General features: G+C 41.4%; 1 protein-coding gene and 1 pseudogene across 1 annotated transcript; one reads left to right on the top strand and one right to left on the bottom strand.

The window, feature by feature from the left end:
* Window positions 1–35,006: 35,006 nt before the first annotated feature.
* On the bottom strand, window positions 35,007–40,135 carry LOC135521189 (nuclear receptor subfamily 4 group A member 2-like). Its single transcript, XM_064947119.1, has 8 exons — window positions 39,993–40,135; window positions 39,295–39,401; window positions 38,190–39,061; window positions 37,493–37,622; window positions 37,164–37,327; window positions 36,579–36,781; window positions 36,238–36,416; window positions 35,007–36,122 (listed from the first exon to the last, which is right to left on the bottom strand). Exons 3-8 carry the CDS (start codon window positions 39,057–39,059, stop codon window positions 35,866–35,868), a joined length of 1,803 nt encoding a protein of 600 aa, XP_064803191.1. The 5' UTR covers window positions 39,060–39,061; window positions 39,295–39,401; window positions 39,993–40,135; the 3' UTR covers window positions 35,007–35,865.
* A 6,804-nt stretch (window positions 40,136–46,939) lies between these two features.
* Window positions 46,940–63,499, top strand: LOC135519604 (glycerol-3-phosphate dehydrogenase, mitochondrial-like; annotated as a pseudogene).
* Window positions 63,500–72,089: the final 8,590 nt, after the last annotated feature.

Below are 72,089 nucleotides of genomic sequence, written 5' to 3'. Positions count from 1 at the left end.
ATTACAAACACCTTCCGCAGAACAGCCTCAATTCGTCGGGGCATCCCTGAGGAACGAATGCACTCCTCAGGGATGCTGGCCCAAGTTGACTCCAGTGATTCCCACAGTTGTGTCAAGTTGGCTGGATGTCCTTTGGGTGTTGGATCATTCTTGATACATGGGAAACAGTTGAGTGTGAAAAACCCAGCAGCGTTGCAGTTCTTGACACAAACTGGTGCGCCTGGCACCTACTACCGTACCTCGTTCAATGGCACTTAAATATTTTGTCTTGCCCATTCACCCGCTGAATGGCACACATACACAATCCATGTCTCAGTTGTGCCAAAGCTTAAAAATCCTTCTTTAACTGGCCTCTTCCCCTTCATCTACACTGATTGAAGTGGATTTAACAAGTGTAATCAATAAGGGATCATAGCTTTCACCTGGATTGACCTGGTCAATCTATGTCATGGAAAGACCATTTACTGAACATACTGGGCATATACAGAACATTCTGACCATGTACTGAATATACTGATTGTACTGACCAAGTACTAAAGATATACTGAACATATACTGAACATACTGGGCATATACTGAACATTCTGACCATGTACTGAACATGTCTTGAACATACGGTGCATACTGAATATACTGAACAAATTGTTCATGCAACATTTGATCATTGAGGTCATGTGTAATGACATTATACTGTACATGGTCACTGGGAATAGATATTTTGCCAAATAAACTTCAACTTCTGCTATGTCCAGGCACCCGTGGAATAGTATCATTCTCCTTCTGGCACCCTTCAGGCACCCATCACACATTCTCAACTAGTAGACTAGAAATGAATAGTTTGAGAATATACTTCTGTTTCAGGTTTTTATAGTGATAGATCTTTAATGAGACATTTAACTGTCATCTGATGTCCTAAATCTACACCCCTCTGTATTTAGTCCCCCCCACAAAAAAAATACTGCCGGTTTATTGTGCATGGACAGTAGTCAATTCCCTCTGCATAGGAATGGCTCATTAACGGACAGAGGCGAGCTGGGTACGTTTGTATATGGCTGGCAGTGGTCGGCGTGCAGAATGGATTTATGGTGTCACTCAGCCCTGGAGAACGACTAATGAGGGAGCGCAGGCGAACAGCGTCCGAGTGGGGTAATTCCACACTATCCATCCAGGCAGAGAGAGGAAAGAGAGAGGGGTGGAGGGCTGGGGGGTGGGGGCACGGTGGAGGAACTAGGACACATCCCTCATTATGTGACTCTCTGGAGCTTTCTTAAATATTTTAATAAATAACATCAGCCCAACAAGAAATTAATGAATAGTATCATTAATAATGAGCTCAGGCCTTGTACTGATAGGGCAGATATTAAATTGAACCGCTGTGGGGGGATCTCCAGAGACTTGGGATTTTTCCAGGAGCAAACAAGGCCCGTGAATGAGGCAGCCGTCCCTCCGTGCCAACAGCTTTTACAACAGGTTGAAAGTAATAAAGGAGGATTTTCCCAGCGATGGAGTTAAGCCCTAGGAAATCTGCTCATGTAGATCTCTGTGAAAGGCACTGCCAAATGTGATCCTTAATTAAACTTTAATCAAGATAATGCTGTTTGCAGTAGAAGTAGTTTAAAGAAGGTGTCTCCAGCCCCCAACTCGAACCAGTGAATCTCTGGTTCATATTGTAACGGTCTTAACCCCACTCACACTCTTTTTCTCCTTTTTGGATGTTCATTTGTTTACCACTTTTAATTCACCAGACTTGGTTTTCTTTGTATCTTTGTGGTCCCTGGCGTACAGTATGTTTCTCAGTATGTGTCACTGTTTCCACTGTAATGTTGGGAAGTTTGAGAGTGGCCCGCAAATTCTGCAATATAACGTACACATACAGTATATACTGCTGTAAAATACCAAGCCCAGTGATCCTAGCTCTTGCTGTGACCTAATGCTGCATAGTGGCTTTTGGACCCAAACAAACATGATGGCTTCCACCTCATAGAAAACAAACAACTACAATATAGTACATCTCTACCATCTCTAGCTAAACATCATAGTTTCCGTAGAGATGAGAGACAAGGATTCTGTCCAGAAATGAAGTATAATAGCCTAATGATTGTACCCACTTTGCTTAAAATGACTTAAAGTAACAATCCACTCAAACTATGTTCTGGTAACTATTTATTAGTCCACTGTTGATACAATCTCAAAATGTTTTAGCATGTCAGCAATCAAGTTTTCAAGATACAGAACTTTAAAAAAGCTCCTTGTAACTTGACACATCATCAAGTTACAATTTTAATTGAGAAAAGTCCTATATCTTGACAACGTGATTGCTGACATGCAATCCCCCTCAAAAGACAGTTTTTGAGTTGATTATTCATTTAAGCAAATTTAAGATTGATTCATATTTGTTTCTGTTAGATGGTTGTTTTCGCCTCACATGCAGGTGATATATGGTGATAATCACACTGTGATTGTAATGATATAGTACTAATAATAAGTGTCACTATGTAATGCTACTGTAGTAGCACAGATGAAAAATGGTTCAGGAGTTGTAACACATGGAAACCACCACTACAGCAGGATGAACGTTATTAGTGACAATCATTTAGCACCCGAACTGCTCTGCAGCTTCATCTTAATGTAATAGATAAATGCCTCTTTAGGCGCTGAATCTGGACTGCGCCAATTTGTTAGCACATTACACAAGTGTCTCTGAGAAAAACATGGTGTCTTATTTTTAAAGATAAAATACATTCATTTGCATTGAGCTCGTTTGGGTCAAGAACATTTACATAATAGTAGGGGTTATAAGAGCAAGTAAACTAAAAGACAAACACTTCATCATGTGTTTATTACCCTCATTACATTGAATGTGGATTTGTGTATCTTTCTGGGGTTCTGTGTCATTCACCGTACTGTATGGTTGCATGTCTCCATTGCCTGTTTGAAAGGCTTTTTTATAAAATCCTTTTCTACTGCCATAGTTTTATGGGTTAGCCTATATCCTGAGATATAGACCGCTACGCAACCTAGTTAGCCTTTAAATTAGTTGTAAACAATTTTCAGAGGTATAAATCTAAATGTGATCTTAATTTATAAAATAAAAAAAAGTGTGTTTATAAAATGATATCTTGGAATTTTGGGGGGTTTAGGCCACTACAACTGAAACCCAAATGTCCCCTCCCTGTATATTTAAGCAATAAATCCCGACGGGGTGTGGTATATGGCCAATATACCATGAATGAGGGCAGTTCTTAGCATGACACAACATGGAGTGGCTGGATACAGGCCTTAGCCGTGGTATGTTGGCCATATACCACAAAGCCATATTGCTATTATAAACCTCTTACCACCGTAATTAGAGCAGTAAAAATACATGTTTCGTCATACCAGTAGTATACCCATCTGATATACCACGGCTGTCAGCCAATCAGCTTTCAGGGCTCGAACCACCCAGTTTATATTATGTATTCATTCTCGGCTGCGTCGAGAAATACCAGTATTTTCTTCATAATAAAAAGTGGATTATCATGAATCACAAGAAAGCGTCGCCAGCTGTCACAGAAAAATGAGACCATACTGCCCATGATTAAAAACACATTTATAAATTAATGACTAATTACATAAGCACACCACTCTTTTTGTTCTAGTCAGTACTAATATTACCATGAACCAAAATGAGTCCTAGGCAAACTCTGTGTAGACAAAAAGTGCTGAAAATAGAAGTTTAATGAAAAATGAAGATTAATGACTGTTGTGTATTTATTTGATTTCATACAATCACTTCCACCTGTTGATCAATGACCATCACTACTATAAAGTAATATGAACAAACATCTTGTTATTTAGACAACAGTTTAACAATGTCGACTGATATTGTACAGGATTAAATACACATCAAAATACCTTACTTATACTGTAGACCTGCTCTGCTTAATGTCATCAAACAATAGACCGCAGGGAGACAGTCTCTCATCATTGTCAGTGTATGTTCCCAAGTTACAATGTGATCAATATGGGTCAATTATTCAATGAAATCCATGAGCTTTATACCCTTTGGAGTTTAGTTTATCATCCATTAAAGAAATTGATTGCTCATTAGGGATATTCTAAGCAAGGAATATTATTTTGAGTTTACTAAACCTGCGTGACTTTTTCCAATTACTCTAACAAGAAGCATGCCAAAACCTTTCAGAAAATTATCAGTTTTTTTGATCTCCACATAACATGTTTATATTTATTTTTTTGGGTCCAATTACAATGATCACTGTGGTCCCAACAAAGGGTTTGTATTAATAAAAACGGATATGGTTACAGAGCATTATGGGTACTGTAGTACAGGGTTTATGTTAAAACCATGGCAATTATTTCTCCCAATGACATTAGAGAATCATTTCCCCGTTGTTAATATGTCTGTTGCAAAAACTGTCAAGTACAACATTTTAGCAAACTTCCACAGATGACATACGATGCAAGAACCTCAAAGGGTTCAATTGCTATTTTTTTTATTTTTTTAACCTTGCGTGTCTATTTGCATGTATTCCTTTTTGTAGGTTGTGTTGCGGAAAGTTGCTCAAGCTCATTGATACTACTAGTTTTTACTTGTCTGGCGTTATAACTTCAGTGTAACACTGTCTTCTTCAGTTGGTCTCACATAACCTTGTCTGTTATCATCAGAGAGTCATGTGATATGCTACAGTTGTGGCATGACAGAGTACATTTTGAATCAAGTTTCCCGCCATACTGCTAACTTTCATGCTCTTTATACCACGTTGCTTCGTCGGTTTTGCAACTTTAGCACCACCTGAAAGATTAGCGGAATGTGGCTAATTATAGCACCACCGTTGCGCTCTGTTGCTTGTTCTAAAACGGGTAACTCAGTAGAACGTGTGGGGGGGGGGGGGGGGTTCTTTCATTTTGTGCTGTCTGCATGAGTAATTACCTTGCTGATTTCTCAGATGCAATTGCGTAGCTTCCACATTACAACATTCCTAAGATTGATAGAGGCCTCTCTCCTAAAGGCCTCTCTCCTCTCTCCTCTCTCCTGTTGTAATTCCACTGTGCAGGTCATTCAAATAGCAAAATGCTAAAAAAGTTGGATTTGCTTCTCTATTATTGGATGGCCAGCACAGTGGCACCTTATCCGACAAGGGTGACGGGGTGAGAATCTTTATTTCTGTTTTTCCTCTGCTAACCTCCTGACCTGAGCTCCTCTTTGCATGCAAACGTGAAATGACAGATGTGTGTGTGTGTGTGTGTGTGTGTGTGTGTGTGTGTGTGTGTGTGTGTGTGTGTGTGTGTGTGTGTGTGTGTGCGTACGCTCCTGTGTGTATGACCGTGTGTGTGTGTGTGTGTGTGTGTGTGTGTGTGTGTGTGTGTGTGTGTGTGTGTGTGTGTGTGTGCGTACGCTCCTGTGTGTATGCCCGTGTGTGTGTGTGTGTGTGTGTGTGTGTGTGTGTGTGTGTGTGTGTGTGTGTGTGTGTGTGTGTGTGTGTGTGTGTGTGTGTGTGTGTGTGTGTGTGTGTGTGTGTGTGTGTGTGTGTGTGTGTGTGTGTGTCTGCACGCTACGCGATAAAAAAAAAACTAGTGTGAGGTGGAGAATCTGTGACTCGCACTGAATAGTGTTGAAGCCAGGACAGACAAAGACAAATGATGAGTTCTCCTATCTCCATAGTGTTGTACATCTTTTAATCATAATGGCCAAACAATGGACAACACTAGGCCAATGGGGGAAGAACAGGAACAGGCGAACCAAGAGAGGCACGGTGACAAAAAAAAAAGTGGTGTAAAAATGTTGCCCCAAAGTCAGCACAGTGACACTTATTGTTTGTCCTGTCATGTGTCACTTCCCTGAAATGTCATATTTGACCCTTGGTACCCTTGTTTTGTTTTTCCTTTAATCCCTGGTGTGACAGAAGGATCAGGACTGTGCTGTGATCCCGATGTGTCAGATTACTTTGGTTCGGGCTTCAATGCAAAATTACAGAGACAATGTATGTCTATTTTCTCCCACTCATTTCACACTGTCCATTTTGCTTTCTGAATGTATCGGTTCCCTTGATACACTCCTTACTCATATTTCACTGTCATCCATAACATTGACACACTAATTCATATTTTTGTATTACAGTCTATATGCAGCAGTGGGAAGAATATCATTTTCAGAAAATGTGTTCTCTGTACATTGCAACTCTATCTTGATGAATATAACAGTAAATACCTTTTTTGGGGGGGGGGGGTTACCTAAGCCTTTCCTGTTCAGGGATTTACTTGAGGGTATAAATCTAGCATAATGAAATAGAGAGGGAGGAAACTGTTAGATACACACCAGAAGATGGGAAAGCCGTTACAAATTAGATTTAAATGGGAAACTGCATCAATCACAGCTTGTCATATTGTTTTCCCTCTCGACCAACCTCTGCTGTACAGAGGAATACATATCTCTATCTCTATCAATGTTGGTATTTCTATCCATACACAAAAAAAACACATCTTCTCAACATCCAATGATAAATAGCTGTGTGTGGTTGTGTGTGTGTGCGCATGCCTGTGCGCGCGTGCGTGTGTGTATGTGTGCGCGTGCGTGTGCGTGTGTGTGTGTTTGTCCATTTTCAACATGTTTACCTTCCCTTCCCTGTTTGTCCAAATAATCAAACGCCCTTTTCAAACATTGTCCCTCTAAAATTGCTCATGCAAATATTACAGTATCAAACACCTTTGAAACGTCCTCGAAATCCTCGCACGGTTGTTACACAGCAAAACAAGCAGTGATGGAGTAGCCTGAATCAGCATTACACATCCATATTTATAGGCGATGAGCTGTATTCAGGCTCTTTGAAATGAATTCACCATCTGTAAATGACAGCCATTTGCATAGCGGGCTCAGTGTCTCTAAACCAGCTGTATGGATCATTGCAATAACATTAGCCTGTAGCTAAACATCTGGAGCAGAGGAGCTGGGCATTCCCTAAGCAGGAGGAGACAGATGGCATGTACTGTGCCTGGTTTTGTGATGTCTGTGGAAAAGGTATTGCACTAATTGGTTGCTGCAGGAACTTCACTGTACATAAACTACACAGTTGTACACACGGGCCTGTTTTGAAATTTGAAATTTAGATGATGTTTGCATGCTGTCTGAATTGTGATCAAGGTATGGATTTGGTGTTGCTTTGTTACTGTGTTAATTCCACACCTGACTGACAGGGAGGAATATGAAGGAGCTTTATCAGGGTCATCCCTTTGTAGATCTTTCCCTGGTTCTGGAGCTTTTCTGCACAGATAGCAACACGAGCGTTCTTTATAACGAGTGGTGAAGGGGGGGGGGGTGTCTTAGTTTCTTGTATCATGGCTTAGTTGTGAGAATCAGTTCAATATACAAATTAACACTCGGGGACATGTTCCACTGAGGAACTGCAAATTGACATAAATGTCATTAGTCCTCTTCATTGTGTTTTTCACTAGTATCATTTGCCCAAGGCATAACAAATGATGGGCTTGTGTTTGTATGAAGGTATTGATCAGTGCAATATTTGGGCAGAGATCCCTCTCTATTTAGGGTGGCAGGTATGCTAGCAGGCTAGCAGGCACTAAAGCTGTCTCTCACCCTCACGCGGTGCCTTCTCCTTTTTGCCTCACTGGCTTCCCTAACTGCCCTGCTTTATTGAATAAATTCAAGCTGTCACTTCCGAAGCTGGAAGAATAACTCAAACACAACACATAATAATGCAGGAAAAGTGGATACAATAATCTTGTCAAGGCTGTAAAAGTGATTGTTTGAAGCCATAGTGTGCAATCAATACACTAATTCCACAATTTATACTTCCAGCGATTGAAAAGGAAGGAAGCTCTGATATGGTATTTCTTGGCTCACTGACCAACTTTGACCTTCTATATATGTGAGAGTAGGATTAGCGTGTTGTTCTGCTTTAAGAAATCACCTATAAGAATTGGGAGGCAATGTCTGACATTTCCAGTTCAGGTCCGAAACCTAAACTGATTAATTCCAGTGAGCAGCAGCTCTTGAGCTTTCACTATCTTTACGACTGCAAATCCCTGACACTCAGCTGACTGAGTGAAACATAAAAGCTGTGCAGTGATTTCCTCAAACTTCTTTCTTTTATCCTTTCTTTTTTATTGGGGAAATGGTTTTCTTTCTCACCCCAGGGGCAATAGGTATTTTTCATAGAGGCAAGACCTCATCGTGACCTCACACATTCCTGTATGCTTAATTTCTGACAGGTTGCCAATCACAAATGATTATGTTCATCGTATCTCTTGATGGGTCATGTTTGCCAACACTTTATAGGTATGCAAAGGTGACCCGTATGCAAAAGTAAAACCAAATAGCGCCTTCACGGAGCACCTACGCTGATGGTAAGACATCAGAGGTGACATCAGAGGTGACATCTAAACGTCAGAAAGACATTTTGTTTGTTATGTTTGTGTCAGGTTGGCAACGTTGTAGCTGTAGCTAGCTGTGGTTACCGTAAGATGAGAACATAGAGGAAGATCCATGAAATCCTTAGTCAAGACCCATAAGCCTCCAGAAGCCTGATTGCAATTAGCGCGGAAATCTTTTCAAATGTTTTTCTGTCCCCTCTCGTCTTGGTAATAACTTAATGATCACAGAATAATACAAGCAATTTACCTCAATTTAATTCAACCATATGGCATGCACATTAGCTAGTGATTTCCGATCACAGAAAGATACAGGGACAAATGTTGAACTATAGTTGTTTTTTTTTATAAACGCATCACCATTATTCAGCAGCAACAAAAGGGAACCAAACATACTGTTTGTTGGTTCTTTTTTTTCCAGTTCAATATGAGTCATTACAAATATTAGGTGTCACCAAACCAGGCCCACATCACAGTGACTTAAACTTCTTAAATTAAAAAAATGGTCAAGGAATACTTTAATTCATGAAACCAGATTATCATCAGTCTTGGTTAAAACGTCAATTTAAATCCAGCTGTACGCCTAATCTGGGTCACTGGAATGGGTCCAAATGCAACCAATCTGTCTACACAGCAAGTTAAATGATTTTAATTTTACATGTCATGAATCTTGCCTGTTTTGAAGTACTTGGATATAAGCTCATAAATTATCTGCTCTGTCCACAACATGTGAACCCCTGTGTCCTTCATGTTTTTTTTTAGGAAGTGCATGTAATGCCAGTTGTGGATGCCCTTGTCAGCCTCAGATATAATATGTCTACGAAGAAGAAGCAACACAGGAACATGGTCTTAGGTGTGTGTGTGTGGGCAGCTGTGTGTGTGTGTGTGTGTGGGGGGGGGGTAACCGAGAGGTCTCTGGTCCAAATCCCAGAGCCGACTAGATTAGAATTATGTCGATGTGCCCTTGAGCAAGGCACTTGAACCTAGTTGCTCCTGTAAGTCGATCTGGATAAGAGCATCTGCTAAATGACTCAAATGTACAAATGTAACATTTGAGAGACTGTGATTTTCAACTCATCTATACAAACGTCAACTCTTCTAAGAAATCTGGACACATAATTACAACTACCATACTGCGATTACAGCAAATTGCGGATTCTATCCGTTCTAGTCAATTACCAACCAGATGTATGTTATATCATCTCCTGTTTGTACACAAGTAATGGGAACTGTTGGTAATGGGAAAACAGCGATTTGTAGTTCCGAAGGGACCACAGTTCAGATGGGAGGTCAGTGAATGGCAGTTGAGGTGTGGCACCTTCTGGCAGCAGGGTAATCGCCAGTGATCTGAACTCTGAACCACGTCAATGGCCCTCATCCCCTCATCCATCCATCCATCTATTCCTCCATCCTGTCAGCCAGTCCGTGACAAGACAGCCCACAATCCCACCGTCCAATGAATCTAACTGGCATCAATGGAGCTGGCCAATTATGAGCTCCCATAGAAAATGGCAGGGCTCTGTGTGGTCTGTCACTTAGAGGACGGTCTCAGTGAGAGAGGAGGAGAACAGGGGGACGGACCCCTGCCATGTCACGGAGGAGAGGAGGGACAGGGGTGTCATAATGATCACTAAATTTCTGTGGTGGTCATTTACAGCAGGAGATTGGCAAGGAGACTCCTGACTTTTGCTATATTGACTTTCTGGCCCGAACTCCTAGTGGAGTGCAATAACAACAGTGGACATAGTAATCAGGAAGAAGGAAAAAGTAGAATACGGGTGTATTCTTTTCTTTCATTGCAGACAAATTTAGAAATCTTATACTTAAAGGGCAATTCCAACACTTTTCATCCTGATTTTCAATATCTCCAGCACAATACCAGTGTCTACATAAGTAAAGCTGTGCATTTCTATGTTGAAAAATATATAGAATTAAAAAGTTCTACCCAATGAAATCATCAAAAGTTTAAGCATTTTAAAAACAGTGGTATTCAAACACTGTGAGATGACGCTGTAGATAATGAACATGAGGTTTAAAAGTGCCGCAATTGCCCTTTAACCTCTCTAGGGTACGTGGGATGCTACAGTTGTGTTTTTTGTGTCTTGCACTTTCACTGGATGTTGGTCAGGTGGGACATTAGGCGCCAAATTCAAACAACCGAAATCTCATAATTAAAATTCCTCAAACATACATGTATTATATACAATTTTAAAGATATACTTGTTGTGAATCCCACCACAGTGTTCAATTTCAAAAAGGCTTTACGACAAACGCATACCATGCAATTAGGTCTGCACCTAGACACAAAAAAACACAGCCATTTTTCCAGCCAAAGAGAAGAGTCACAGAAAGCAGAAATAGAGATAAAATTAATCACTAACCTTTGATGATCTTCAGCAGATGGCACTCATAGGACTTCATATTACACAATACATGTATGTTTTGTTCGATAAAGTTCATATTTATATCCAAAAATCGCTGTTTACAATTGGCACGTTGTTATGTTTTGCCTCCAAAACATCCGGTGAAATTGCAGAGAGCTACGTCAATTTACAGAAATACTCATCAGAAATGTTGATGAAAATACAACTGTTATGCATGGAATTAAATATATATTTCTCCTTAATGCAACCGCTGTGTCAGATTTCAAAAAAGCTTTACGGAAAAAGCACACCATGGGTATAGTGCTCAGAGACCAAAACAAGCAATACAGATACCCGCCATGTCAACAAAAGTCAAATATAGCATTATAAATATTCACTTACCTTTGATGATCTTCATCAGAATGAACTCCCAGGAATCCCAGTTCCACAATAAATGTTAGTTTAGTTCGATAAAGTCCATAATTTATGTCCAAATATCTCGTTTTTGTTCGCGCATACAGTAATCCAAATGCGCAGGCACTAGGTCCAGACAAAGTAAAAAAAGTTATATTACAGTTCGTAGAAACATGTCAAAATATGTATATAATCAATCTTTAGAATGTTTTTATCATAAATCTTCAATAATGTTTCAACCGGAAAATTCCTTTGTCTTTAGAAATGAAAGGGAACGGAGCTAACTCTCACGGGCGTGCGTCCTGATTGAGCACATGGCCTTCTGGCAGACCCATGACTCAATCAGCTCTCATTCTATCCCACCTCACAGTAGAAGCCTGAAACAAGGTCCTAAAGACTTTTGACATCTAGTGGAAGCCTTAGGAAGTGCAATATGACCCCACAGACACTGTATATTGGATAGGCTAAGACTTGAAAACGTACAAAACTCAGATTTCCCACTTCCTGTTTGGATTTTTTCTCAGGTGGTTTTTGCCTGCCATATGAGTTCTGTTATACTCACAGACATCATTCAAACAGTTTTAGAAACTTCAGAGTGTTTTCTATGCAAATCTACTAATGATATGCATATCCTAGCAATGATATGCATATCCTGGGCCTGAGTAGCAGGCAGTTTACTCTGGGAACGCTTTTCATCCAGACGTGAATATACTGCCCCCTTCCCCAAAGAAGTTGATGTAAATTGTAGGCTAACATATATTTTTTTATCAGAATGATGGTCCTCTGGACAAATACAAGAGAGAATAGCAAATCTGAGACATTTCACTTCTATGGAGCAAGAGAGGATTTTTTTTAAATAAGCAGGCATACATCCAAATGTGCACTCATGCAAAGGGTTGCTGGGTTCACAGTCATGTCAATACCACAGTGGCTTGGGCATCACACATATTATTTGTGTTCGTGAGCACGAAAGACAACTTCTTCAACATTGTACCTGTGAAATGTGTGTGTGTTCATGTGTGTGTGAGTGGGTGTGTAAGTGGGTGTATGTGTTGGTGGGGGGGGGGTGCGTGCATGTGTACATGTGTCTGAGTGTGTAAGTGTTCTTGTATGTGTGCATGCCAGCGTTCTTGTGTGTGTGTGTGTGTGTGTGTGTGTGTGTGTGTGTGTGTGTGTGTGTGTGTGTGTGTGTGTGTGTGTGTGTGTGTGTGTGTGTGTGTGTGTGTGTGCGTGCGTGCGTGCGTGCGTGTGTGAGAGGGGGGGAGGGGCTGTTGTTGTGACAGACAAGGGACAGGGTAGCTCACACTCAAGGTCCCAAATAGATTAGAGGAATTTTTCCCAGATACTGCTGTCCTTTCAGTGCCCCAAGCTTAATGAGCACTTCTGAGGATAATTAAAATTGATGATATAGAATGACACAGACATGATTTCTGCCCGCAGCAATAAGTCTCCAAAGAAAATCTAAGAAAACTGTCATGTCACCACAGTTATGTTTTACATGATCATTTCACCTCAAGGAGAAGATTGCAAGTAAAGACACTACCGTAGATTCAATTAAAACACTATTGCTTCAGACCCAAAGATATTAGTCTGTTATTTGAACTTGTCTTCTTGTAACCCACCATCTTGGTCAGGCTAAACATGTTTGCATTTCATTATTCAGTTTTCATGTTAGCCTAGTGGTAATAAATGTAATCTATTACTTCAGCTCACAAGGGGAAAGTGTTTACTTGGATTCTAGAACCTAAATAACTCTCTTGTTTGAATCATTAGCATCAACATGTACTTACTACCTGAACTCGAAAAATGCTTTGCGAGACACTAATCTATGTAAGACTTATTACATTTACTCTTGCTAAATTACACAATTATAACATTTACTCAGTGACAGACAGACACCCTGTTTTGCAGTGTGGTGAACCTGCCAATTCTACACAGGTGAAACGTCTATAATGTCAAACTAATTACAGCAAAGTACCATGTCAAAGTAGGAACATGTTCAAAAGCTTAAATTTTAATTAAGAAATTACAGCCGTTTTATCTCAACGAACAGATTCAGGTGAAAAGGGATAGATTCGCAAGAACAGATCTGACATTCTTGTGAATTGTAAATTGTATAAAAGGACAAAAATGATCCTTTCTCAAATAGACTCACAAACAGAAGATCAGTGACAGAAGCGCAAATGATCCTCATGTTACACTACAGTTTAGTACGACATCATTTGTTCAAATTAAACTGTTTGATGACTATCAAACAAGCACTGGAATGACTATCTGACATTCCAGTGCTTCAGTGTGCACAGCTTGGCCCAGTGTTTAGCCACAGCAGTAGCAGAGGTTCCAGACCCAGACAGCTGTCTGACAGGATAGTGTATGGACAGAGGGCCAGACAGAGGGCCAGACAGAGGGCCAGACATGGGGATAAGAAGGCCCTATAAACCCCCTCCGGGGCCTTCTGAAAATAAATATTGATTGGAGACGGTTTTAATTACTTCCTTAAATTGAGCAATTTTGGTATTCCCACTCGGCTCCTGGTGGAAAATCTATGAAGGATTCCACCCGGACGAAGAGGAGAAGAGTTGAACATGGACCACCATAAATCAAGAGGGATACATAATTCATTGAAAGCGTGTGAAAAGGACAAGACAAGATGCTTTGGATCATTGCAAATAACATCTCTCAATGAATTGACATCTCCCTCCATGTTAAAACAGGCCTTCTGTTTTAAATCAACCTTAGATGCTCCTGTTTGAAACCAACCACACAGGCTCTGTTTTAAACCGGCCTTACAGTTCACACCGGTAGGATTGTCAAACATGTATTTGCCTGCCAACAATACTTAGCACCTCTGAACAGTTGTCAGCAGTCAATCTCTTTTGTGTTCAAGTAGCAAAGACCTTGAAGTTATTAGCCAGGTTATAATACTCCAAACCAGAAGGTGGCAGTAGTGTTGTTTGGCAATGCATGTCCGTGTGTTGCTTAGTTTATGGTCTATATTGAACTAATGTAGCTATTTTGTAGAAAGCCCTTGTTGATACTATTCAGATGGCCCAGCTCGATAACTACCTAGCAAGATGACGAAAAAAACAATTTATTTCACTCTCCATAATCCCATGAGCCCATAGCCAAATTTTTAGCTAGCTCGCTAATGTTAGCATATTCGCAAGCTAGCACAACATAGCTAGCCATCTAGCTAAATACGCTGCACTAAATCGGTAGGTAACGCAGGCAGCTGTTTCATTTAAACTAATCCATTGTTATTTAATTATACTGTCAATACTAGCTACAGGGGTTAGCTAGCTTGGAAGAAGTATTTATCCCAAAGCCTACATTGCATATGAAGTGTGACTGGCTCATGACATTTAACCGTGGATGTACGGAGAATATGCAACATTTTTCCTTTTTGTTGTTACTCCTGGTGGCTCCCCCATGTGTGGGTTTGTGCTCTCTGACTGGCTCAAAGTCAAGTTGTTGGCCACTGACGAGCACTGCGGTTTTAAAAGCAGAAACGTCAGGTTCGGCGCTACCGGGTCAGCACACAACAGGGAATGCTTTTGTTCTAGCAAGAGAAGGAACTGCCTCCCACTGTGATAAGTACCTATCGGCAGTCTATCGTCAGAGAGATTCTCGGTGTGTTTCACGCTTTATGTGATCTGTTTTAAATCAGCCTTTAAGCGCTCCTGTTCGGCAATTCATCTCATCTGGAAAATGTCTATGTAGCTACCAGAGGCTTTTGCTGCATTTCATCAGGCTTCATATTCTCACCAAAAAAATTAATAGCAAGCTTGAATTTTTCCCCTCTGTGGACTAGTGTGGATGCATTGTGAGATGATCAAGGCATATCAACCACATTGTGTCATTGAATATAATCAGTTTGATGTGGTGTTTTTGGTTATGTCAGTGCCTGACTCAAGCCTGTATAAGCAGTGCCCACTAGTGCTTCCAGGCTGACCCGCAGGCTGACCCGCAAGCTGACCCGCAACCAGGCAGGTCCTGAGAGACAGAGTGAAGCCTCCCTTCACTGATCTGCCCTAAATCCACCCAGAGACGCCCCGGTCTCCTCCCAGGAGACTAAGCTCTCCATATGGCCAAATAGATTGGTCACTGGAATGGCACAATTGAAGTTCTTGAACAAGGAATTATTCTGTTGTATTGTATAGACCTCTGGACTGACCTGTGCATGGAAGCATAGGGAGAGAATTTTTACACTCCATTCATCAGAGATCCAGCCCCAAACAATTGCCTTGCTGTTCCCTATATCCTGTATTAAAGAGAGCAGACTAAGAAGTAGTTGGCCAGAGCGCTGACCTTAATCTTGAGGGTTGTGGTAACATAGGCTAGGGGTGGGTCTGGTCAGCTGCACTACACTGGCCCATGATGAGCTAATAATACCAATGTGTCTTGGGAATGCATACAGAGTGAAACAGTAGGTAGAGATACTTGCAGGGGCACAACTGTGACTGGGGACGAGGGGGGGGGGGGGGGACATGTCACCCACACATTCTGAAATTGCAGTTTTATCATTGGAATGTGATACAAAATGGGGCAACTGTGTGCTTTAGGACCATGCAGACGCCTCAGAGCAGTTGAGTAGGCTGTTTGGAGTGTTTATCCAACTGGATAAAAATATATATATTCATGTATATTATAATATTATGCCCCCCCACTTCTAAAACCAAAGTTGCGCCCCTGGATACTTGGACTGGAGCCACCCACTTGGGAAGGAGGAGAATGGTTATACAGTTTCAGCCTTTTATTTTGACCGTTGATCTTTAATTTTCCTCAAAATGTTTCATTGAGAATGATGCAGACGTAGTGTGAGCATGTACAATACTGTATGCTGTAATGTGGTAGCTGTTAGAACTAGTTGTGTTTTATTAAATTCTGCCAATGTTTTCAATTGGGTCAGATTAATTGACCATTTCATCTCTGTTAAGGAAGTCTAGGAAATACATGATTTTATTAGCAGCAAACACCTTTGTGCTTTTGATGAATCTGTGCTGATTGCTTTTTTGTTGGTGTCTGTCACTGGGCTGTCTGGAGGGCTGCTTCACATTTTTATTCATGCGACTGAAGATTGGCATCCTTACATCAATAGTGTCAACAGACGGAACACTTTGCGTCATCCTGCAGCTAAATGAGGATTGTTCCTAAACAAGCTAAAAAATGAATAAATAACATATCAAGGAGTTTGGAGAATCAGATCCATAAATTACCTGCGGTCAGTCCCTGCCCTGTCCTGGCATCAGTCTGAGAGAGAGTGTTGCCTCTGATTATGGTTCTGCTTTTCATATGTACCAGACTGACATGCCATGTAGAGAGATGGGAGGGGAGGTGGGGGAGTGGGGGGGGGGGGTGCAAGCCCCCTCTGTCTGACTGGTAATGGATGATTGGAGGCAGGATAGGAGGCTTCATCTCTCCCCCTTTCATCCTGGCCTGCTTTTGACCCGACGAGCTGGCAGTAATCGGCCCAGAGGAGGCTAATCATTCCCCGCATGTGGACTCCGATAAGTTGGAGCACCTTCCTCAGTTAGCGGAGAGGGGCTCCCGCAGCCTCCTCGGTTATCACCACCTCGGCCCCCTTCTTCAAGAGGCAGCCTTGCCTCCTCCTCCTCCAGCTCAAAGCCTCCCTCCATTCTCCATCAGCACCACTCTCTCCTCCGCTTTCATCTGACAGAGCACGTAAGCCCGTGAAAGGAAGGCGAAATAAACTGGGTTCTATCTCTCAAGTTGTGATCTTCTGAATTTGATTCAGCCACTTTAAATGTAACCGCACAATTTGCTATTTTCCTCCGTCCCTTTCACTTGTAATATCTGTGGCAGTAGATTGCTTCGATTGACAGGCACATTTCTGTGGCTCTAAATTTGAGACACGCCGGTATACCGTGGTCACCTGAGCAGGCCTGAGAAGTTCTCTGAGGTTTGGGTCCTGTTCCTTTACGACAGCTTTCATGTCGGCGACTCTGAAAATTGTCCGGCTCCTTCTGTTGAGGACGAAAGACATGTTGTCTTTGATGACATTTTGTCATGGTTTCCTCCCGTTTTCAGGAAGCTCCCTAAGCCAACAGAGATGAATGTTTAATAGGGATGATATTGTGGTGGCTTTATTGGATATTAGCAGCTGCACTGTTTCCTCATTTAATAGCCCTGACATTGTAAAAAGGGATTATGCAGCTGCTACACACTTGTGTACAGAGGGCCTTTGCGGCGAAAGAAAATTGGCTAAAATGAGAAGGTAAAAAAATGACATCTGGGTTGGTTTGTCTAAAATCATTGATCTAGCTAACATGCTAAGGTTGTTGTTGCCCAATACTCTCTGTCCACGTCTGTGGTTCCCCTCAGATGATTTTTCTTTCCCATGTCTGTGACCTTTTGGTGGCTGAGAGGCAGTACCCAACATTGATTACATAAATTGATCCAACACATGCAAAGGATATCAATTGGTAATGGGAAACATTTGAATGAACACAAGTACCACTCACTTGGACAGCAGTAGCCAATACAAGACAACAAGCTTTGGAAAGGGAAACATGAGCCACAGAGTTAATTGATGTGATGTTGAGATAGAAATGATAGACCAGAAGTCTCCTGTGAAGGTTGTGGTTCAATATTCATTGTCTCACTCATACAATACTTCAATATTTTGGCCCAATTCAAATTGCGCTAACTTTTTAACTGCATTGCATTGTATTGTATGATTTGTCCACATCCCTGCTAACTGTCACTATTCCACATTTTATATTTGTCAAAATGTTTGTTTCAGAATATTATTCGCATTACATAATCATATTTCCTCTAGTTTAGATTTTTTTTAAAGCAATAAATGCACTGGTACCGCAATAGCATCCAAATCAATACAAGTGCTTTATCTATGTGAACATGCCTTGTCCTTTGATCCAGGATGCATGCTGGGGGATATTATACTTTAGTGGTCTGTGACTTTTCCACTTCTCCTTGTCACTGGCAGCTGCCACATAGACAGGTTTCAATCCAGGGGGCAAGAGGCAGAAGTGCCAAAGCTAACAGCTGTTAACTACACAACCTGCAGGCTACGAACTGCCATGGTCTCTGCAGCCCATTGTCAGTCTCAACAGTTAAATATTCCAGGAGGAATTTGTTACAACATGGCCATACATAACGGGCTGAAAACCCTTTACACCAATATTGCTCTCAAATTGGCAGCGGGAGAACTGGGGACATGAGGGATGCTTGAGTGTGGTAACCTATCCCTCTCAACCTCCTGGGAGCCACTTGGCCAGCTTTCATCCACATAATTATAATAAATTTGACATTTCATAGATAATATTGATTTCTTTATTTTAGCATTTCACCATAGGTGACAGTCTAGCGTCAAGAATGAAATTTATATTGATCTTCCGCGCATTAATCCCTCATGTGTATGTGATCATTTTTATAAGACCTTTTACTGCACATAAATCAATATTTCATATTACCAGCCATGCCAGAGGAGATGTCATATTTGTAAACTGCGTCTTGACACTAGCAATTCCTTTCTTGTTCAGCTGCAACTGTGCAAGACCAGTCAATTTGGGGTGGTGGGAGTGGGGCTTCTGGGTGAGAGAAGGGAGGAGGGGAGTGGTGAGGGGGAGGGGTATCTACAGTATCCTGCCTCATTTTAGTGGGGAGGGAACAGGCCCTTTCCTGGGACAATTATTTCAATATTGATGATGAAATATCATTTTGGGAATTAATTAGCTTCTGCTGTGGTGGTGGCGATTAATGATGAAAATGAATTAGTGAATCATACAAACTGATCAGCTCAGTCCTACAGTCACGACATTGACGACGTCACTAAGTGGCCAGTTCATTTCTCTAATTTGCGGCAGTATTTCTTCTCAGAAGAAGGAGCATATTTAAGTCTCAAAACTCAATTGCGCTGTATTTATGTTTTTTAAGAACAGTCCTTATTTCATGTTTGATATTTTTCCCCATATTGGTCACAAAATATTACTGTGTTGTTGAGATATGATTTTCTCATGGGTTTTACTGTTACAAACGTATTTAATCAATGAACGTTCATCAGATTTTACTTCTACGTTTTGAGCCAAATGACTGGAGCGTATTCAGAATGTTGAATGTTGAACTGTAAATGTCTGTCTCAACTACAATTTCATTTTTTTTTTTGATGTGCTGTCTTGGAAAATGAAATTGTCCGAAAATTTATTGTCAGAGTGCGTTTGTTGTTGTTGTTTTTTTACCAAGAAATGTTCTTATCAGCTTCAATATGACATGACAATAGCCACTGAGAATGCACAACTGTTTTGTGAAAAATATGATCACCTGAATGGTGCAGACACATGACCTTTTCTCAGTCTCCCTTAACATGTCCCTTCCACAATCACTGTGGAGCGAGCGCCAGAAGAAAGGCCAGTCCATTAAGAGAATATGCTAATTTTGCCTTCCACTCCTAATTGATGCCATTTTACCAAGTAAACAAGACTTCTGTCTACAATGGATCTGTTTCTGCCAGTTAAAAGGATACTTCAGATCCACTTTTTTTTTTTGTAATTTCCCTCTATTGGCGTGCCATTATTGCAAATTATAAGTCTCTCCTTATACAGAGAGGTGCTACTCTGGCTGGTTTTCTTAAAGGCCAATCCTCCATTTTTTTCCCCAGTTACTCAAGGATCTTCATTCATGTGAAAAGGTGTCCGTGCCTGATTGTTTGAGCATGATGACAGACACGCCGTGGAAGTGTGAGTGATGGCGTCACGCGGAGGAGGTTTGTCAAGGGTGTCAGCCCAACTTTGGCAGCAAGCATGATCATCTGAGACACTCGAACAGGACTGGACCACAATACGGTGGCCCAGACAGACAGTCTCCGTGTGATGGGTATCTCCTCTCCGCTACTCGCTCATACTTCAGTCTGTTTCACGGGCCACGAGGGGCTATGAGGATTCGTGATGTGCCGCCATGGCGAGATTCATCTTCCCTGTCAGCCATGTAATGCTGTATGAGCTTGTTCCTCCATTCAAGTAATGCTGATGAATTTGCTGTCGCAGATGCTTTTGTTCACGTATTGGCTTTCCTCTTTATCGAAAAGGGGGATAGACCCATCACAATGTACCTTTTGGTCTCTATGTTTCTCAGAATCATTTCTCCTCTGTGCAGACACTTTGAGAGAAGGAGGAGGAGGAGGAGGAGGTGGGGGGGCAACGATAAAGACTTGACTGGCACTAAACACATAGCTGTCTCGCTGAGAAAGGGATGTTTAAAAGGCAGGAGTTGGCAGCAGTGCAGACCTCTCAACTGCCTGTCCAAATACTGCTTCTGTGTGACTGACAGTGTGGCAACAGCAGAATGGCACTATCCTTTGAAACACACAACAGCACCAGACTATCTTGAATCCCACTTTAAAGGGCTGAGCATACATCATTATGTTTATGGAGCAATGATTCACAATATTTCAAACAATATGGCACGCTATGAGTTGATCACCATCATGAACGTTCTTGTTGTGAGGTGCCACAGACGTTGACTTAATAATAGGGATTATAACATAAATTTCTACTTTTATTGCTGCACTGCATAGAAATTAGTTATTGAAAACCTAACGATATGTACTTTGAATTTCTTCTCAAAGCATCGATGCAAGCAAGTTGCAGCTTTGATTTATTGTAATTTGTTAAGAGTTTGACCTTAATTCAATTTCCAGAAGTATAAAATGTTATTTTTCCTTACAAGGGAGACAAACAACAGCAACCAATGGGCAAAAGCGACATCGTAAATGTTGAAATCTTTAGTAGTGCAGAATTAACAACCTATGTGGTTTGGTCAAATGGAATTAGAGGGCTATTTTGCTAGCTCATGATGCATTTAGAAATGACAAGGTACAGATATAAGTATTGATTTTTTCTCTCTCGATAACCGAATAAACAATATGTATATTTATTTTGGGGCAAAATTCAATCAAAATGCACATATTACATTGTGGGCCCTAGAAGACTGACAGCAATTGAATTTGGCAGACAGGAATTCAGTTAAAGAGTTAAAGACCTTTGAGCTACGGTTCAGCTAAATAACAGGACTATCTAGAGTAAAATATATTTGTCTTTTCTCTGTGGTTCTTTGCTTTGTTTTTGGCGGCATCCTCTTTTTCAAGGTACACTTTGATTCCTTTTACTGGTGTGTGTGTGTGTGTGTGTGTGTGTGTGTGTGTGTGTGTGTGTGTGTGTGTGTGTGTGTGTGTGTGTGTGTGTGTGTGTGTGTGTGTGTGTGTGTGTGTGTGTGTGTGTGTGTGTGTGTGTGTGTGTGTGTGTGTGTGTGTGTGTGTGTGTGTGTGTGTGTGCGTGCGTGCGTGCGTGCGTGCGTGCGTGCGTGCGTGCGTGCGTGCGTGCGTGCGTGCGTGCGTGCGTGCGTGCGTGCGTGCGTGTGTGTGTGTGTGTGTGTGTGTGTTCCTCCAAATGGGAAAGCAGTGGTGAAGACAGGCAAGTTTGTGAGGATTAACAACTATTAATTCTCCCTTTGACTGTAATTGATGCTTAAATTCCAGATTTCCTCCTCCCCTCCGTGGACCTCTTGTCCCCCCTTCAATTCTGTCCTTCTAATAAGGGCATTATTCCAAGGGGTTTCATGCATTCTGATAAATCAAATTAGAAGGCCACTGACTTAGATAGATTGCGGCTAGTAATTAGAGAATCTTCAATGCCTTGGTCCCTGCCACTCCTTTACAGTGACTCTTTGTTATCTACCTATCTGGGCCCAGCATGCGGCGGTGTGTGTTTGCCTCACTATCCCCCCTTAAAATTCCTTCGTTATGTCACCGGAGAGACAGATCCCAGACCATTTCTTGTCACCCACCCAAGCACTCTAAGCAATGGACAGCACAGTGGGACGGCCCTTAATTGGAGCAACTTGAGGTGGTAAGTACCCACGTGCATGTCAGCTACATGCAGGAACAGGGAGATGGGCTGACACGAGGTGACAGGGGACACCCTGGTCGCCCCCCTCGCCCTCTCCTCTCGCCCTCCCTCGCCTAACAACACCATGTTCATGGTACACGCTCTGCATGTGTGGTCAGTGGTGGTGTCAGCTCTGGAGTGCTGTTCACATGTTGGAAATGTTGCACTTACTTCATGTGTGTGAATATATGTGTCTGTGGATTGGTTCTTCTACCCTTGTGTCCTAAAATTCCCAAAAGTCCCCACAAGGATAGTAAAACAAGGAAAATTCTCCCTTTTCAGGACATGTGTGTGTGTGTGTGTGTGTGTGTGTGTGTGTGTGTGTGTGTGTGTGTGTGTGTGTGTGTGTGTGTGTGTGTGTGTGTGTGTGTGTGTGTGTGTGTGTGTGTGTGTGTGTGCGTGCGTGCGTGCGTGCGTGCGTGCGTGCGTGCGTGCGTGAGCGAGCGTTGTGCATGCGTTGGAAATTAATACTAAAAAAATACATTGAGGAGAAAACATTTTCTATTTAATTTATTTACAGAACCTCTAGTTCACTGAATTGGGTCTCCTATTCAGATGACCCAATTGGGTTTCCTGAAACTTAAATAAAATGGCCAACTAGCTCTCACAGTCTCACATCAGAATTAGACGTTTATCCATGTTTCTCAAGCATAACATTTTGAAGTGTTTAAGGTTAAGTTTAGGCATTAACTCCAAATTACTAAGGTTTAGGGTTAAGTTTAGGCATAAACTCCGACATTTGAAGGTTAGGCATTACATCCAAATGGTTAGGGTAAGGGTAACGGTTTGGGATAGGCTTAATACAAAATACAAAATGTTGTTATATCACTGGATTCAAAACTTCCAACCTTCGGAATCAGAGGAAGATGCTTACGCCCACACACCATCCCCGTCCCCAACTCCCTAGCAAAACCTAAACCCACTTGAAGGTAACAGCGTTCACTGTTGCCCCTAGTGGACGTTTTCCACATCATCTCCCAACGTCCTCAGGTGACCTAACGTCCTACGGGTGACCTGGCTGAGAAGGGGAAAATAAACAGTTTAAAGGTGGTAAAGCCGTGATGTCGCTGAATATCCTACCGTAGCCCAGGCATTTTGCAATGTGTTATTTGTGTTCTTTGTGCTCCTATGTATCAGCTCTCTTTTTAAAAGATGACTGAAGATTTTTTTTTTAAACAGACAAAATGGAGCATCACTTCCTGTGATTAGACGATGGCTGGGAGAGGAGTTTTGCCGAGGCCTGCCTCCACTCTCCCGGCGAGTAATGGAGAGTTCCAGAGCACCACAGTGACACTGTCAAGCCATCAGGAATTGCTGATTACGACGCTAAATATTGATCTCTGCTTCACATGTGTCAAAATTCCCTCCACCCTTAATTAGAATTTCCCCTCAGCGCCATACAGGAACTAACCGAATATATTACCTCACTTCATGAGACGGAGGGGAAGAGGAGCGGGCGGGATATAATTGTGACCTCTTGTCTTCTGTCTTCCCTCCTGAGTTTTGAGATGACTCCCAACTGTCTGTCTGTTGCTTCCAGCCTTCTGTGATAATCAGACTATTTTTTTACACATCTTATCACACTGGATGATCGGCCTGTCTCTCCTATTCTCCCGATCCCTCTCTCGTTTGGTACCCCCTTTCCTCCCCCCCTGCTCCTACTCTCCCTCTCTTTCCCTCTGCTCCCCCACCTCTGTCTTACCCCTCCTTCTCCCACTCTCTCTCCCCCTCCCTCTCTCCTCGGTTGTGTCTGAGGCACAGGTTTTCGTCACAGGGACCTGGCAGGCTTGCAGTCGCTGGTGAACGTAAAGTGCCACAAGGTGCCTTTTTCTATTTGTTTGTTTCATGGTACACTGCACCAGCCACTGACCTGTGGTAGCCATGCCACGCGAGACGGAGCCAGGTTCACCCAATCAAAGAGGGCCTGGAAATTAACACTGATCTTTTCATTCCTGGAAGGGGACATTGGGAAGGGCAATTTCATGGCTACTATACTGGACGCAGATGTATTATATATATTTGATTGATTCTGTGAATTTTTGTTTTTCACCTTTGTTGGTTTCACAAAAAAAATACAAAATTTAACCATGAGTATTCAAAAGTGATTAATATCAACACATTCACTTTCAAAAATATATGTAATAGCTTAAACTGACAGATTTTTATGGGGATTTTTTTCTTATGCTAATTAGACGTCCGTGGGGTCGCGGACATGGACTCGAGGGGGTTAAGAAGCAAGGTCCTCTTTCAAACAATCCAAAAACAATGAGAAGCGTACAAGTATGTAACTCACACTGCGTATGAAACAGATAATACAAAAATACAACGATAGATAAATATGTATAAATCATTCTCCCAAGGTAACAATATTGAAGACATTTTTTTTAAAGAAGATATTTCTACAGAGCCATAAACCACAGGCCATATTTTTTAAAGATATATATTTTTTTTTAATACATTTGCACATTATTCAGTTGCCATTCAAATTTCTGTGAATACAATATGAGTGCTGGCTGCATAGGTCTATGCAATATTCACAGCTGAGCCACTGACTGTTATTCAAGCAGGAAGTATTTGAAGAGTAAAGTTCATGTGCATTTTTGATGGATTGTGCATGTCTCCTATACTCTATATGGAGGGAGAGCTTGTTTGAAGGTCAGTGATTCTAGTGTTCTCTCTGCACACTTCTTTTGTCTTCTTGTTGGGAAAATATCTCCAGCCTCTCTAGTCCATATTTCTGAAAGACCTTCTAGATTAGCGAGGCTCATTGAGCTTGATCCTGCTCGTAGTTGGTACTCGTTGAGACCTCCTCCTTCTCGTTCACCTTACTTGAATGGAACTCACTCAAGAAGAACAACGCTTGGGGAACTTGTGTTCATAGGCTGACCGTTTTTTTTTTGTGTCAGCCCTCTTCACCGGATTTCATGTAAAATATCCAGTTTTCCATCAAACCTCACTTTCCTTTTGCATATGTTTAATATTTCCTGTGAGGGATTTTTAAGTTAAATGAATATGTAAGCAGAAACGTTCAACCTCACATAGTATTTGAAGTGATCTGATTTTGTCTTTGGACCCTTTTAACCATATTCACAAGATAAATGACACGTTAGCATATTTGTCCCATACTCTTTTCCCCCGAGCGACCTACTTGAAGATGACTCTAGTCTCAGTGGTGTCCTTGTTACCTGATCTATATCAGAACAACCATTGTAAAGCTGTGGTGTTAGGCCTTGTGGTTTAGGGAACAGTGTGTGGTTCTGGGCTGGGGTTGAGCGGATCCAGAAGGTTGGCTGTTGGCAGGTGTTTTATTGCAGCAGGCTCTGCGGGGTTTGACATGTGTCTGTCCTTAATCTCCTAGTGATATGACAAAGCTCTGGTAAAGCCTGCGCTGGATCTCCCCTGTCTGCCGTGACACGCGCTCCCCTGCCCCCCTCGACCCTCAACCCTGAGAGGACTCAATGGGGCCCTCCACAAAGGATCAGGCAGAAGAGCAGCCACAACAGAAGCTGAACTCTCAATAGTATCATCCTTCGCTGAGACATGACCATAGCTATATATACAATGTGGAAGCCTGTGTCCAACCCAGCATGCGTCATATAATGCACTTGTGTTTGCATAACAAACGTTCTCTTCATGCTCACACACTCAAGTGCGCGCACACAGTCAGACGTCGTAATACACATAGGCAAAACAATCCAACGAATGGGAGTGGAGAACCCTCCACTCATGCAAAATCTATGGATGTATTTTATAAATAATTTCAAGCATGTGTGCCTCTGGCCGTGCAGTGGCGAAAAACACTTGGGGGTGTAGTTGTAAGCTTTGTTTGATGAATTGGACCAGGGCTCCTGTGGGATAGATTACTTTAAACCATGCTCTTTTACTTTCTAATCCTGACTTGATTTGATCTGTACTAGAATGCAGCTGCTTGGAAACTCAACAGCAAACAGACACTATTAATATGATATCCAGTGTTGGGTGGATAGCTCCACCAGCTATAAGCACTGGCTTACTGCAAGTCTTATTTTCCCATTTTCTCTTGTTTTATTATCTATGAGTGGCATCGATAGGCTTCGGGCTTTGCGCCGCTCATTATAATTGGTTTTCTGCTTGAACTTTCAAAAACGGTCATGTCAAAACAGGCAAAAATATTTCCTCTGTTTTCTTTTGATTTGGCCGTAGGCCTTGCATTTGAATGTGCCACTTGACAAAGTTGAGGCAATATCTGCGGGGCATTGTTCTGCTTTTGTCCTAAAAAAAATAAAATAAAATAAAAAGCACAGAACTTCAGCTGTATTCTGACAACTGACCGGTGTCATATGCCCTCTGAGCTTAAGCTTGAATACCGAATCTGTAACTGTTTTTCGGGATTTGCTTCACCCTGTATCCACAAGATGACATTGATGATAGCAATATGAGTTAGAACAAGACAAACACTAATAGCTAGGTCAGTCACACTCAAATTGTATTATTGCTAATATTGTCCACGTTTCATAAGTTATCTCAAAGCAGAGATTAGCTGTGCCAGTGGTGTTTGTCCCTCTGCCTTGGACTGAGAAGTCTAAGGAGAAAAAAAAAACATGCACAATTTACATGACAAACATGAGCAGATTACATGTGCATGGATGTGTTGAAGACATTCACTACACATGATGAAGCAGAAGGAGGAAAAATCAGTTCACAGGTTCAGGGTAAATTCTTGTTGGTAGCAAGCCAATGCATCTGAGCACATTGACATTTTGCATGATGACATCAGACAGTGATAGTTTGCAGCCAGGCATTCAATCTAATCATCAAAATGTGCTGGGGTGTGAATGAGTGGTGCCTTCTTTTTTCTCTTTTTACAATAATTTACATCTCACAAACGTGAGTACGTGAACATTCGTTTTACACAGTTGAAGTCGGAGGTTTACGTACACCTTAGCCAAATACATTTCAACTCAGTTCCTGACATTTAATCCTTGTAAAAATTCTCTGTCTTAGGTCAGTTAGGATCACCACTTTATTTTAAGCATGTGAAATGTCAGAATAATAGTAGAGAGAATGATTTATTTCATCTTTTATTTCTTTCATCACATTCCCAGTGGGTCAGAAGTTCACGTACACTCAACTAGTATTTGGTAGCATTGCCTTCAAATTGTTTATCTTGTGTCAAACGTTTCAGGTAGCCTTCCACAAGCTTCCCACAATAAGTTGGGTGAATTTTGGCCCATTCCTCCTGATAGAGCTTGTGTGACTGTATCAGGTTTGTAGGCCTCCTTGCTCGCACACACTTTTTCAGTTCTGCCTACAAATTTTCTATGGGATTGAGGTCAGGGCTTTGTGATGGCCACTCCAATACCTTGACTTTGTTGTACTTAAGCCATTTTTCCACAACTTTGGAAGTATGCTTGGGGTCATTGTCCAATTGGAAGATCAATTTGCGACCTAGCTTTAACTTCCTGACTGATGTCTTGAGATGTTGCTTCAATATATCCACGTTATTTTCCTGCCTAAAGATGCCATCTATTTTGTGAAGTGCACCAGTCCCTCCTGCAGAAAAGCACCCCCACAACAGGATACTGCCAATCCCATGCTTCACGGTTGGGATGGTGTTCTTCGGCTTGCAAGCCTCCCCATTTTTCCTCCAAACATAACGATGGTCATTTTATGGCCAAACAGTTCTACTTTTGTTTCAACAGACCAGAGGACATTTCTCCAAAAAGTATGATCTTTGTCACCATGTGCAGTTGCAAACCGTAGTCTGGCATTTTTATGGCGGTTTTGGAGCAGTGGCTTCTTCCTTGTTGAGCGGACTTTCAGATTATGTCGATATAGTACTCATTGTACAGTGGATATAGATAATTTTGTACCTGTTTCCTCCAGCATCTTCACAAGGTCCTTTGCTGTTGTTCTGGGATTGATTTGCACTTTTTGCACCAAAGTATGTTCATCTCTAGGACACAGAACGCATCTCGTTCCTGAGCGGTATGACGGCTGCGTGGTCCCATGGTGTTTATACTTGTGTATTATTGTTTGTACAGATGAACGTGATACCTTTCAGGCATTTGGAAATTGCTCCCAAGGATGAACCAGACTTGTGGAGGTCTACAATTTTTTTATTGAGGTCTTGGCTGATTTCTTTTGATTTTCCCATGATGTCAAGCAAAGAGGCACTGAGTTTGAAGTTAGGCCTTGAAATACATCAACAGGTACCTCCAATTGACAGGTACCTCCAATTGACTCAAATTATGTCAATTAGCCTATCAGAAGCTTCTAAAGCCATGACATCATTTTCTAGAATTTTCCAAGCTGTTTAAAGGCACGGTCAACTTAGTGTATGTAAACTTCTGACCCACTGGAATTGTGACACAGGGAATTATAAGTGAAATAATCTGTCTGTAAATAATTGTTGGAAAGATTACTTGTGTCATGCACAAAGTAGATGTCCTGCCCGACTTCCCAAAACTATAGTTTGTTAAGAAGAAATTTGTGGAGTGGTTGAAAAACGAGTTTTAATGACTCCAACCTACGTGTATGTAAATCTTCGACTTCAACTGTATATACTATGCCTATTTGTGATGAAAATGTGGATTACACATCTATTTCCTGATTCCAAGCCTAATTTTGCTGTTTTGCTCATTCATTAGAATTGGGCCCTTCACAAATCACCATGTTTGCAGTCTTGTCCTCTATCCTTTTTTCCCCCTCAAGTTTTGCCCTAGAGATCTAATGCATATTTGATGGTTATACAATCCACTGCCTCTTCAGCCACTGACTTCGACCAGCTGGATGGGCGCAGTTTCCCGCCACTTAGAAATACACATTCGGCACCCTTCCCTCCTCAATATCTCCTCTTTTACCATCAAGCATTTATGGCTGTGCTTTCTCCTTCAGTGACCAGTGAGCAGTGGGTTCATTAAAACCAACTGAATCGGAGACATGTCTGCCTTGGGAAACGTTAACTCTTTCCATGAAGGAAGTTTCCTCTTTTATTTAGTCAATAAGGTCAAAGGGCGAGGTTCAAATGTTCAGTGCGGCTGCATGTTGTTTCTCACTAACTTGAAAATGAAGGCCTTTTTTCATGTTTTTTTCTTGGTTATGTTTGTGATAGCTGTTACATGTATATTTAGTAATTATGACATGTTTATCCAAAAGAACTGTGATATATCCATATTATTCATATAAATAGCCGTCTTAAAAACATTTGGGAACCAACTCCAGACAGATAATTCTATCAATCTCATTGCATGAATAACTCCAGTTCAAGTATTTTATTAATGGATTTCTTCTGTGTGCTGACCACACTTGAAATAATAATTTAAAGGGATAAATCGCCCAAATTACAAAATTACACATTGGTTTCCAAACCCTGCAAACAGTCTACGGACAAGGTATGACAGCAATCCATGCTTTGGTTTAGTTCCTCTGGCACTGTTTCCACATGCTAACGTGTTAGCATTTGTGGCACCAATTCTATTCAAGTCATGGGACCGATGTTGGCATTTTTCACGCATCTGGTTAAAATCTGCTATAAGTGACATGGTTGAGATTCACAGTCAATTTGAGATACTTTCGGATGATTTGGACATGCTGCTCGAAAAATGCTAACATCGGTCCCATGACTTAAATGGGATTTGTGCCACAAATGCTAAAATGTTACCATGTGGAAACAGTGCCAGGGAAACTATACCAAAACATGGATTGCTGTCATACCTTGTCCATAGACTGCTTACAGGGTAAGGAAACCAATATCTAATTTTGTAATTTGGGTGAACCATCCCTTTAACAACATCCATCAGAAATCCATCAGAAATCAATGTGCAATAACAGACTACCCACAGCTGTTAATAGGAAGTAAATATTTATGAGTGATCTGACTGGGCATCAAGTCCAGTCAATCTTCTTTAAAAGGATCTTTGCAAATGATTAACCTCATTTTACTGGTCCTGTCTCGCTTGCTGACGGCCATTAGAATTGAGGAGGACAGAGGACTTTGATTTTTGGCTCTTCATCATTCACAGCTTGTCGCTTCCCTTCATTCGCCATACATGGCTGCTGAATTGATTGTCTGTTTAGTCCTATGAATGATAAAGCCGCTGTGTGTCAGGGTGATCCAAGGCCTCCAGAGGCTCCATTCCCTTCTGTGCAAGGTGTATTTTGTCTTCACTCTCTTTCTTGGAATGCAGGGTTGTACCCGTTTTTGTGCCAGATGTTTATCACAGACTTTACTCAATACCATTGAGAAACGTATGAACTCTTCCTCAGTATACGGCAATACATTTTAGCACTAGATGTGCTTATCCACGGTGCCTCAATACTCGTTCAAAAACACACATTACCAAATACTACCAAAATAAATGTTCAATAAGCTCCCAGTATAGGGTGTGCATTGAAGGGATAACTATTGGCAAGGAGTCAGGGCAACCAAACACAGTTTAACAACATGGTGGGCCTGTGGGCTGAAGCAGAAGAGTCTCGTTCAACTCCGATGTTCTTACATTTTTGCATTTAAAAAAAAAACATTTTTGTAATTTAGCAGACACTCTTATCTTGAGTGACTTACAGTAGTGAATACATACTATTTTGTAGTTTTTTTGTTTGTATTGACAGCACTCACAAGTTCATTCCATCAAGCAGCTGTAGCAGACACCGGGCCAAGCATCCATTAGCTAGACCCTTGAAATATGTGACAAATATTTTAGTTATTGTGTTTCAGAGTTTGCTTCAGTATGATTATGTTAGGGGCCTTATGAATCAAGCTTCTCGGAGTAGGAGTGCTGGTCTAGGATCAGCTCCCCTCAACAGTCCATGTAATTGTATTAATATTGATCGAAAAGGCCAAACTGATGCAAAATCTCCTACTCCTGCCCCTACTCTGGGATACATGCGGCCCCTAATCATCACATGCAGGATGTGGGAGAGGGAAGCTTCCCTCACGGCACTGTAAGTAGACTGTAGTCTGTAGGCTAGAGTAGAGAGCTGAAGGGAAGTGTGACATGGGAAAACGTAAGAAGAACATTAAATGCTATGAAGTGCTAGGAAGTGCTAGAAAGTTCTATGGCGTGCTATGAAGTGTTAAAATGTGTTATGACGTGTTGTGAAGTGTTATGAAGTGCAACCGAGTATTATGAAGTGCTATGAAGTGTTAAAACGTGTTATGAAGTGTTGTGAAATGTTATGAAGTGCTACCGAGTATTGTGAAGTGCTATGAAGTGTTAAAACGTGTTATGAAGTGTTGTGAAGTGTTATGAAGTGCTACCGAGTATTATGAAGTGCTATGAAGTGAAGAGACTGCATGGCCTTGTTCTCCTAACTGACGCTCACTCACAGTCAAGAGCAGGGCCTTGACCGACATCTTTTCTCAAAGGCACCAATGGTCAAAGATTGAACATGAGTATTGACAAGAGTTGTTTAGAATACTTATTTGCTCAAGTCTATATAATGGTCTTGTCACATAAATATGAGATCAAAGTACACACATTGTGGTACTCCATAAAACTACCTTATCCAAATCCACATTTATTCCATATTAATATTTTTGCTTTTGCAGGAAGGATTCGTGTGACTAAACCCATCCAAAACACCAGAGGTTCATAAACCAAGCAGAACATCATAACAACAAATGGTATTCTATTGGAATATTTTCCAACATCATCTCATGTTCGTTCTTGGTAGCATAGACCTAATACTTCCAGTGGGAAATAGATTACACTGTATGACGTCATGAAAGTTAAGACAGCATCTGTCCTAGATTTTATAACACAGGTTAGTCTAATTTCTGTAAACTTGTGTCGTTTTTCTAAATCTATAATTCCCGATCAGGTGAGGTTTTTGACTATTGCACGATAGCATTTCACCTGTGTTGCGACTCATTCTGGAGGACACGGAATAAATTGGGGGAGGACGAGGGAATACATGGAAGAAGGACAAAACACAGCATTTAACTGGCACAGGTCTGCAGGAATAATAGATGCCCAGTGAACTAGCAGCACTCTCAGAGGATGAGATGTACCCTTTTCTCAGAACAGGTGCATGCACTTAGCAGAGGACGTTTGGGCACAGTCTCTTATGGAGACCATGCTATTTCTGTCACTCTCTCTGTGCTGCTTTCTCCTTCTTCTTACTACAGACCATGCACTTGCATAACCCTGTAAAGGTGCTATAATGCTATAATCCTATAAGGTTATAGTGCAATAATGAAAAATAATAATATTGAGACCACGTGACGATGCGTCATATTGGATTACAAAATCAATGTATAACGGGTTTTTTTTTTCAGTAAGAATGTCCCGTCAAAAACCTTGTATTGATGTTAAGTATGCTGTTAATTAAGCTAAATGGGACTTACGTATGCAGCCACTGTCAAACGCGTTTTTGCCACATACAAATATCATATTTCATTGTGCAGAGTCATTGGAGTCAACAGAAATGAACTTGAGACATTGCAAGCATCCTTTTCAGCGGATCTGCTAAATGTCACCAAACCGGTTCGGAATGTAATCACAATTAGTCTTGGAATTAGCACTTTGTGGTAAAGATCTAATTATTTAGACAATTTATAGCCTTCTGCTAAGAACTTTAAAGACGAGCTATACTGCTGCCATGTTGATCATGTAATACATCTTGTATCATTTGTGGATAAGATCCAGACATCGCCTTAGAGCCACACATCACTTTCCTTTTAGGGGAGAGTGATGTGACCAGCAATGACAGTATAGTTCAATTGCCTGTTTGGGTTTTTGCCTGTGGTTTCTTAATTGCATCTGTAATGTAGCAGTACAATGGTGAAAAATGTCTCAACTACTTTTATGTGACAATGTATAGGCTATGTGTAGGCCTACATATGAAGCTATATATAATTCAGTGCGTTCATATTCAAACTATAAATCATTGCAAATGTGACAAATGCGGGTTAAGCACAATGTGTGGTCCTGCGGGCAATATTATTACATAAACTAAGACATATTTACTTGATAAGAAAAGCATTTGTCTGATGTCAAATATCCATCTGATATCACAAGACATGGCCAATTGAAACCCCCCTAATTACATAGATTCAAAGTGATATTAAACGATTACAATGGGCTATATGACACCTTTGTGGGTCCTTTCTGAGATTTGGAGATGACGGACTAATACATTGGTTGATCAGGGTACAATATCAATTTACATAGTCAGAACGGCTAGGTCTGTATCAGATCCATATCCCCAATCAGCAGAGGGACACGAGCCTTCCCGCACTCCGTACAGTATGTGGCTACGAGCAAGTGATAGTTGGCGGTAAAGGTGCTTTATAAAATGGTCATGGTACTTGAGCACAAACAGCTTTCATATTGTTCAGAGTAGTGCCCTAATGAATTAACTTGATGCTATCTCTGTTTCAATTGTGGCAGTTTTGTTGTTTGGTATATAGGCTATAGCCTACCGGCATAGGCTACTGCTCTGGAGTGTGTTTGCACACCTCTGGAACTGACAAAACAACTTTTAAAAAAACGTTAACTTCTAAGTTTAAAAAAAAAGGACAGACCCATTTCAATGAGGAAGTAATAACTCATTTACGCGCCTCTGACGTCAAGTAAACAATAGTCTACTATAGTTTAAACTGAAATGTTTCAGTAATTATTATATAGGCCAGTCATAGTTTATCTTCAAATTAATGAGACTGATTAAATTGAAATAAGGGTACTTTATTTAGTTATTTTCCTAAATCATATACGCCATAACTCCAAAGTAGATACCCTAATATACCTTTCATAACTTGAATTACTCCTGTTTGTCTATTAATTTCGTTCCAAAACGCTTTTTAAATTATATTGTCCATTATTTTGTCCAGGATAAATCAGACTTCGGACAACTATGTTTTTTGACAGATATTCTACTGTTGGTTATCAAATATCAAAAGCTGTCAGAAATGATGCAACATGTACCGTGTCAATCCAACTGTTTTGAAACGGTTTTACTTCTTTGGTTTGATAGCAGCCTCGGCCTTCTGGCGTGATTGCATAAATAAAGACAGGGACATTTTATTTTATTATGTTCACGGCTGTCAATTTATCTATCAATTTAAATGTAGGCTATGGGCCTTAAGGATGCAACGTCAGCATGCCACTTCTCTTGAAATGTCAATATTCACAATACTTGTTGAACGTGTCTTTTGGTTATGTAGGCTTATAGGCTACAAAATACGCAGTCCCCATACGTGAAAATAATGAACAATGTAATTATACGTTTTGTCCAATTATTTTGAGTCCAAGACCGATCCGACTTTTTTTGTGATTTTAGCAAACTGCTAATGTTCCCCTCTTTCTTGCAAATAAATATCAAATACATTGAATCATACATATCCTACCTCAATGAAACACTTCCAAAAAACCAAACACCTTTCAAGCATTCATGCCAATTACGGAGGGTTATCTATTTTTGATAAACGATTTTTTTTTTGCGTTAATGTAAATTGTACGTTATTTCACTGTAATCAAAAATCCACTGTAATCACAGCCTAACTAGTAACATCTTATTTCTGCGTAGCCTGAACAAACAAACAAAATATTCCTTAAGACATAACGAGAAAGAATTTCGTCAAAATGTACACTATATTTACAGGAAAGCAATAATTCACTAAATTAATTTGAGATTCAATCATTTCATTTAGATGCACCTGTAGACTAATTGTAAAGGAAAAATCAATTATGAGGAATTGTTTCGCAAGAAAAAATGATTTAAACGTTTTATTTGTAAACATTAAATATCTCTTTCTCTCTAAACGTTTGGAATTCGGCACCGAATGCATTGCAATAGCCTACTCAAATACACCATGAAGGCAAAGGATGTACCGCACCCTTATTTATCTTTTATATAGGACGAATTGTTCATTTTCTAATGTGTGAAATTATAACTATCTAGACGTCTATAAGACATAAAACATAGACAACGTGCTCAGCATGAATTATGATGGTTTGAAATCATTTAAACTGCTCCCATGCTTAATTTAGCTTTTGGCAATAAAATAATAAATATATAAACGTTTATATTCAACAGCAACAATACTTACAACACATACAAACAAGGAATGTCTGACAGTTTTACAAACACCATGGATCCCTCTTTATCTATACAGATGGAGATACTTTTTCACATATGCGTCATACATAAAAGGTGTGCCAGTACTACGAATCTTTATAAAATCTAGCAGACTACATAGTGTCCGGTATATAATATAGACATCTCCTCGACAGCAAGTGCCTATAAAACCTACAACATGCGTCGTCTTTTCGAAATACTTCCATACCTCTGGGATCCTGACAGAAACACATATAGGCACAAGTCATAAAAGAAAAATGGCATTTTGTCATTAACGAACTTTTTACACGTGTTATAAATTGACGCATTGGACGCGTCACATAATCTATCATATATGTGCATATTTATAAATGAAATATATTACATATCAGTATGCGTTATCAATGGAACAGATGTTTGGTCAACAACAAGGAAAATAGGCTAAGAGATGCAAGAAAGTTTTTTAACTTGGTCGAGAATTGGCCTTGGAGACTTTCCCCGAATGGCTATACTGGGGATTAGGCCTATAAAAAAATCGAACATCAGTGGGTTTTCTGAGGCCAATTTTTTCTCACTCTTCTTTGTATCTATTTCATGGATCCTTGATCGGGATGTAGGGGATTGTACTAGGGAGCTTGGAAATATTCAGAGTTAAATTCTAAAAAAATGTGTTAGGCTGACTCAAACAGAGTCTGTGGAAGTTCTTTGAGGTCTCATTAAAAGTCCGTTTTAAAGTCCATTTAAAAAGGTAGAGTGTCGAGGAAAAGTTTGTCAATTATTGCTGGCGGAGGAACCAAGTCTTCGAGTTTTAAGTAGAAGATACGCTGCAGACCTTGTGTACATAGCGTGCGAAGTTCAGGGAGTTTTCCCAAAAGTTTTGACAAGTAGTTCGGACGAGTCAAGCCTCCGCCATTGAATGTCACTTGATCTTTGAGGCAGTTCACTATCTTGTTTTGAAGGTCTTCAACCCTCTTGGGTTCCTTAAGCCCATGCCTCTCTGTAACATGAAAATAATAAAACATAATTACCAAAATGTGAATATAAGAAACACATTTAAACAGTCTAACACTTGGGAGAGGGATTCAATTGAAATATGTCCTATATTTGCTTACCTGTTACCATAGCAAGAGCGGCGATGCAGGAGAATGCTGATATGTCGATGTTCATGCTTTGCAAGTTAGAGGAAAACTCCACAATCGAGTCTATCCATTCCCCAAATCCTCGGACGCACTGCAGCCTGTGCAAGACCACCCCGTTGCAAAAAATGAGTTTGCCTTCCACTGGGTTGGACCTGCAATTAATAACAAAGTGTCATTAATTACTATGAGCAATAAACGGGGATTTAAGAGGCTCCTAATTATTGGGTGGCTAATAAAAGCCAAAGCAACGGAGCTTGAAGGGGGTTGGATCTTTATTATAGTCGAGGTTATTTCATAATTACGAAGAGGCTTACCTGTATGCCAGCCGCAGAACAAAAAGTTCCAGAAAGGCTGATTCGAAGAGGAGATCTTGATCCTGCTTCGGAAGATCAGAAAACCCAGGGATCTTTTCCGCCCAACCTCGGATAATCTCCATGGAACCCGTCAGGAGATCATAGAACTGCTGGATGTGCTGGGTGTCGTCTCCACTCATTTGGTAGTCAGGGTTAGACTGAAACTGGAATTTAATTTCAACAGGGCTTAATGAGGTCCTTTAAAATATATAACCCGTGAAATTGCAAAGCCTATTTCTAGGAGGGGAGTGCTTTCTTACTATTAAATTCATGTCTTCTTTTTATTGAGTTCTCCGTTTCAAAGCGATTTACTTAAGTAAAATATGCCACCTTAAAAGACGGACAAAGTTTTGAATCCAGACCTATCTTACACAAAACTTTTGAAGTCCATAAATTGTGTGACAAATGCACATCGAAACATGATCGAATAAATCCAGACATGGTTTGTTCAAACGTTGTATTTTCACTCGAATTATATTATAAATCAGAAACACAATGTTTATGTTCATACACAATTTATTGAAGGGAATTAAATGGTAAACTCACTCTTGAATAGTCCAAGCCAGACATGGACGGGTTGGAATCGACATGGGACCTAACAAGGGCACTTATGAGACTGACAGGCGGCGAGGGTGGTGAGGAGTCTTGGGGACTTTTAGGTTTGGAGGGGAGACGGCCTCTTCGACCCTTTAGATTAGCAGTCCGGACAACTGTGTTAAAAGGAAGACAAGAGAAAATATAGAATTGTATTTAACTTTGATTGTTGTGCGTAAAGTTTCAACTTGCTTTACGCGCAAACTTTACGCGCAGGACCGCAGGTGCTTTATGACCATGCACGGACACAAACAATCAAAGTGAACACAGTATGTCCTTACCCTCTTTGACCATTCCGACAACCATGCACTTCTGGAAACGGCAGTATTGGCAACGGTTTCTTCGGCGTTTATCGACAGGACAATTTTTGTTCGCTAAACACACGTATTTAGCATTTTTCTGAACAGTGCGCTGCAAAGGTGAAGACAACAGACGTTTAGCATGGACATCAGTGCCTGTACAATGAATACAAAGCTAGCACTCATTGAGCAGCGCTATATAGGATGATTGATATTGTAACAGCACATCCATCCTTCCAGTTTTGGGCTGTTATATATGCGAGGAACCGAAGAGGTAGACATTCAGTAAATACAAATCCGTGGGCATTCATAATTTTACGGCCCTCTGAGACCACCTCTATTTAAAGAGGTAAGATTAGGCCATTGAACAGCGGTTCGAAATAAAGTGACCATTTAATTTGACCATGGGGAATATTGTGACACTTTCTAGTCCAGAGATGACTGTCATATCACAAAAAGAGCTCACAACACTGAGAGTTTTTAATGACTTGATGAAAATAATATCCAAATGTTATTACAATTGTCATAATGGTTTACTGGGCATACTCCCACCACCAATAATAAGAGGAATGTTAAAATAACAATACGACAATTGTCTGACAAAAAAACAACAGGCCTAATAATACCATTAATAATTGTAATAATTGAGTTGCATAATTCACAATCAACAAAAGCTCACCTTAAAAAATCCTTTGCAACCCTCGCAGGTTCTCACTCCATAATGCTGGCAAGCAGCGTTGTCCCCACACACTGCGCACAGACCCTCGTTTGACGGTGAACCGCGGGACGGGGGCGAATGGACTTGGCTGTCCATCAACTGGTGTCCATGGCCGAGCTGAAGGGAGTGGGGGAAGGCTAAGCCGGCCTGTTTTCTTAGAGCACTGGGTACCGCGAAGCTCTGGCTGTCTAAGCCTCGGTGTGCCCCTGGGTTGTCGTGGTTCATGGAGACGTGCAGTGGACCATCGAATCGCATCTGGCAACTCGACACAGGGGTACCAGGAGGGGACTGTTTGAAGGAGAATAGTGACAGCCTTGACACCGGGTTTTTGCGCTGGTCTATCATATGAGAGGTCGCAGCCACATAGTTCTGGTGGAAACTGTGGAGGGACCCAGGGTCCTCCCACATGTGATTGGGCTGAACCTGGAAGTTTGGTGTGGTTGGGGCGTGAGGAGAGGAGGGTTTGAAGTAAATTGACCCGGAGTGGGTCATCATCTCTTCCGACTGAGGTGGCAAATGGCTCTGCTGATGATAGCTGTGCATCTGGACGTCCTCGACTTTGATGGAGGACTGCTCTCCAGAATGCGGCATTTGATATAGACAGGGAGGTTTAACGTCGTAACTGGTGCTATAGTTGTCAATGAATGTGCTGAAACTAGGGAGAGAAGTAGTAGCTGTGATCTCAGTGTTGGTCAGGTCCATACTAAACTTAACAAACTCAGGTGTTAAGAAGTCGCAGTTGTATTCTCCAGCGGTGTGGTAGCTGTAGCTCTGCGAAGCGGGGCTGGCTCCTTGCGGTGATGACCCATACTGAGCCTGGACGCAGGGCATGGCTGAAACCGAAAGTGACAACATGTTGATGTTAAAATCCATTTATAAACTACAAACTATAGACATGCCATATCATCTACAAAATAACAATAATTCTAAATAATTTAGATCCGGATCTGATCTTATGTTCAGATAACTTATTTAAATCGCATTGTTTGAAACGGGACCATTTCGAAATACTTCGGAACTATTCATAATCATTCTTTATAATATAATGTAGAATTTACTCTCCTACCTTTGGTCTTGGGACTGTTTTTTCGGTGACACTTGAAATAGACAATGTTGTCTTGGAGGTGTATGGGGTCAGGATTCAAGAAAGAGTCTCTTTTCTGGACTCGTCCCCTAAAGAAATAATCACTTTTACATACATTCATTTAGAAAACGCATCAGAGACGTCAATGTGTACCCCAAGAATCCGTGAGAAACACGCTAAGCAATTAAGCACAATATCGCGACATGCTCACTATGCTTTTATTTATGCGCGCCTCACAGCCTAAGCTATAGCCTTATAGACAAAGGTTAGATGATGAACCACATGGATGAGCTTTAAAATCACACAGTGCTTCGCAGTTGCCCGTTATATATTATACACACGCATGACATTTTGAATGAATAATTTTGAAGTTCGTCGCTGAACATCCACCCTCTACGGTATTGACATCAATGACTTTCGCAACTTCTCCTTTTCAAAGTAACGTTGAACAATCCATGTCAAATGTAACAATTCTACATCCGTAAATACCATTCCCAATATGTAGAGTAACAATGCTTAATTAACAGGACACAATGCCTGAGAATTAAACGGTTACAGAAAAACTGTTTTTTCGATGCCTCCCAATCATTTTCTACAAAGCAAGATGTCACAACTAAAAATTCAGACACAGCCCGCTTATTAAAAATAAACATAACGCTTATTAAAATAAACCAACCTACCTTCTTTCACACCAGAAACGTGGTTGTCAATCCATGCATAAAGCATGTAGATAGTCTTCTTCAATTCTGTAAAAAGCTCCAATGTGTGAGCGAGAGTATAGCCTACAATACCAAGCAATCTATACGACTTCCTCAGAGCACTGCGCGCAATACAACCATCGACTACCCCGTCTGCCAATGTGCCTTTGTTTATGTGAGCTCTGGGCAGCACAGCCCACGTGTTTCACATCACAACGTCATCTGCGTCGCCAGTGGCCTGCACCAATCTCTTTTGGAACATGGTCCAGTCAACACGCCGAGTCCGTTGCATAGCCTGTGTATATGTACACCTGAGACGGCTCTCCTTACTGATTGTGTACCATAAAAAGTATAGGAAAACATTATTGACATATGGAAAACGGGTTAATGAACAGAAATGTAAATATCTCTATATATTCATGCCCAGCTTCACTGTGCCATTCTGTTTAGACAGAGTTCGTCACCTGTTTGTGCTGCACATCATTCTCATCGTTAGCTTCAACCAGCCAGGTGTCTCATCTTAGGTATTTCGTGGTGCAGCCAGGTATTCAAAAGAGCCTAGGAACGACGCACAACAGGTCACAGAGGTTCACACGAATTGTACAGGTAAAGCTCTTTTGCAATATGTCAGTACGCGTAGAAGCCGTTTTTTGAACACGAATAGCGTATGCCTGCTTTTTTTTGCCAAGTGAAATATTTGCTCAACATTCGATCATGTTTTAGTGGAAGTGATTTATTTATCCATGCATGTCATAATCAACCTAGTGGTGGCCTCCAGAGCGGTTCACCACTTTGTTTGGTTAGATAGGCTAATGGGCGGTGGGTCAATATTATTCCTGGCTATCTTTAAACTCAACTAGTAGATTTCAATTGGACTCCAACAAATCCATAATTGCGTGGGTGTGTGGTCTACCTTTTTCACCACCCGTCAGTCATGTTCTCTGCTGCTCACGAGCAGACTATAGAACCGTGGGCAGGGCTCATTATTACGTGTGTGGAGAGCCAGTTGTCACCGGCGAGCCAATTTCATCGAGAAAGGGAAAAGCGATAGGGAGATCGCACGACGGCTTTGACAAACGACGGCGTTGACACAGTCGACAGACCTCCAGTCATAGTCTTGTCCCTATTGTTATTGTGCTGTAACAGTATTGCTGGTCTTTAGTTTAGACCTACTTGCATGTGTGTCCACTACACAGTATTTGAAAAAAAAAAAGGTTCAGGATATAACCAAGGGTTCTATTTCTTGTTTCATATATGGACACCCCTAAGGGTTCTATATAGAACCCCTTTGTGGGGTTCAGGGGGTCAGTTTTTTTTTTATCAGGGGTTCTTCTTCACTGAACCAACATTGGTTCCAAATAGAACCCCTGGGTTCCATATAGGGTTCTATAGAAGAACCTTAAGGGGTGTCATTTATGAAGCAAACACAGAACCCCTTTTGGTTCTTTTTCTCTACGAGTGTAGGCCTATTCCACAACTGCTTATTGTAGCAGCATGTATCTGCCACTGAGGCTAAGGAGGATAGGGCGTGAATATTCTGCCACAAACTTATGCAGCTTTGAGAGGGAAATTAGTAGGCTTAGGTCAACAATTCAATCGTCTTGTACTCACTAACACATAGCCTGTGTCTTCATCTAAATTCATATTTCCATGGGGGGGGGGGGTGAGAGAACCCAAACAACACTTCATGGTTGCACTCACCTCTAGAGGACACTATTGTTCATCACCCATAGATCATGCAATCCCTATTTACCTCTGACTTGAGTGAACTAAGGCTACGACATTACGCTTTAGGAGCGTATGAAATCACCTATACTGACATGGAAAATCAAAAGTTTTGTAAACGCAGACTTCACCGTATTCCTGCTCAGTGGAATTTCAAAAGTTGTTAGCCAAGACCTAGATCCTGTATGAGTCTAGGTTAGTCAAGTCAATTGTTTTTGAACAGTGTTGTATTTGCAGGGAGTGCTTGGAAAAACTAGATGGTGTCTACATCTCATTCAGTCTACCCTCTGAAAAAGTAGATAGGCCAAATACCTGCTACCTTTGTTGTAGGCCTAAAGTGCATCAGTTACAGTGAATTACAGGTGTTCTTGTATGGTGAGTCAATAGCAACGTTCCTCAAATTATCATAGGCTTGGCATCCTATGACAGTGGGACCCTACAAAATGGGAACATTTCAGGTTTTGCGTATACCTACAGATACTCCCATATCATTAAGCGGCATTGCTTTTGTCAAATCAAGGAAACATTTTCCTCTTTATACCCCCAATGCAACGTAGTTTATTAGCCAAACACCATTATGTCACAACAACAAGCACGTTGCATATTTTTTTTCTAACAAGGATGAGTAATGAAGCCCAACAACTTTATCCTGAAAGTCTCAGTTGTTACGGTGCATTATGAGCCTACTGCTGTTCCTTAATCTACTGTTATCCGTTTACCAATTAAAGTTTCAAATGAAAATACAATTAGCAATTTAATTGCCCATTTTACTGTAGAATAACCAAGTACCTCATTTATATGCACAATTAATTGACAATCATTTGGACGTGGGGCGCTAATCATATATAATCAAATCAGAGCAAAGATATTTTCTAAAAATGATAGCTGTTAAATCTGTGGTGGATGGAGTTTAGACTGGCATTGCTAATCACTGTCAAATGTGTGTGTGCATGCGTGTTGCGCTCTGTCTTTTATTGACCCGGGAGTATATTAGAACTCATTAGATGACAATTGTACAGTGTGTGTGTCTGTGTGTGTGCGGAGCGTACGTGCACGCGTGATTGTGTTCTGCCAGTAGGCAGACTGTAAAAACAAAAAGTTGCTGTCCATGGTGCTGAAAAAAAGTGTGCGTTGTCATACAAAGTTTAAAAAAAGAAAACAAGAAGAGAGATCTGTCCAAGGTGCTGAAAAAAGTGCTGTCCATGAACCATCATCACTGCTTATCTGAACACTAGCCCTGACAAGGTCAGCATCTGTTAAACTGACCTCTGTCACAAATAGACCACCACGCATGGCCATGGTCTTACTGTACAGTAGTCTACTTGCACACATAGAGGGTTGGTCTGAGGCAAGTGGTGTGCAGTTTCTCTCCTTGATAAAATAGGATCAATCATGATTGAACAACACTCTATTATCTCTGTTTTGATTGGTTTACTGGGATGCTCATTATATTAATCTACTTCTTGGTTCGACTGCCAAGAGGTTGTTCCTAGCAACCGGTCGCCTACCGGGCTCTCAAGTCGTTGTTTTCACGCTTTGCAATCATTGATCCTGGTGTCTGTGCAGGTTGATAGCTGCCAGAGACATCAGAAGAACTGTAAGTTCATTCATTTTTAGCACAAGGTCCCCCATGGCATACACATATCAGCATACATAATCATTTGTCAGAATGCACACAGAGATTCTGAAACATTTTCTTTGACATGCATTAGGAACCTGTGGTTTTCTCTCCGAAACTCTAGCTAACCAGCTCAGCTAACTAACATTAGGCTATGAGGTGACAACTTTTGACTAAGTTGCTCAAGATGCCATTGCAATTACTGCTAACTTTAGCTGGGGACACTGTACAGCTAGGGACACTGTACAGCTAGGGACACTGTATTATTCGCTAGAGTAGAAATACTGCAAGCGCCAGAAGCTGCCCTGCCCTGTCATAACAACCATGTCAGTGTCAGTGCTAAATATTAGCTAGATTAACCAGTTGTTTATTGTGGCTAGCTAGCTAGTAGACCACCATAGTAGACCACCAGAGCTAGCTAAATGGATAATGATAATACATAATTGCTTTACCATAGTAAATGTCCTAGCTAGTATGGAAATGCCTGCATTTCCCAGTGTCCACCCAGAATTGTGCACAGGTCAGGGTGAAGGGAAATGTAGGCTAGCCGTAATTATATTGAAATCGTCTTTAGGGTACACAAGCTGCAACTTGCTCATGCAACTCACGAGTAGGTGCGTTCCACCAATTCTGTGGTTTTTGAGAAGTGGTCCAAAAAAACCGTTTGATTTCACCACATTTTATCATTCTGTCGCAAAGAGCTCATATTCAACTTCATAAAACATACTTTTTCCCATCTCAAGAGGTTAAATAAAAAATATGTACTAATCCACTAATCACATGAAATAAATAATTATCTTTAAAAATGACTTTGTAAAAGCAAGAAAATAACGAGGGCTTTATAATGATGGTACGTGCACAGAACTTGGAGACATTTTGGCATTTAGGGGGTTAAAATCTTCCTGAAAGTCACAGAGGGTGCACTGAGGGACATGTCAAAATGCTGAATTCTTACACGTTAGCAAGTCCTTATTCATATTGAAAATCAGATTGATTGCATTCTTCATGTGATATTTATTAAAGGGCACTTCATTGAATATAACAGGCGTTTAGAAAATTCAGAATTGGGGCGCAAATTTCGACTTCAAATATCAAGGGACGCAAAAAAAGGCACTCTTTTCATGGAACGACCCAGGTAACCTATTGATGTCTTATCCGTCACTGGCAGTGGTATCCAGTATCCACCTTTCTTACTACAGTGCAATGTTTCAGGTCACGCAGTTTTTAAATAAGATAAAGGATTTGGTCGCATACTGATACATAGATTTAGGCTAGTTTAGATTTAGGAACCTTAACTTTCCCGAGCAGGCTCACCCTAAAGGCGTTCCATTGCCCTGTCTTTCCCCCCCCCCCCCATTTCAACATTCCCACTTTACAAGCTTTAAATGTCTACTTAATATGCTTTAATGCATGCTCTTTAGAGCCAAAGAGCACTTCATCAATTTAATACACTTTTAAATAACATACTGTTAACTAGCGATGCCTTATGGAACAGCTTGTCTTGCAGCTGGAAGGCGCCGCCATGGTATGATGGAGGTACCCGTTCACCATTCACAATGAGACAGTAAAATGGGGACAGAGGCCTTTGCATAGCACTGCCTCTATATCAGTCACTGATGAATATTCATGAATCACAGTGTCATGACATGCTCTGTAATTGGCAGCAACATTAGTAATGACACTGCTGGTATCGAGGCCCTGCATATTCATGTCGTGCGGCAATATTTCCAAGTTGGGCTGTTTTTTCCCCAAAATGTATTCTGAAGCTGCAGGTGGCCTTGATGCCACAATCAATTGCCTGTTGGATTGAAAATCAGGGAAATCAATAGTTTCTTTGTAAATCTTTTTGTTGATGATTAATCTAGCTGTCCTAATCATTGTGGAAGACAACAGGATCTAAATAGGCAAATTTAGGTCTACATCTCACTGTTGTGCTTTGTATGAATTTAGGTCTAGCCTGTTTTAGGACAGTTTATTTACTTGTATTACAAATTGACAGGGTTTGATTAGATGCGATTTCATCTTACTCTCAAATCACGTCTCTGTTATTTAACTAGGCTAATTCTAATTGATCTATATTAGAACCAGAAATAGATGAAATCACGAGGCAACTTTGTATCTGACTCTGAGCCACTGCCACTATTTACTGTCATTCCATCTTTGCTTCATAATTTGCTATGTTTCCATTTCGGTCCTTCTAAAGTCTCCTAGAATGGATGAGGGAATTGGCTCAAGCTTTGCATAAGCTGCATGGCTTTCTACTTGAGCAGCTGGATGGCAGGATTGTCTCGCCTCGTGCCTGCTGCACACTCCAACTTGTGGTGCTGATGAGGAGGCTGTCCTGGCAACAGTTGAATAGGCCAGGCTCTGGTTGAAATCGACGGTATCAGGAAAAAGTTGCACACCAAACCACCACTGTTGGTCAGGGTAGAAGAGCGACCACAACACTAGCGCCCTTGAGAGCAATTTCCTAAACCTTCAATAAACTGAACAAGCAATGAAAAAGGGGTAGGCCAATTCTAACTGCTTTCAGAGACAGATCATGATGATGATAGGCTAGGCCGATAAAGACCTGTGTTTTTCTTTTTTCTTCTCTGTGAAAGTTGTATTTTGTCTTGCAGGAAGCATAGCGTTTCCGAAAGGCCGTCAAATGAACTGCTGTCATAGCAAGTGTAGGATTGGTAGCCTTTTATGGCCTTACACAGCCGACTGGACACAGAGAAAAACAGGTGAGCCTCTAGAGTCCACATTGTTGAAATGCTACAGTGAAACTTGAAAACTGCATGTCAGCCAAGTCAAATATGTGCAGAAACCAACTAGGCTTAGAGACCTTGGTTACTTTTTGGTGATCTTGGTAATATTTGGCCTTGTAGACCTCAATTTGAATGGCTTGATGTAATAGACCTATACAGTTTATGTTTAGAAATTATGAGATATCAGAAGATGGTTTGACAATGTTAATCCTATCCTTACAAAGACTTTGCTTATTCTTTCTTTGTTATAATGCCATTTTGCTCATTGTCATCATCCCAAACTATTAATGGGTAAGCAACTTCTAAGCAGTTTATATAAAATGTCACTCATTATGCATGCTGCTAAGAAATTAGGCTAGTTCTTCACATCTCCTTACTGATGACCTTTGAGTGACCTTTGAGTGACCTCTCCTGCAGTGTTTTGTCTGTTTGTTCTGTTGTAGATAATCTGGCCGTACTTAATGCTACTGTACCATACTATCAATACTTTTAGTGTATTTAGGCTTCTGTATTAGCTTTTCTTTATTAGTTTCTCTGCAATATATTTTTTTGTACTCTACAAAGTTATCTTAACACATGTGCATGTGGCATGCAGGTTTTGTCATTAATCTCAAAAGACAATATTTGGAAATGGGGTGGGGTATAGGGTTTATTATGAATTAGCATGTTTTTTTTATTTTTTTTTATTCCTTCGTGGTGGCTGCCATTTTTTCCCACAGATAATACATGGTTTATTTTTTACAAAATCCATCATAAAGAATGTGAAGACATATACATACTAATGAAGTACATTTATTCACATGCACTGTCCCCTGGAGTCATATGACAATGAAATGGATGACTGGTTTGTTTGTGCTGATGGTCTAGGCCCGACTCTCGTTGAACTGCCGAACGTGGCCCTCCAAGACGAGCTCCCATCCAGGCAAGCCCAGCTAACGGCCTTGCACAAACGCCCAGGAGTTTGATGTGCTCATTATGGGGGGAGGAGCCACATGCTCAGATTGTGTCTTAGACGCTGTGACACGGAATAAGCTGCCTTTTGCAGTCTTTGTCACTTGCAGTCTACCAGTTGTTCCTAATGCTTTATCTGTCCATTCCTTGTGTTTCTTTTGCATGTGGATCATTTATTTGCAGCACACAGGATAGGCCAACTGATGGCTTGAAGCAAGGCCGGCATTTACACTGAGTGTACAAAACATTAGGAACATCTGCTCTTTCCATGACATACACTACATGGCCAAAAGTATGTGGATACCTGCTAGTTGAACATCTCTTTCCAAATCATGGGCATTAATATAGAGTTGGTCCCCCCTATGCTGCTATAACAGCCTCCACTCTACTGGGAAGGCTTTTCACTAGATGTTGGAACATTGCTGCGGGGACTTGCTTCCATTCAGCCACAAGAGCATTAATGAGGTTGTGCACTGATGTTTGGCGATTGGGCCTGGCTTGTAGTCGGGGAGTGCAATTCATCCCAAAGGTGTTTGATGGGGTTGAGGTCAGGACTCTGTGCAGGTCAGTCAAGTTCTTCCACACCGATCTCAACAAACCATTTCTGTATGGACCTCACTTTGTGCACGGGGCCATTGTCACGCTGAAACAGGAAAGGGCCTTCCCCAAACTGTTGCCACAAAGTTGGAAGTACATAATTGTGTAGAATGTCATTGTATGCTGTCACATTGAGATTTCCCTTCACTGGAACTAAGGAGCCTAGCCCAAACCATGAAAAACAGCCCCAGACCATTATTCCTCCTCAGTTGACACTATGCATTGAGGCAGGTAGCATTAGCCTGGCATCCACCAAACCCAGATTCATCCATTGGACTGCCAGATAGTGAAGCGTGATTCATCACTCCAGAGAACGCTCCAGAGTCCAATGGCGGTGAGTTTTACACCCCTCCAGCCGAGTCTTGGCATTGTGCATGGTGATCATAGGCTTGTGTGCGGCTGTTCGGCCATGGAAACCCATTGCATGAAGCTCCAACGAACAGTTCATGTGCTGACATTGCTTCCAGAGGAAGTTTGGAGTGTTACAACCGAGGACACAGGATTTTTACGCGCTTCAGCACTCGGCGGTCCCGTTCTGTAAGACGTTGTTGCTCCTAGACGTTTCCACTTCACAATAACAGCACTTACAGTTGACTGGGGCAGCTCAAGCAGGGCAGAAATTTGACGAACTGACTTGTTGGAAAGTTGGCATCCTATGACGGTGCCACGTTGAAAGTCACTGAGCTCTTCAGTCAGGCCATTCTATTGCCAATATTTGTCTATGGAGATTGCATGGCTGTGTGCTCGATTTTATACACCTGTCAGCAACGGGTTTGGCTGAAAGAGCCGAATCCACTCATTTGAAGGGGTGTCCACATACTTTTGTATATATCGTGTAGATTGACCAGGTGAATCCAGCTGAAAGCTATGATCCCTTATTGATGTCATCTGTTAAGGCCTGTTCAATCAGTGAAGATGAAGGGGAGGAGACAGGTTAAAGAAGGACTTTTAAGCTTTGAGACAATTGACACATGAATTTTGAATGTGTGCCATTCAGACAGGTGAACGGGCAAGACAAAATATTTAATTGCCTTTGAATGGGGTATGGTAGTAGGTGCCAGGTGCACCAGTTTGTGTCAATAATTGCAATGCTGCCAGATTTTTCACGCTCAACAGTTTCCTGTGTTTATCAAAAATGGTCCACCACCCAAAAGTACATCCAGCCAACGGCAGGCCAGTGGTCGAAAAACGGGTCATTGATGAAAAGACAAAGGAGGCTGACACAAATAGTGCAGAGCAACAGACGGGCTACAGTTAGTCAACTGACAGTCCAGTACAACGTTGGCGCCCAAAGACCCATAAAAGAATGCACAACCCGTCATACCTTGACACGAATGGGATATGGCAGACGACGACCTTACAGAGATCCACTTCTTTCAGCAAAAAAAACATGAAACTGTGATTGCAGTGGGCTAAAGGAACGAAAACACTGGACAGTGGAGAATTGGGAAAACATTGCCTGGTCTGATGTATCCCGGTTCCTGTTGTTTTACGCTGATGGGAGGACTTGGGTATGGAGGAAACCACATGAGAACACGCGTCCATCATGCCATGTGTCAATATTGCAGGCTGGTGGGTGGTGTGATTGTGTGGGGTGTGTTTTAATGGCACACATTAGGCTGCTTGTTAATAAAAGTGAGGCAACATTTGAATATCTGAACATCATTGACGATCAGGAGCATCCCTTCATCACAGCAGTGTATCCATCTACAAATAGATTTATTTCAGCCGGATAATGCTCCATGCCACAAGGCTAGGATTGTCCAGGAATGCTTCCACGGACAGTGAATTTAGCTATCTACAGTGGCCTGCCCCGTCACTAGATCTCAATCCAATTGAGCATCTGTGGGGATGAGATGGGACAAGCTATTTGGAGTAGAGATCCACTACCAGCCAACTCGGCACAACTGTGGGAAGCATTGGAGTCAACATGGGCCAGCATCCCTGTGGAACGCTTTTGACGCCTTGTAGAGTCCATGCCCGACGAATTGAGGCTGTTCTGAGGGCAAAAGGGGGTGGTGCAAGCTCAGTATTAGGAAGGCTACTATTCTATAGGCTATACTATACTATGTACGGTGCGTTCGGAAAGTATTCAGACCCCTTGACTTGTTCCACCTTTTGTTACGTTACAGCCTTATTCTAAAATGGATTAAATAAACACATTTCCTCATCAATCTAAACACAATACCCCATAATGACAAAGTGAAAACAGGTTTTTAGAAATGTTTGCAAATATATACAAAATAAGAAACAGAAATACCTTATTTACATAAGTTTTCAGACTCTTTGCTATGAGACTCGAAATTGAGCTCAGGTGCATCCTGTTTCCATTGATCATCCTTGATTGGAGTCCACCTGTGGTAAATTCAATTGATTGGACATGATGTGGAAAGGCACACACCTGTCTATATAAGGTCCCACAGTTGACAGTGCATGTCTGAGCAAAAACCAAACCATGAGTTCAGAGGGATTGTCCGTAGTGCTCCGAGACAGGATTGTGTCGAGGCACAGATCTGGGAATAGAGCTCCAGAGTTCCTCTGTGGAGATGGGAGAAGCTTCCAGAAGGACAACCATCTCTGTCAGGTGGAAGTCACTCCTCAGTAAGGCAGATTACAGCCCACTTGGAGTTTGCCAAAAGGCACCTAAAGGACTCTCAGACCACAAGAAACTAGATTCTCTGGTCTGATGATACCAAGATTGAACTCTTTGGCCTGAAAGCCAAGTGTCACATCTGGAGGAAACCTGGCACCATCCCTACGGTGAAGCTAGGTGGTGGCTGCATCATGCTGTGGAGATATTTTTTGGCAGCAGGGACTGAGAAACTAGTCAGGACAGAGGTAAAGAGGAACAGAGCAAAGTACAGAGAGATCCTTGATGAAAACCTGCTCCAGAGCTCTCAGGACCTCAGACTGAGGTGAAGGATCCCCTTCCAACAGGACAACGCCCCTATGCACACAGCCAAGACAACGCAAGAGTTGCTTCGGGACAACTCTCTGACTGTCCTTGAGTGGTCAAGCCAGAGCCCGGTATTGAACCAGATCGAACATCTCTGGAAATAGCTGTGAAGCGATGCTCCCTATCCGACCTGACAGAGCTTGAGAGGATCTGCAGAGAAGAATGGGAAAAACAGGTGTGCCAAGCTTGTAACGTCATACGCAAGAAGACTCGAGACTGTAATCGCTGCCAAACGTACTTCAACAAACTGCTGAGTAAAGGATCAGAATACTTATGTAAACGCAGTACTTTTGTTATTTTTATATACATTTGCAAAAAAAATATATGTATATAAACTTGTTTTTGCTTTGTCATTATGCGGTATTGTGTGATGAGTGGAAAATGATTTAATACATTTCAGAATAAGGCTGTAATGTAACAAAATGTTGAAAAAGTCAAGAGGTCTGAATACTTTCCAAATGCACTGTGTACATAATCTTTCAGGGTATCATCAACAGCCAATATTCTGGGCTCGTGATTTGATAGTGAAATAGTCTGATTTCTCTACTAGTACATAAACTATGAACACTTCATTGTGGATATCACACACTATTAAGGAAAACCTATTTTGATTACTCTCACATTTTCTCTCTCTTAATTCTGACGAATCCGATTTATTCAGCGAGCACAACAGATGCAGTTTGTAACCACATTTTGCAGGGATTTTGAGTGGCGGCACACTTTTGTTCCAGTCCCCCCTCACAGCATCGGGTGGGGGGATATTCTCCATCCTGATGTTGCATAACCTCCTAGTCATTGTGCTGAAGCTGCCTCCAAGCCGTCTCCCTGGAGCTCAGACTGTAAGGCGCTTCAGTGGCCAGCTCCAGAGGATGGAACTGCAGAATATCTAACAGGACTTGGAGGACGTTTCCCTGGAAAAGACCAGGGGGCAAAGTCCACTCACCAAAAATGTAAAGGTGTCTCTTTTGTTCTCCCTGATGAGGGTTCCTCTTGCAGTTACCATTACATCCTAAATCAATTATCTATGCTGTTGGTTAGAGGTTTCTTTAAGCTGTTTTTCTCCTTTATCCATTTTGACTGTCTAATGGTGAAATAGGGGGGGGGGTGGGGGTGGAACCCCCCCCCCCGCCTCATCCCCCTTTCCTAATCCACTTTTACTTTCCCTTTCTTCTTTTCAAAATTGGGATTTACAGTGTTTATCCGTCAGGGACAGAACACAAGCCTCTAATGGTGGGAGTGACGAGCGGTTTCAATGTTAAATCATTTTATGGAAGCCAGACAATTTCTCCTGCAATATAGACCTACTTTCATTTTAGATAACGATATGTTGACAAAAACACGACAAAGTAAAGTGCATAGATTCTTTTTTACATTTAAAAAAAAAATTCTTCTTTACTTGTTGGGTCCTTGAATTATTATCAAAACCTTTTTTACTCGTTTTTATGGTTCACACAGTGAAGAATTATGAAAATGCTTGCCGTTTTTTCCCCAATGGAATACGTGTGCCTGCACAAAATGTCTCCAATCATGAATTATTACAACAGAAGGACATTCATATGAAAATAATATGTGATGTATTCTAAGCATTTGGGACAATAAGTAGCCACATATCAGCTTGCTGTTGATCTGTTGCCTTGGTTCCCTTCCCTCTGTCAGATCTTAAAACTGCCCTGGTGGAGCGAGACGATTTCTCATCTGGGACCAGCAGCCGGAGCACCAAGCTCATTCACGGAGGAGTCCGATATCTACAGAAAGCCATCGTGAAATTAGATTACGAACAGGTAAATGCTTCATTTTTTCTCTGCAGCTGACACTTATCCGGTGAATTCCTGGTCCGTCTGGTCATATTGCTTTATTTACCCTCCGGGATCATTTTTCATTCAGAAGGAGTCTTGACATGCTCTCTTTGAGTTACTGCCTGTGATTTTTTTTTCCAAAGTTATTTCAAAGAATTCCTACAACGTGGAAAGAGAGGAAGGAGTAACTAGTGCCCCCCTGTCATTATCAAGACGGGAATTAGGCTAATACAGCAAAATTATATCAGAGTAATGGGAGGAATAAAGCATTTAGGTGTTCTTTTGTCTATGTATTGTTAAGAAGAGACACCCAGGTTCAAACTCAAATGTCACAGTTTTCTGTTACATTTCAGAGCACTTGAAGAATCTCATTATTTTAGGCCTGTGTTTTCTCTGGAAGTCTTATTTTCCTATCTGTATGAACATGCTGGGGTCTTGGAGGTGAGCTGGAGAAGGGGCCAATTAGTGTGATTGCAGGAAACGTAACTGCAAAGTCAGCAGCAGTGTAGCAAAGTACAGGCTTCTCACCTACTCTACATGCCAGGGAGGAAACGGAAAGCAAAAGAATGAAGGCAATGCCATTCCGTATTTGTTTTGTGCTGGCAACTTTGGTCATCCGTGACAACAATAACTTTTACATGTTTCTACTAATAAACTAATAAACAATTAATCACCATTATACTATGTAAATCCCTGACCTAACAAGACATTACCCATTTTTATATATATATATATATATATATCTTGAGAATTTTTCAAAATATATATATATATATATATATATATTTTTTTTTTTCTCAAGAAAAACATTGACCTTACGTTATTTCACAGGACTCCACTAGCATAAATGTATTAAATGGTTATTGATTCACATGGTTATATAAGCTACTCTGATAGGAGGCAGTGTATTTCAGTATTTTTTCTAAGGTTACCACAGTACTATTGTATTAGGATTGAGAGAAACATTTTTGAACCAGTCTTCAGGAAGGGCTATGTGGATATGATTGAGCTTTGTACTATGATTTTATTCCCTGGAAATATTTTTGTATCTTCTTTTCTCCTCCAGTATATTATGGTGAAGGAAGCACTACATTAGCGTTCCAACCTTCTGGATATCGTAAGGACACCCTCCCATCTCAGCATCTTAGACAGTTTCTCACTACGTACACCACCGAAAAACCACATGAAGCAGTAAACCTTTCCCTCTGTAAAGACATGGGGTTTTGAAGATGGAGACAAGTTCAGCTGAATGACAATAAACTTTAAGAGAGGTCCATCGTGGGTGAGGGTAAAAGGGCTGATGGTCCACCCTTCCTGATCACCATCTTACCATCTCACCCCGGCTCTCTGAGCCTTGTGTGAACTTAGGGGCTTGATTTGATTGGTGCTGCCTGGTATCATGAGCGTTAATTGCACATGACATTTAAGATCCGTCTCTGGTATTTAAAGGAGTGTACAGGTGTGCCTCATTACTGAAGGGTGTGGGAAATCTCTATTGGCTTCCAGTGCTCTGCCATGCATTGCGTAAGTCATCATGCCAACACAAATCCTATATCCATCACACACCGGAGTGCCCATTTTACACCAACCTACCTTCTGAATTCCATTGTAATCCATAAAGCTCATAATGTGTTATTAGTTGTTTATTTGACATGTACAGAATGATACCTAATAGATTCATAGTAAATCATCTGGATTTGATGACATCATCAAGAGGCACTTTCTTATGACCTTTTCTAATTATCTTTTTGATTACAGAAAGTATAAATGCGCCTGTTTCACATATGTAGTACCAGCCGGGAAGGCACCCAATCAGATTGAGCAAAAACATGCAAAACACCATGAGATAGAATTCATAGCAAGCAGTGCACTGGAATGACATTCAGATGAACTGTAATGACATTCACTCTCATGGGATGGGTGGCCAAAATAACTAACTGAAAGCCACACCCCCAAAAAGCCATGAATATGACCGCATTGAGGCATGTCACTGTGTTTCTATGGCTATATGTACCATGCCAATGCCTACTTATTTTGTTCATTTAGCAATAACCCAGTGCCTTTATCAGTCAGCACACCCATATTTAAAATGTAATTCGCTTTAAAAATGCTTAATGTTCTCTCAGATTCATGGCAAAATGTGTATAATTACAGGAAATGTGCTGTAACACAGCAACATTTTCTCTCAGTCTCATGGCAAAATGTGTATGATAACATTAGAAAACCTATAAAACTGCAGTTCTCTTTGCCCCATGAGAAATGTGTAGAATTTTAAGAACCCTTTTGGGTTCAGTGTAGAACCCTTTCCACAGAGGGTTCTACATGGAACCCAAAAGGGTTCTACCTGGAACAAAAAGGGTTCTCCTATGGAGACAGCCAAAGAACCCTTTTGGAACCCTTTTTTCGAAGAGTGTATGGTGCTGGAGATAGTGAATAAGAGGTTAAAATGGTTTATTTCCCCTTTTATTGTACCTTTTCCACTGTATGTGAAAGGTGGTGGCAGCTTCCCTACCACTGGGCAGAGATCAAGATGTACGACCTGGTGGCTGGATCCCAGTGCTTGAAGAGCAGCTACATCCTCAGCAAGACCAAGGATTCTGGAGCTCTTTCCTATGTTGAAGAGGGACAAACTGCTGGGAGCCATTGTCTACTCTGATGGTAAGCTGCAAACCATTTCAACTCAGTGGTCCAATCAGTCCTATGTGCAAAAATGGCCCTGCACCTTTTAAGATCCCCTTTTATTTTCACTAAGAATCCATAAAAAAAAGATATCTCTGTCTCGCTAACATATATGATATAGTCCCATATAGAACACATTATGTTATTTTATCTTTATTATTCTCTTCCCTCCTTAATATTTGGCCTTTTCGGCTTCCCTTGTAGAAATAACCCTTTTCATGCACAGCAATGTAATTGCTGGCCTGGCTATGTGAGCGTAAACAAATGAGAAATAACATGGCTTAAAGCAGAAAATAGCCAGTAGGCATTCCCTTGTTAGTTCCAACCAGTCCCAGGACAAATCTTTCTCCAGGCTAAACGTGCCTCGTGTTGGCATCAGAAAAACAAAGCATATGTTGATTGTTAGCCAGGGTGTACATAGCATGTCCTGTTTACTCAAGGTCTCCTCCATAGCCTCAAACTCCCAACTTGGTTTCTCCAGGCTATCTGTCAGACTTCATTTAACATTTGAGGATATGTGGATTCCCATGTACTGCAAAAAGGCAACATATTTCTAAGGGAATGTGTCTGCGATCTGAGCAGTGATCTGTCAGCCTTACTCATTTAGCAGAAGTAAGTGGGAGAGGGGGCTTTATGCTCAAGCTATTTATATTTGTTTTTTTTTCAATGGAAAAATAGCTAATATGATTTTATATCTTTTTAAAAAACAATACGTTTTCTAAATTTCAGATTGTTTTGGGAGAAGACAGAAAATTAAAAGCCACACAGACTTGGATTGAAATATTATGTTGTATTGTATGTGTTAGTTGATACACTTTTTCCCTCAAGCTGTCATTTGTTTTAAATTCCATTATTCAATTTGGGACTATTATGGGAATGACATTTTCAAAGCTGACCTTCCTTCTTGGGGTTTGGTCTTTGATTGCTTCAGTTCATCTCCTCAGGATTCCTCAAGCCATCATATTCACATAGTTTCAACATGTAGACATGCCTTAGATTATGGAGTCGTGACAAATGTATATGGTTTGGTCAGAAATGACTAAATATATTGTGAAACAACACACACACACACACATGATGAGCTACAGATCAAAATATTCCAATTGAAATGGATCTATTTCAAATTTGATGGCAGTGAATAGTATTGTATCCTACGCAGAATTACAGTATAGCTGTGATAAGGTGATATATAACAATTATTACACTTCATCATTTTCACATGCATTTTTTAAGGAAATACAGTCTCTTTGTGTGCATTTATCTCTCCTCCCTTCATTGCCCTCCTCCCCTTTAGCCAGAGGAGTAATTCACAGAAGCGTCTGGGATAATAACTGTGTCCCCCGCTGTACCTGCAACAATTTAATTGGACAAGTCAGCCCAGCCAAGCATCTCTCTCTCATGACTGGGAGACATGAAATTCATTGTCATTATTGTCCCTGTCATTTTGCAGCATTTTGTCCAGCCGTGGAGTTCCTCTCACTCCAATGAGTGTTCTACCTCCAGGAGGCGCAGATTACAGTGGAGGAGGAGGTAGGGGCTTTAAGGGATGGGGCTGGGCCTCCACTCAACTGGGAGACATGACGCTCGGAGCCCTATGCTCACTATTGATGGCTTGTGCTTTAATCCTCAGATTATTTGTGTTACATGTTATCATTATTAGCATCGTCATGATTATCAGATTATGATCCCATTGTCATTAGTGTGCCATGGTAATAATCCCTTGTTACACCAGCTGATTTCAACTGGAATGAAATCACATTGAACATTGTGATGAATGTGGTCTGTAATCAGATTATTTTAACATTGTGATGGGTGTAGCTCTAATCTGGGCGCTGCTAATTTGTGACAGGCAGCAGAGACAGGCACATCGTTGCGAACTGTGAATCATGAGGTTAGAGGTCAGCAGGGGGCTCAACAATCATCCGGGATGAGACACACTGACTCTAGCCCCTAAGTATCTGATTTGCTGTGTACATCCACAGCACAGTGCATATTAGCCAACCATACACTCCAATGGTCATATTCAGCCCACAGAGATTTGGAAGGGAATACTATGGTCTTTCTAATACATCATGGCTGGGTGCATACTCTTGTATATAATTCATTCTAAAATGTGGCCTTTAAATCTGATGTTTTCTTGTGTTTTACTTTTTTGTTTCCAGTTTATTTCTTTTTCTTAGTGGTGGAATGGCTCGGAGCATGCGGTAGCATTAACCAGCAGAGCCTACCAGTTACCTAGCCTCTGGTCGTTCAAACCGCAAATAAATCAGGGCACAAAAGAACCTGCTCATTCCTGCAAAGTAGCAACCTTCTCTCCTCCTCAAGGCCAACAATGAGGACTTGAACCCCGACCTGGTAAAAACAAACAGAAAGAAAGTCGTCCAAGACACCAACATTAAAAGTGATTCATCATCTCTATCCTCTTCTCTACTATAAACCAACAGATTTCCCAGCGATAAGTCTTCAAAGACGTACATAAGAAGCCCTTCCTAATGAAACCGGGCTTTGTTCATTTGTCACCTTTTAGACCCTTTCATTTAAATGACAGAATGTATGACCTGCTGACTCTTGAACATAGATCTGGGTATATTCTCAAGCCAGAGAGGGAATCATCCATACATCTTCATACCAGATTCCTCTCTTCATTAAAAGGAATCTGAGGAGGGATCTTCTGCTTTACAAATAGAATCCGTCCCTGTCAGAATCCCGCTCCTGATGCTGATGTATTGGAGAGCATGGCTACCAGGGACATTGCGAATGATTCTTTTGCAATTATCACTACTATTATCCACCTCCCCCTGTTTTTCACCCATTTTGAAAGGGAGCAGTATTAGTGATTGATTTTTAAGTTGAGTCTATCCTCACTTGACCTAGTCTCCTGCGTTTTCTAACTGAGGTGCCTATTAAATCGGGAGCAACGTGTATGAAGCACACATATTATAGTGATTATGTTTCCTGTAACAAAATGAGTGTCATGCTTGCAGGCAGTGACGGCACACTTGCGGTCTCATGCAGTGCGTGTGTATAAAAATAGGCATGGGCTTTCAAAGAACAGGTTAGTAAACTCCTAGCCCTCAACTTGGTGGGTTTAACACTTTGAGCCCAGCTCAATGAGCTCAGCCCGCTGCACCTCTTCTTGTGGAGCCCCCTAGCCCAGTGCAGGGGAACGGGGGTTGGGGAGGTCAGGGCAGGCGGACCCCACTGCACACACAGGCCAAAGGCCCACTGTGGCTTTAAGTGTCCTCCTTGTGTGGCCAGAGCAGCCATCCCACTGATACAAAGTGACAGGGACAGATGTGACATATCGGTTCCGACACACTTCCATACCACCAGTCACAGGCTGGGGGTGACTCACATCCGCTCCCCTGTTCCTGTCCCCCTGCTGCAGGACAACACGACGATGCTCGAATGAATCTTGCCATCGCCCTCACTGCTGCCAGGTATAGGGCTGCCATAGCCAATTACACTGAAGTGGTGCACCTACTGAAGAGGGCAGATCCTCAGATGGGCACAGAGAGGGTCTGTGGAGTGTGTTGCAAGGACGTGATCACAGGTAAAACTACAGCTACAAAGCCACTGCTTCTTCCTCCCTGCTCCCTAGCACTCACCACGAGGCGCTGACGCTCAGAGCCTGCCTGTTAGGGAGCCCTGTTAATCAGGGCTATTTTGCACATAGTCATAGCACATCTAATGTGGGGCTTTAATATTTTATAAGGGTTTTATGGTGTAAAGGGCTCTTTCAGATCTGCTAGCAATGTAATACGGAATGAGCGTTCTCCAAATGGCCTTACTTACCTTTTAAATGTCATGCATAGGAATGGCTTTGGAGGAATAAAGCTGTAAGGGGAACAGATGGGTTTCATGAGTAACCAAGATTTGAGGATCTCAATACATGACTGCCCCCTCATGTTTTGAAAGATGGAAGTGGTGCTTTTCTTTCTTTCCTTCTGAAGAAGAGGAAGAAACATTTCACTTTCGTTTATGAGAGAGAGAGACCTCCCAAGGAAAGTGCTACTAGGAACACATTGAATCAGTATTTTGCTTTAAATTCTAACAAAATGTAATTTTTATGTCAGAGGTAAATGTCTCTGCTTTCATTTGGACACAAGTCAAATTAGGAGGATGGTCCATCATTCAAGCCGTTGTCAAAACAGATCATTTAGTTTCATCATGCTACCTTTGATATGTGCCCCATTATAAAGGCTCGTCAACATCAGGCAGCATATTAACAAACATTGCCTGCATCCCAAATGGTAACCTTAGCCATATATAGTGCACTACTTCTGACCAAAAGTACTTATCTTAATAGTGGAAAGGATGCCATTTGGGACACCTACATTTCCCTGTGCACATTAAAAGCACTCCCTCACACACTGCCTCTTGGGCTGCACTTTGACACAAAGAGGCGAGAGGGAAATTAGGTGTGTCTGTTTCCTATTAATTACAATCCTCTGAAGTCTCCCATGGACACACGCGAGCCACTCTATTACGGAAGGGGTGTCGGCTGATAAATGAATAATCCCGGTTGTCACTGGGTACAGATGAATGGCTCCTGATGATTGATGCTGTTTTCTTTCATAGGGCAGGAATTTGATGTCAGAGCCAAATGTGTTATCAATGCCACGGGACCTTTTACCGACGCACTGCGGAAAATGGATGATCAGAAGAACCCCAACATCTATCAGCCCAGTGCTGGGGTGCACATCGTCATCCCGGGCTATTACAGGTAACAAACGACGCCCCCTTCCGTCTCTGTCACATCCCCCCCTGCGTCACTGCATCATTAGTGCCTGCCTGATCAATTCATTAGCACCTTCGGCTGAGCCACGGAGACAGGGACAGCCAGGACAAAACATAGGTACTCTTTAAGGTTAAAGAAGCTCTTGCATGGATGGTTCAGAACAGGAACTTACTGCTGAGGGGCTTTGTTCAGGAGCATCAGGTCCTTTTGTGTATCTTCACACTTCCTGTTAGGTCGACGAGCCCATTTTCGAAGAGTGAAATCAAGCAAACAGATGGCATTGTATGCCGTTTATCTCCAGATGAATTCCGATTTTTGAAGAGAGCTTTTGGCCTACTCATCCAGACTTTCCTGTGATGCTGTTGCGAATTGACTTCGTGATTGGATTCCTTCTTACTCAGTGTTGGTTTTCTTGATGACGCATGTTCTTTGTGTTCACTGTGGAACAAAGCTACCCCCCCCCTCTTGCCACCTCTACCCCTCCACTGTTTCCTGTATTAAATTGAGTCAGTACCGTGTGCATGTGTTTTAAACAGGACAATATGTGGGCTATGGTGTGGCTGGAACTAGACGGGAGCAGCGGCGTAGCTGGGATTGAAACCAGCAGAATTAATCTCCTGGAAAGAGAGTTGACAGGAGCCTGATTATAGGGTGTCCCCCAGTTGGCCCTCTCACGCCCCCCAGCAGACCAAAGGTTAATGTAGTCTTCTTGTTTGCTTCCTCCCCTCTGCCTCCACCAATCCCCCCTTCACCACACCCCTGCCCCCTACCTTCAGTCCAGACAACATGGGTCTCCTGGACCCAGCCACCAGCGACGGACGCGTCATCTTCTTCCTACCCTGGGAGAAGATAACCATCAGCGGAACCACAGACACTACCTCAGCCCCGATGTTGAAGGTGACTATGACATAGGCCTAGGATTGAAAAATTACAGTCACTTTCCACCCAAAAGATATCCTGGTTGGAGGATTCTAGGTGTCCTGCTTATTTCTTCCTGATTCCAGGAATCTTCCAGACTTCTGGAAAACATAGGATTGTGCAACCCTACACGCACCTGCTTATGAGGGATTCACAGTGTAAAAATATAATATCTCTACCGATACAATTATTAAGATCATATTTATAACAGATTTTTTTTTTTACAAATGTTTAATAATGCCACATGTGTTGGTTATCTATATATTATACAACGGGTGGGTCTAATCCTGAATGCTGATTGGTTATAATCGCATGCCAGCCGGTGTCTATTCCACATCTGACTGTGCAATCCACTGTCTCATCAGCCCAGCCAGTCAATTTATAAACTTCATCTTCACTATAAAAAGCATCTAGATATTATCTCACATTTCTTTTAGACTAAGATTTCGTTTTCATCAGCGGAGATTTGAATAAACCTTGCTGTCTCTCCGACATTTGCAATATTGTTTCAATATTCAAATTCGATCTCCAGCTGTCCCATAGTAATGAATGTGTTGGGAAGAAACAGACAGACAGGCAGCATTTCTCAACTAGTCGAAATCATGAATCAGCTGGCATAATTTGTATGGATATATACAAATCAAATGTTATGTCAAAAAAATAAATGTAAATTGAAAAAGTTCAAACAAGATGAAGTGCAGGTAGTTTGCAGTCTTTCCAGCTTCAGTTTGAATTGATTGTGTTAGCTGTGTTGTTTGTACATTTTCTAAGCCAGGTGAAATCGTGCCTCATTAGCTCATTGTTATGGATGTATCCAAATAAATGTCACTAGAAAACAGCTTAAACAAAAGCAAATGCAGCTACTTCGTTGTTATTCTGTCTGCACTGTTTGACGTGACTGTAAGTTAGCCGTAGATGGCTAGCTAGCAAGCTAGGGATAAGAACATTGCCAGCCAGTATGGCAATGGATCATTTAGAACAAACGACTGGGTCGCGTCAATAGATACAGAACAAAAAGACTGAATGACTAGATCGCGTCTTTGGCAACCGAACCGATCGAACGAGCGACCAGCCGGCTTGGGCAGCAACCCCTGTTTTGTGTCATGACTATATCTTGTGAAAGGATGAAATAGTATGAATAAATTCATCAAAACAACATTTTTTGAATGAAAATATGTCAATCATTATTTGAATATGTTCGTAACCCTTTGTATAAAAGTGATAATGCCCTCGAAGCCGGTGTTTGGAGGATATATGGGCGCAGTTTGCCGGACCTCGACTTCGTCTCGGGCCTAACAACACCCGTGCCAATATATCCTCCAAACACCAGCTTCTCGGGAATAATCACTTAAATAACTCCATTAGCCTGTATCTCCAGTGATATCAAACGTTTGGATCATTTAAAAAAAAAAAATCGATGAGTGAAACAATCACATTCTATGCATCATCAAGTGAATCTTGTATGGCATTATGGAAGGGAAGGCCATGACACTAAAGCTATAGCTTGGCAATGTCAAAACATGTTTCCTTCACAAGCCATGAATCACCCAGTGTGCTTTGCATTTACACTTACGGCATTATAGCCCTGACATTAGAATCATACCTAATTCATAAGACATTTATGATAATAAATACACGTCCGACAATCTCACAGTATTTTTTTCCCCTCTCTAGTTTTACAAATAGCTGATGGAGCAAGCAACTGACTGATACAAATGGGCTAATGTGATGGCAGTGTAGCACAGAGTAGGACTTCCACCAGATATTAATTCATCAGGAGGGCACAGAGTACAGACAGATACAAATCCCTGCTTTAATTATGCATGGTGCCTGCAGCCGAGAAACAGGAGACATCAACCAACACCACTTTGAGAATATCTCATAGAAACTTTATTAAGCCCTATTTATTTTCGTCCACATGGTTATTTTGTTTCCTTCAGCTACAGTATGATGCCTTGCTGCCCTGTTGTTTCCCTAAACACTTAGGAACAAAACAGATGATCTCTTTTATATTCCCCTAAACTGTACCTCCACATGGGAGGTTTGTTAATGAACCAGTGAAAAATAACCAATATCGCATTACATTATATTGTTTTCGATTTGCGATTTTTATTTGGGGCCTCTGATGGTTTTACCGACTAACTGGTTTATCAAATCCCAGAGAGACTTGATTAAATGAAGGACTGGTGGGTATCTAAACAGAATGCGGTGCTATTGATTTTTGAGAAGTGGTCTAATTGTTTTCAGTGGACAAGGGGTTGTTGAGATTATTTGATCGATTATCTTGGTTCTAGTCTGCCTCCACATCCTCTCCTGGCCAGCCAATCTAATGGCACGGTAATCCCAAAGCATTGCGTTCTCCATTATTTTTTATCTGTCATCATTTGCTATATCCGGCATAAGATTAGCCCAAAAAGCTTTTTCACATTTCCTACTCATTAGCTTCCCAGCTTTCCTTTACTTCTACCTCAGACCTCGAGACAGTGGAGAGGTGGCACCTGTACGGTACAGTAGCTCTGTCTGTATGGAGCGTATGGAGAAGGACTATGTGTCATGGTGGCTCTGCGGCTCTGCGTCTCAGACCAGCGACCCAGGAGGCTCCAGGCTGCAGCCAGTGTGCTCTGAGCTCTGGACGGCCGGCCGGGCTGACATGTGGCGTATGTCTGGGCGAGACCCTGTCTCCCCAAGTCCTGTGGTCACAGTCAGAGCAGAAGGCCCTGCAGGCCGAGAAAGACAAAAAGCAAGTGTGAAGTGATGGAGCGGGAGGCCATGAGGCAGCCGACTCCTCTCCTCCGTCTCATCTCTCCGTCCTTGCCTGTGGACGTGCTCCGGCTCCAGACGTGGAGTCTCCAGTCATCCGAGCAGCAGAGAAAAGGAGGAGAGGAGAGGTGGATCGTTCCAGGGGGGATTTGTCACATTGCGCGGTAGTGTCACCTCGGTGGAGACACAGTGGCCTAGAGTGGACAGGCAGTGTCTCCTCAGTCCTTCCTTCAGTCCTTCCCGATAGGAATGGGTCTCCATGGCTTCTCACAGTCACACCAACCTCTGAGTGACACCCAGCAGACGGCTCCAGATCCCTACTGGAACCAGACCTGGGTTCAAATACTATTTGAAAACATTTAAAATACTTTAGCTGGGCTTGATTGAGCTTTCATGTCACAATAGAACCAATAGAATAGTCACAGAGCTGCAAACGCCACCCGTCTGGCTCTCCAAGCAGGTTAAAGCAATCACTTATAGTATTATAAAGATTTCAAATAGTCTTTGAAACCAGATCTAACTAACAGTGCTGTAACAGTAGCACACCACTGGCCTGCTGCTGTAGCTGAAGCACTGGGCCTGCTTTGTTCTCCTACTGCAGTACGGACTGACTGGACTTTCTGGCCTGGTGGAATGTTTCCACACCATTCCCTGATAATGACTCATCCCAACAAAGGACCCAACAGTTCAACTCATATTTTCTCATATAAAAAAAAAAAAAAATGGCACTCTTTTTCATATTGTATCCTTCACATCTCAGACAACCCACATTTCGGAGTGGAAGAATATTTTCTTTGTTTACGGCCATATTTTCTGAGGAAGGGTAAATGTATATGTTTTCAGTGTGAGTTGAAAGATTTTGGGGTGTGGACTGAAACGCCTTACTCAGTCAGTCAGCCTGAGCCGGTGAACTCTTGAATGCAACCAGCAGGTCCCCCATGGTTAATACAGCCAGAGATGGAGACCAAATACCCAAATACCACCATATTCCCTATATCGTGTACTACTTTTGACCAGAGTTCTGTGGGTCCTGACAGAGATGTTGTTTATCATGCATAGATCTCACTTTGCACCGGCGCTACAAATGTGCATTGTATTCATCTGCTCCCCTTTTAGGCCATGTGAGGCCTTCAGCCCCAGAGCTACTCAGCTGTCATAAATGTTTTAAAAAAATGCCCTTTGATAACGAGTTTGTCATTGTTTTATTCAGAAATATCAACCAGCCCATTATGTTGGCAGCAATTTTTTTCAATCGATACACAACAGCATATTAATATTTAATTCTTTATATGTCACCTCGATATAAAGAGAGAGTGGATTTTGTGGGGTAGGAACTGGAACTCATTTATTTTCTAGCAGTAGAGGAGTGAGGTGTTATTCAGGCTTTAGTTGGGGCTGGGATGTGGTGGAATAGAGAGAGCGAGGCCGCTGGATTGCAGTAGCAGCATTCAATGATTTCACTCGATGTCCATCCCTCTCGTAGCTGTGTCTCTCCTGCCATGTGTACTATAATGTGTGTGTGCGTGGGCTTGTATTACTATCCTCAAGGGTACCGGAAATCCCCAAAAGTCCCCCCAAGGATAGTAAAAACGAGAAATTCTCCCTCGTAGGGACATTTTCCACATCCCTATGAGGACAAAGGCTATTTTAAACTTAGGGGTTAAGTTTAGAGTTAGAATAAGGTTTAGGTTTAGAATCAGGGTTCATTTTAGGTGCCCACAAGGATAGTAAAACATATGGTGGGTGTGTTAGTGTTTGTCACGTGTGTGTGTCTGTGTGTGTGTGTGTGTGTGTGTGTGTGTGTGTGTGTGTGCATGCGAGCGTGTGCGTGTGTGTTTGTCCATGTGTGTGCGTGGGTGCGTGCCTAAGCCTGTGTGTGTGTGTGTGTGTGTGGTCTCACTCTATCTGGTCTCTTTGTCCTGTGCAGTGAGGAGAGGAGATGTCTTGGCAGCCTGGAGTGGTATTTGTCCGCTGGTCACAGGCTCCAACTCCAAGGACACTCAGTCCATCTGCAGGAATCATAAGTTACATAATCATATTGTCCACATCAGTGACAGTGGACTGGTCACCATGGCTGGTTAGTCTGGACATTCAACTGTTTCAATGCTAATCATGCTATACATATCACTTTATTTTTATTTTTATTTCACCTTTATTTAACCAGGTAGGCTAGTTGATAACAAGTTCTCATTTACAACTGCGACCTGGCCAAGATAAAGCATAGCAGTGTGAACAGACAACAACACTCTGTGTGAGATGATATAGGCCTATACTTGAATTGCAGCACTAACTAGTCCAGTGCAGACAGTGTGGTAATAACACCATGGCAGCGATTACAGCCTTCAGTATTCTTGGATATGCTGCTACAAGCTTAGCACACCTGAATTTGGGGAGTTTCTCCCATTCTTCTCTGCAGATCCTCTGAAGCTCTCTCAGGTTGGATGGGCCTACCATCAAGGCCTAATTGGTGGAGTGCTGCAGAGATGGATGTCCTTCTGGAAAGTTCTCCCATCTCCACAGAGGAACTCTGGAGCTCTGGCAGTGGCCATCAGGTTCTTTATCTCTCTGACCAAGGCCCTTCTGCACCGTTTGCTTAGTTTTACAAGGGGCGGCCAGTTTTAGGAAGAGCCTTGGTAGTTTTTATGAATCAATGATGTAGGCCACTGTGTTCTTGGGGACCTTCAATGCTGCAGACATTGTTTGGTACCCGACTCCATATCAAAGGGTCTGAATACTTATGTAAATTGGTATTTCAGGTTTTTTTTTTTTATACATTTGCAAAAATTCTACACCTGTTTTCGCTTTGTCATTATGGGGTATTATGTGTAGATTGATGAGGAAATGCGTTTATTTAATCCATTTTAGAATAAGGCTGTAACGTAACAAAATGTGGAAAAGGTCAAGGGGTCTGAATAATTTCCAAATGCACTGTATATAGTATAGTATAGCCTATAGAATAGTAGCCTATACTAACCAATAGAATTCTCATTTCACCTACATTTTTGATTAAACTAGTTATATGCATTTCACCTTACCGTGAAATGCTTAGCTCTTAACCAACAATATAGTTTTAAGAAAATAGAGTAAAGAAAATATTTACTATATAAACTAAATTAAATAAATAAATGAACAAAAAACAATAACACATTAAAAGAACAATAATGAGGCTATATACAGGGGGTGCCGGTACCGAGTCAATGTGCGGGAGGATAAGGTTAGTCGAGGTCATTTGTACTTGTAGGTAAGGGTAAAGTGACTATGCATAGATAATAAAATGTGAGTAGCAGCAGTGTAAAAACAAAGGGGTGGGGTGTGTCAATGCATATAGTCCGGTGGCCATTTGATTAACTGTTCAACTGTTCTTATGGCTTGGGGGTAAAAGGAGCCTAAAAAATGATAATATTTAAATAATCTAAATTTCAACCATTTTAAATCCATTTAATGTCCATTTTATTTGTATTGTGTTAGCATTTAAGTATATTAAATACATTTTAAATAATCAAAATTTTGACACTTAAGTACATTCTTAGTATAAAAAGCAAAACAAATGTACTTTGAATTCACCTTAAGTATATTTTATGTATATTTTCATAAAGTAGAAGTATACCAAAATGGGATTTGAATTCCTGAATTTTCTTTACAGATAAAGTGTATTTATAATCTGTTTCAACTATACTTTTATAATTGAAATAGACGTCTACTCATTAACCACATTAGCGACTGTAATTAGCATGTAAAGGATACCTTGATTGATACCTTCTCAGCCAATGTTAAGGCTATTTACAAAGCAGATGTGGCTAGAGAAGCAATTTACGAGTAAAATTTCTGAACATTTTTGAAACATTATGGATATAAATTAACAGTTAAAAAAAATTTAAAGTACAACATTATTCAGTTGGAAAATGAACATCAAAACATTTGAACAAGCTAAAAATGAGGGACAACGCCATTTTACAAATCAAAACATCAGCTGCAGATTATGATGCTGGGTAATATGCCCAAAACATGTATACATGCATTTTTTTTAAAGTATACTTTAAATATATTTTGTGGCCATTTAAGTTAAATATACTTTTTGTATATTTTCTTAAGATATGAAAAAGTATACTCTCGGGGAGCATGTTCCTCAGCTGCGCATGTTCCCTTATGTGAAATAGGCAACCATTATCTCTAACCATGTTTCCATCCAACCATTTCATGCGGATGAATTACCTGACATATGAAAAACGTTACGACCTGGCTGATGGAAACATGAAATGTCAGTACAATTTTAGAAATGCCAACAGACAATTAGTTTGTTTGACATGGTGGGATCTTTTTCTGTCTGTAAAATGTATTATGTGAGAAATGGCGGTGGAAACGCCTTGATGAGAAAATATTGATACAATAACCATCACATCAAAGTAAGCTTGAGAATCACACGATGATATGATAATTTATTTTTTTAGGGAACTCAGTCCGGCTTTCAACTTACTCTTGAAAGTTGTAATAGTAGAATGCATAACAGTAGTCCATTATCAGTTTTCCTCTTGTCATGTCAGTCATTGCATAACTTAGGGAGCTATTTACATCTTGTCAGAAATGTCCAGAACAACTAACATTTTTAGCTAGGTTTTTGTAGCCCATTGATTTTGTAGTAATGTTCAAGTCACTCAAATATCACATGAATACACATTAGACAGAGGTGGCCACCTCGCTTCGCGTTCCTAGGAAACTATGCGGTATTTAGTTTTTTGATGTGTTATTTCTTACATTGTTACCCCAGGAAATCTTAGGTTTAGGTACATACAGTCGGGAAGAACTATTAGATATAAGAGCAACGTCTACTCACCAACAATTACGACCAGGAATACGACTTTCCCGATGCGGATCCTCAGTTTGGTCCACCACCCAGGACAAAGAATCGGATCCCATCTGGCGACCCAAAACAACGGCGCCATAGAAGGGGCAGAGGGAGCGGTCTTCTGGTCAGGCACATCGACGGGCACATCGCGCACCACTCCTGAGCATACTACTCGCCAATGTCCAGTCTCTTGACAACAAGGTGGATAAAATCCGAGCAAGTGTTGCCTTCCAGAGAGACATCAGAGATTGTAACGTTCTTTGTTTCACGGAAACATGGCTCACTCGGGATACGTCATCAGAATCGGTACAGCCACCTGGCTTCTTCACGCATCGAGCCGACAGAAACAAACATCTCTCTGGTAAGAAGAAGGGCGGGGGTGTATGCCATATGATTAATGAGACATGGTGTGATCATAACAACATACAGGAACTCAAGTCCTTTTGTTCACCTGACCTAGAATTCCTTACAATCAAATGCCGACCGCATTATCTACCAAGATAATTCTATTTGATCATAATCACAGTCGTGTATATCCCCCCCAAGCAGACACATTGACGGCCCTGAAAGAACTTCATTTGACTCTATGTAAACTGGAAACCACATATCCTGAGGCTGCATTTATTGTAGCTGGGAATTTAACAAGGCTAATCTGAAAACAAGGCTCTCTAAATTTTATCAGCATATCGAATTCTAGTCAAGAACGATATCACCTCCACCCTACCTGACACCATAGACCCACTCCAATTTGCTTACCGTCCCAATGGGTCCACAGATGACGCAATCACAATCACACTGCACACTGCCCAAACCCATCTGGACAATAGGAATACCTATGTAAGAATGCTGTTCATCGACTACAGCTCAGCATTTCACACCATAGTACCCTCCAAACTCGTCATTAAGCTCGACCCTGGGTCTTGACCCCGCATTGTGCAACTGGGTCCATGGACTTCTTGACAGGCCGCCCCAGGTGGTGAGGGTAGGTAACAACATCTCCACCCCGCTGATCCTCAACACTGGGGCCCCACAAGGGTGCGTTCTCAGCCCTCTCCTGTACTCCCTGTTCACCCATGACTGCGTGGCCATGCACGCCTCCAACTCAATCATCAAGTTTGCAGATGCCACTACAGTGGTAGGCTTGATTACCAACAACGACGAGACGGCCTACAGGGAGGAGGTGAGGGCCCTCGGAGTGTGGTGTCAGGAAAATAACCTCACACTCAATGTCAACAAAACAAAGGAGATGATAGTGGACTTCAGGAAACAGCAGAGGAAGCAGCCCCCTATCCACATCGATGGGACAGTAGTGAAGAAGGTGGAAAGTTTTAAGTTCCTGGGTGTACACATCACAGACAAACTGAAATGGTTCACCCACACAGACAGTGTGGTGAAGAAGGCGCAACAGCACCTCTTCAACCTCAGGAGGCTGAAGAAATTTGGCCTGTCACCCAAAACCCTGACAAACTTTTACAGATGCACAATTGAGAGCATCCTGTTGGGCTGTATCACAGCCTGGTATGGCAGCTGCACAGCCCCAAAACCACAAGGCTCTCCAGCGGGTGGTGCGGTCTGCACAACGCATCACCAGGGGCAAACTACCTGCCCTCCATGACACCTACAGCACCCAATGTCACAGGAAGGCCAAAAAGATCATCAAGGACAACAACCACCCGAGCCACTGCCTGTTCAGACCGCTATCATCCAGAAGGCAAGGTCAGTACAGGTGCATCAAAGCTGGGACCGAGAGATTGAAAAACAGCTTCTATCTCAAGGCCATCAGTCTGTTAAATAGCCATTACTAACTCAGAGAGGCTGCTGCCTACACTGAGACCCAATCACTGGACACTTTAATAAATGGATCACTAGTCACTTTAAATAATGCAACTTTAAATAATGTGACTTTAATAATGTTACATATCTTACATTACTCATATCACATGTATATGCTGCATTGAGGCTCAATCACTGGACACTTTTAATAAATAGATCATTAGTCCCTTTAAACGAAGCCACTTTAAATAATGCCACTTTAATATTGTTAACATAACAGAACAAAACTTGAATTGTTGCATCTAGTTGTTGTTGTCCTCCAGTGGCTAGCTAGCTAGCTAAAAGCATCCCTAAATATGCCATGGATGGAGATTCGGATTTGGCCTTATGGTTTTACTTAATCCTCTGTACTGGCCAATAATTATAATGACGATTCTGTTCCAACCATATACATTGTGTCCCTGGCCTGAGAGAATGGAAGTTTAACATGTAGCTAGATGTAGTATGCAAATGTTAACTAGCTGGCCTGGCACATCATTGCCCATGAAAGGAAGTTAGGCTAGCAAGCAAGTATTCTAGCCAGGTAGCCGAGGACAACAAAAAACTAAAACGTGTGTACTGTATGAGAGAGTCATAGACCGTTTAGGCAACATGAAGAGGAGGATGGCATTGGCGTTTCTTTACAAGTAGGGTGAGTCAACATGTTTTTTCTGTTTGCACGCACACACACCACGGACACACACACACACGCAAATCAGAAGCATGGACAGCAAGATAATATTTAGCTTAAGCTGATTGGACTAAATCGTTATGTTATCTTTTACAGTAGTTGTCATGGTAGTTGTCATGGCAGCGGTGATTAGATGATGAAGTTGAAATGGTGCTGGAAAAGTGGAGGCAGCTCCTGTTTTCTTTGTGGTTTGCGGCAACTCTCTGTGGTTCTAAATCAATAGTTGTTTAGTGGTCCAAAAATATCGGAACCATTGCCTTGCTTGACCATGCTGTAGGTCACGTAACTGTTTGTTACATGCAATATGCTATTGTGGTACTTGAATGGACAGATGTTGCTCTCCAGTTTTGAAATGAAACAAATGTGTGGTTGAATTTATTCTGCTACTTATTGTCTTATTGTTTATCTCAGCCTTAGGGCTATATACAGTATCACGGTGACAAGGCACATGAGCTGACAGGTTGTAGAGCAAACAATGCAATAATCACAACACATTGGTTGTAGTGTGGCTTTTTGCTGGATTGGCTTCCCCAGTGATTTTACCCACACACTGCTACTGTTCGGTATATGGGAATTTAACGGTAAAACATTTTTTTTATGTGCACTACATCATCTTTTAACCTAAAAAAAAGTCAGTTTGATGGAAACACATCTCTGGTGGGAAAATGCACAGATTGTTTTATGCAGATTTTAAAATATTCACATGAAAATCTGTCTCAAATTGCATGTAAACCTAGCTATTGTCAACTTTCTCTGCACTCTTCTGAACAGGAAAAGTACTTTAAAGCTCATTCATGGTACTGAAACTCTACTTATAATGTACTTGATCACTCACAAGCAGAGTTTCATTAAAACAAATCTATGCTTCAACTTAAGAACAACTCCAAGTGTATTTTGAATGAACATACTAAATTAGAATGAAAGTGCATGAAACTGAAGTACACTTTTAATGAGTGTGTTTAAGTGTAATGACAGTAAACATATAGTATACTTAGACTGAAAATAAATTCATTTAAAGTTCACTTTTAATAAATGTTTTGTAGCTTGATAATAGTATAATTATAGTATACTAAAAGCCTGAAAAACAATTCATTTAAAGCACACTAAATAATTATGTTGAAGTGTAATGATAGTACATTTACAGTTGAAGTCGGAAGTTTACATACACTAAGGTTGGAGTCATTTAAACTAGTTTTTCAAACACTCCACAAATTTCTTCTTAACAAACTATAGTATTGG

This window comes from Oncorhynchus masou, chromosome 29, assembly GCF_036934945.1.
Source record: "Oncorhynchus masou masou isolate Uvic2021 chromosome 29, UVic_Omas_1.1, whole genome shotgun sequence".
NCBI classification, from domain to species: Eukaryota; Metazoa; Chordata; class Actinopteri; order Salmoniformes; family Salmonidae; genus Oncorhynchus; species Oncorhynchus masou.
This window is presented reverse-complemented; position numbering and strand designations above follow the sequence as displayed.

Excerpts from the sequence above, each read along its gene's own strand:
- LOC135521189 (XM_064947119.1), bottom strand. The coding sequence starts at position 39,059 with ATGCCCTGCGTCCAGGCTCAGTATGGGTCATCACCGCAAGGAGCCAGC. Across the intron at positions 37,328-37,492 it reads TGTCGGAATGGTCAAAGAGG|TTGTCCGGACTGCTAATCTA; the intron begins GTAAGGACATAC and ends CTTTTAACACAG. Across the intron at positions 36,417-36,578 it reads GTTCTGCGGCTGGCATACAG|GTCCAACCCAGTGGAAGGCA; the intron begins GTAAGCCTCTTC and ends TATTAATTGCAG.